This window comes from Macaca mulatta, chromosome 2, assembly GCF_049350105.2.
Source record: "Macaca mulatta isolate MMU2019108-1 chromosome 2, T2T-MMU8v2.0, whole genome shotgun sequence".
NCBI lineage: Eukaryota > Metazoa > Chordata > Mammalia > Primates > Cercopithecidae > Macaca > Macaca mulatta.
Genome location: NC_133407.1, coordinates 59,846,377 through 59,918,465, shown reverse-complemented (window position 1 = coordinate 59,918,465; position 72,089 = coordinate 59,846,377). Strand labels below are relative to the sequence as shown.

Sequence of the window (72,089 nt, the reverse complement as noted above, 5' to 3'; positions counted from 1 at the left end):
TATTTCTCCTAATGTTATCCCTCCCCTAGCCACCTGCCCCCCAGCAGGCCCCGGTGTGTGATGTTCCCCTCCTTGTGTCTATGTGTTCTCATTGTTCAACTCCCACTTATGAGTGAGAACATGCGGTGTTTGGTTTTCTGTTCCTATGTTAGTTTGCTGAGAATGATGGTTTCCAGTTTCATCCATGTCCCTGCAAAGGACATGAACTCATCCTTTTTTATGGCTGCATAGTATTCCATGGTGTATATGTGCCACATTTTCTTTATCCAGTCTGTGATTGATGGGCATTCCAAGTCTTTGCTATTGTGAACAGTGCCACAATAAACATATGTGTGCATGTGTCTTTATAGTAGAATGATTTATAATCCTTTGGGTATATACCCAGTAATGGGATTGCTGGGTCAAATGGTATTTCTGGTTCTAGATCCTTGAGGAATTGCCACACTGTCTTCCACAGTGGTTGAATTAATTTACACTCCCATCAACAATGTAAAAGTATTCCTGTTTCTCCACATCCTCTCCAGCATCTGTTGTTTCCTGACTTTTTAATGACCACCATTCTAACTGGCGTGAGATGATATCTCATTGTGGTTTTGATTTGCATGTCTCTATTGAGCAGTGACGATGGGGTTTTTTTTGTTGTTGTTGGCTACACAAATGTCTTCTTTTGAGAAGTGTTCAGACTGTATTATTAGAAATCTCTCAGTTGCAAGTGACCAAAACCCAACTCAAACTAGCTCAAGAAAAAAAAAATCAAAAGAGAACTTGCATCTATAATTGAAAAGTGTTGATATTGTTGGATAAAGGGGCTTAAATGATGTACTCAGGGTTCTGTTGGATGCTCAGATCAGCAAGATGGCCACAAGCAGCTTTAGGCTTGCATCTCCAGTTTAAAAGGAGACTCTTTCCTGTTAGCACCAATAAAATCCCAGTAAGCTTTCACTGGCTAGAATATTTATATCTGAAACAATCACTGTGAGCCCTTTAGGATAGGTTGTTCGGATTGGCCAGGCTTCAGTCACTTGCCCATTTCTGGACTGGAGTACTGTTAGCAAAAGAAGAATGAATGGTGCTAAGCCAGCATAATCGACCACAGTTGATGCAAAAGCACATCTATGTCTATCTGGCTTCATAATGGACACTTACATGATATTACACTGATTCCCTTATGATGAAGGCAGCCAATGCCAAACTTCCAACCCAGAAACATATCATCATTTTCCATTAACCTTCTTATAGTATCAGAGGTAAATTTATTCCTCTGTGAGATTTGTTCTTGCACAATTAAGACTAGAGATTTCTCCTGGCTTGATATGCATCTAGTATCTCTATGTCTGGATGGTCCTTCAAGGAGCCATGGCTTTTTTTTATGTTGATGACATCACTTCCAGTGTCCTCTAGCATGCCTCTTTGCCAGAAGGTGAAAACATAAACTTCCAACAAGATCTCAAAGATATGTGATTAAAACTATTTTATTAAAGAGAATTATGACCTTGTATATGCAGGGAGTAATAAGTACAGTCATAGCTCATGGATAACTGGACCATGGATAACTAGTTTATGATATATTCAACCCTTCAAAATACAGACTTTATTCCTGGGTTGGGGGAAGTCTCTCCAGATCAAATATAACACACAGAGCTACATATCGAAGCATTCACTTTGACTTGCATTGATTCTAATTGATCATATAAACAGATAGTTCTGGACATGTTTGATTTTTCTGGTTCCCCAGTATGCAGCAAATAAGAAACAACAATCTGAATGAGAATGTGGCAGGGAGCTGTTAGAGACAGTCACTGTGTTGTCAACAGAGATGATATCTGATAGTTTGGTTTGCCATGACTGTGATGGTATCCTGTTTATATATAAATTTATATGTTTATATATAAATTAAATATAAATTATATATATTTATATATTATATATAAAATTATATATTATGTATATAATACATGCTATAACTGTAGTATAGTTTGAAGTCAGGTCATGTGATGTCTCTGGCTTTGTTCTTTTTGCTTAGAATTGCTTTGGTTATTCAAGTTTTTGGTTCCATATGAATTTTAGAATAGTTTTTTTCTAATTCCGTGGAAAATAATATTAGTAGTTTGATAGGAATAACATTGAATCTCTAGATTGCTTTGGGCAGTATGGTCATTTCAACAACATTTATTCTTCCAATCCATGAGCAGTAATGTTTTTCCATTTGTTCGTGTCATCTGTAATTCTTTTCAGCAGTGTTTCGCAGTTCTTGTGCAGATCTTTCACCTTCTTGGTTAGATATATTCCTAGGTATTTTATTTTTTGTATGTGCTGCTATTGTAAATGAGATTACATTCTTGATTTGGCTCTCAGCTTGAACGTTATTGATGTATAGAATTGCTATTGATTTTTGTGCAGTGATTTTGTATCCTTAAACTTTACTGAAGTCATTCATTAATTCCAGCAGCCTTTTGGTGGAGTCTTTAGAGTTTTCTAGGTATAGAATCAGACTGTCAGCAAACAGAGAGAGTTTGACTTCTTGTCCTACCTGGATGACTTTGCTTTATTTCTCTTATCTGATGGTTCTGGCTAGGACTTCTGATGTCCTGATTCTTGCTGCTATTTATTTAACACTGATGGTGGGTATGGCTCTGGACTGAGCACTTTATATGTCATGTCTCATTCAGTCCTGACAATAACTCTATAAATTCAGGGCTATTGTTTTCTCCATTTTTACAGACGGGAAAACTGAAACTTAAGGGAGACATCAAGTTATTAAGAAACTGTTGAGTTATGTTTAACGTCTGTTTAATGAAACAGGTTAGTAGATAACCTAGATTAGAAATATTTCCTTCAGAAGTAGCTTACCAGAGACATTTTAGAGCTTAAAGGGATAAGTGGAAAGTTCACTTACGAAATCTATCTTTTGCTATCTTTTGCTATCTATCTTTTGCTATCTATCTTTTGCTATGAGGTGGCTCCAGGGTGCTTTCCAGGCCTAAGATTTTAAATGCATGGAGGTCTGGGCCTCTAAGGTCATATAATGATATAAATGGTTCTAAGGAGATTGTCTATTGGAACAGCCACTGTCCCTGTTGGATGCTTTCAGGGCCCAGGAGAAGACTGTGAGAGCAGTTGGCCATACAGTCTCTTCTCAGAGTAATCGCGGATAGTGAACCCCAGCATCTCTATGGTGTGTCTAGTCATTATCGCAGCCAACCTAGCATGATGGCTGGAAGGATACAAGATCCATTCCTACTTTGGGTGCCCACAGACCAAAACTACCCTTATCCCCTGTTTCAAGATTACACAGACACATTCAAGGAAGTCTTTCTTTGAAGAAGGCTGCCACCTTTGGACTTGAGGTCAGTGCAGACCTTATTCACTATCCCTCTGCTCTTGATTCAGCTGGCTGAGAGAAGCCATCAGCTCGAATGTTTTCTTAGATTTGAGAAGCAAACAAATGGGAAAAAAATCCTGTGTGTGTTTTCACATCTCACAGTGGTGTGTTAAAAAGCCCTCTGGATCCCTCTCATTGGGGGTGGATACAGTATTGAGAAGGATAAACCTTTGTCAAAGACTGTCAGGAGTCACTGAGATTATGTGGTTTTCTTAGGTAGGGTGTGTGTGTGTGTGTGTGTGTGTGTGTGTGTGTGTGTTCATTCTTGCAGATTTTCACAACCCAATGCAGTCACCTGAGACATGAAAAGAAGCTGCGATAATCCATCCGTCTTTGAATGCCAGTGTCTCCAAAGAGCTCAGGAATTTCATGGTTTTCTGGAACTCAGACCTATGATGGGAAATGCTTCTCTTTCTGACCCTTGGCAACTCTAATATATCCACTGTTCTTTCTGGCCTGGGACTGACCCTTGCATCCATTCAGCAAATACTACACTAGTCAAGAATAGGCAGTGAGGAAGAAAATTCAGATATCAAAATTGGCCTTTGCAAAACAGAACTGATTACTGGATTCAAATATTCCATAGAAACGGGGGGCATGATGCTCTCTTTCAATGAGATCTCTTTTATTTTTAGACTTTACAATGTACAGTGATCAAATGTACACCCATAAGTATGTGGTGGTGGCTGGTCTTAGATGAAATTGCAAAGGAAAGGACCTTGGATTTTCCACACCCTCTTTTTTGCAACCTTTTATCATCTTTTAATAATTCCCCTGCAGGAGATGTTCCATGCTCTTAGGATGTAATGTCCTCTCCCAACAGGGGAAAAGCAGCTATGTAATGAATTAATTCAAAGGAAAGGAAGTAGGACTGTGTTGTAATGGTCTATGCCGCCCAAAAGCAATACATTTTAAAAGACAACTTTTAAAGACACTTTGAAGGAGCAAGTTTCTTTTTTGGCTGTAGGGGAGGGAGGAATACAAGACCCAGCAATCAAGAAGAATTGGAGTATAGTCATTTCCTAAATTCTCCTGATGAGAATCACCTGAGGGTAAAACTCAGCTTTTCCCAACCTTACTCTTGACCTTTGCTCTGTAGGAGAAGGACCTAAGAGTCTGTGTTCTACACCATTCCTGTGACCAGCTGAGCTTGGAAATCACTGGTCTAGGTGATCACCTACTCTGCATTCACACAAAGCTGAAGGTAGAATGGAGTTGTGGAAAGTTGTTCTTCTTATGGAAAGAGCTGAGTTTAATTCTTGACTCTGTTACTAGATAAGTGGCTTGAGCTAATCATTTAGCTCCCATGAATGTTGCTTGTAAATTGGATCAATTATCCAGTTTTCACAGGATTGTTGTGAGGCTTAGAAATCATGCATATAAAAGCCTGGCACATAGAATATCCTCCAAGTGTTCAGTTAATAATCCTTTAATTTTCTTTTTTAAAGAGATGTAGTCTTTCTATATTGCCAAGGTTGGAGTGCAGTGGCTATTCACAGGCACAATCATAGCAAAATACAGTCTTAAACGCCTGGCCTCAAATGGTCTTCCTACCTCAGCCTCCTGAAAAGTGAGGACTACAGGTGCAGGCTATTGTGCCCGGCCTGATAATTCTTAATAGTAGTGGAGTCGAATAAAGAAAAAAATTGTTTTTATATCATTTCAACTGGGTGTTCAGAGTCTTTAAAAAATTTTATTTAAATGCTTTCAAACGTACTTAAAAATATAGAAAATAGCATAATAGCCCTCTTCATAGCTATTCCCTAGCTCCTACAATTATCAGCACATTGCTCTGCCTTCTTGTAATTCTGTTTAATTTTTTTAAGTGGTAAGAAATATAATAATTTCTGTGGTAACCTATGCTTAGGATTTTTTTAAACCTTCTAAAAGATAATGCCACCTTTTGGGGGAAGGAAAAAAATACACTAGGAAAACCTAGTGTAAGTCAGCACTTATCCCTGACAAATGCATAAGCAGTAGTGACTTTTTCCCAAAGTTCTAACTGTACAAAATTCATCCCAATGCAGTCCCATAGGTCTGCACGGTGTGTCTACAAACAAGTCCACTGCCTGGGCCAGATAGTTCCTAACAGCTGTGGGAACATGCTATGGGTGGCATTGCAAGGTTAGTCCAACAGACGTGTTTTCACAAAAAGCAAAGGAACCTTGCTGGTCTGAGCACAGGAACAGTGTGATACTGGAAAATCCACAGAGGAGTCACATCCAACACATCCTTCTAGCCACTGCACATCGTGTGCGGAAACCTACGTGTCCAAGAAGCTCCTGTCAGAGTGAAGAAAGCACTGTGAGGGTGAAATCCTGGGCCTGCTGTGCTGGGTCAAAAGTTTGCTATTTGAGAGTACAAAGGACATTCATTTGTGACTTCTCCATTCCCAAAAGACCTTGCAGGTGTTAGCATGTTGACAAGGTGACATGTGGTCCTTGTGTTTGGCCGTTTCTAAGGCTCGTTGCTCTTAAATCACCACTCTAATATACTAACAACCCCAGTGAGAACTTGCAGCTCCTAATGTTTGTTTGTTCATAAGTTAACTGTTGAATAAAAAATGGATCAGTTTCACAAAGAATGACCAGAGCCCAAACAAAATACGAAAAGGAAGGGAAAAAACACCAACCACCAATGTAGTTCAGAGTTCATCTCTGCTGACTGTTTAGAATTGAAGTCAGGATTCATCATCATGTAGTTCTTATTCTATGAATTCAGGGCAAAAGACGGCTCTTCTGGGTGGGGGTGTTGTTGGGAACGGCATGTTGCAGCAGGTTCTGAGGCACCCACTGAAGTCTCAGGAAATCTGGGATTGACAGAAAGAAGGCACAAGGGCGCAAGTCCATGGCAGCAGTGATTGGTTCTGTTGTCTTGTTCTTACTGTGTGGAATTTGCCAGGAAACCTTGCAGTCAGACACCTTGTCCTGAGAAGGCTGTGCAGCACCTGGTCCCTCTAATGTGTACCTGCGCCTTCCAGGTGCTCTGACGGGATGCCGTTCCCACAGTGAAGGCAATGAGGGCAGCTTACTGTGAAACTAACTCAGAGCACTGCTCGCCACATACTCGCATTCCTACCGAGTCACTTGCCTGCCTGCCCAGCTCCCTCTCTGGACGCTGATAATCCCCCAAACAATGCCCTATGACTGCAAAGTGATGGGACTGATCTCCCAGAGCCAGACCTGGAACTCTGTCTTGTAACTTTTCAGTCACGCTAGGCATGTGATGCACTTTGAACACCTCAGAGGACAGAGAGGTCAAAAAGGTGTCCATTTTTACTTCAACTACAAAAATCTGTTAATCCTGGTTAGAAGAGGGGGAGAGAAGGGAGTAATGACAGGAAGAAAAAGAAGAAAAGGAATGAAGGAAGGGAGGGCAGGTGGGCTGTTGGCTACTAGTCACAAATAAGCAAGAGGTCTGGCTCCTAATTTATATCAACTTAAACCCAAGACATTTCTTCCTTTGCTAGGATGCTCTACCTTTCTTAGGGTAAGCTTTTCATTATTTCTGAGGGGAGGAGGGATAACGAGTTGATTTAAAAAGTTTCCTTTAAGCTGTGGAAACAAGAATCCCTTAGCAATGTAATGTCTTGCCCTCACATTCTTCAAAGCTCTTTATGTTTTAACCTCATGTTGAATTCACTTTCACAACTTTTGTTGCTATAACATGGCTTTCTTTCACTCCTTCAGTTTTCAAGTTGCTTTATTCGCTATAAATAATCTCATCAAAATATCTAGGTTTTTCCCATGTGAAGAAAAACATTGGGAAAAATGGGGGATAGAGATTTAACCATTAAATTCCACCTCTCCCCCAACTCTGTCAGCAGCCACCAGGACCAAACGCAGTGCATCTTCCATGCCCTACTTAGCACAACAGACACCACCATATCAAACTATTTGCTGGGGGCAATTCAGGCTTCCACCTGAAGAACCTGGATAAATGCCCACAGCGGCTGGCTGCCCATAGCCTCTCAGAAAATAAATGCCTTCCAGGTTGACTTTCTGTTCTCTCTGTGTGAATGAAACTCACCAGTCCTGGAAACTGTTTACACACATTTGGTAGGTCATTCCTCCCTTAAAGGGATCTGAATAAAGAGCCAGAGAAAAGGGCTCTTTCTCTCCCGAAGCTTGCTGATTGTCTCTCTCCTGGGCCACCTGACTCCCCTTAGCCTTGTGCCTTTGTACAGCTGGTGTTAACATCAGGTTAATTACATGGTCCTGTGTTTACACGTGGGTCTCCTGAAAGGCTAGCAGCAAGTTAGCTGTGCGGAGGCAGCTTGCAAAGCTCATTTCATTGACTTGCCCTTATGCCTGAAATGGACTTTTCCAATAGTGACTGGTGAATGATTCACAGGCATTCCTAGGAGACAAGCACATAGCATCATCCCTACTTTGTCAACAAAGAAATGGGCTAAAGTGGGAGCTGCTGGTCCAGGGCTGCACAACAAGTGTGTCAGCAACAGGGTCAAGTGCTGCTTTTGGGGCTAGGCTTACATTCATCTGCTCCCACCCTGGGTGGCTCTGCTGCCTCTGGACAACTTACACTCTTGGGATACCTTGCAAGCTTGACAGGGAGAACACATTAATATACATATGAAAAATGCAGCACTGGGTGAGTGCTAGCACCTTAGCTCTCTAAAGCCTCCAGCTCTGTATTGGAATGACTATGGACCAGCCTCTCATGCCATATGCAAATGAAGCTTCATGAAGGCAGGAAATGATGATGTTTTCTTGGCTGCTTTATCCCCAGTGCCTAGACTCATGCCTGGCTCAGGTCAGTAGGGACTCGATAAGTACTAGATGAGTGATGAATGAACCTTGACTACATTCTGTTAGCCACTGGGGATAACAGCTAGGCCTTGCCTGGCTGGTGCCCCTGTGAACCCTGCACTCCTCTTACCCACCTCAGTGAGAAAGGGCATTTAAATAGGCTTGTGACTGAGGGTCTCTTGATCTGATCGTCTGTGATTTCTTCGGAGACCCTCAGTCACAAACCTATTTATAGCCATTCATAGAATGGCCTCTATGCCACAAAGTACAAATATATAGAGGTCAGATGATTTGTTCACACTCCCTCAGCTGGGACAAAATCTCAGATCTCCTGACTTGATACCCCACACTGGGTTTTTAAATACAGTTTTGCCTCAGGATTAGGCTATAGCTGTAGCCACGCTGGCTGTCCACAGGTCCTGGACTGAACAGTCATGTAGAAGGTTTAGAAACTACAGAGAAAGCCCTATCCTCACCATTGTGCCCTCAGCCCTGCAAAACTGAGTTGATCCATAGATTGATCAACAGAGTTGATCCACAGATATGAGATATTCATTTGAAGGGCAGACAATGTGAGGACTAAGCCAGGCTTGGCAAAATGAGCATTTGTAAGGGGCAACTCAATTCGATGGGATTTTGTTTCCCATCGTGGTTCGTGTGAGTGGGAATCTAACAGTGCTCCCCATTTCACATGCTAGGAAGTATCTGTTTCTCTCTACCTTTTTCTTCAGGAAACTTTAGTTGAAGGAAAATCCTTATTTCCTGGATAGAAAATCTAAGGCAGGCAGATAGATATTTGATAACTTGTATGGAAATGTACTGGGGAATCTTCCATAGGGCAGAATTCTAGCATTGCCTCTTTTCAGAGTCTTGTACATTTCTTAAATCCAAATGTGTAGCTCATTTTTCTGTGAAGGGTATTTTACAAAAGGGCTAGGGAAAATATACTATGTGAAGAAGTATTAACCCTTTGGATCAACTTTGGTCCTTATATCTTAGAAATCAGGTGATTCAAAGAAATCCTAAATGCCTCTGGTCACTCCCAATTCTACATTATCTTTTCTTCCCAGCTTTGGAGAGGGTAGCTGCTCAAGTGCCCAGGTCTAGAGGGGTCAGAACTTGGTACAGCCCTTAGAGTGAGGGTCCTGTGTGACAATCAGGCCCTTTTGCTAAGTGTTAAATATTAATATTTGGAAGTTTCTACTTATAGAGCCTGAACCTGAGAAGAAACCACTTGGCAGACTTGGAGAAGTTCTCCTAAACCAAGTGCTGCTGGTTTGTCCCACACAGGATCACCCAGTCCCGCCACATTCTTCCACAAAGTCAGAAGTTCACTTAGATGGCTGGGCTCACTGAGATTACAGCAGAAAACTCTATGAAAGGCTACTAAGAATAAATTTCCCGGAGGTGGTCCATCTGACCAGCAGAAGAACCTCAGAAGAAGAACCTGACAAATGAGGCTGTCCTTAGACAGCGCAGGGATGGCTGCTTCCTCCTTTGACTTCAAGTCTGGATGACCATGCCCAGGAGTGTCTTCTCTATAGGGATGATTAGGAACAGCAATTCAGCTGGAAGTGGGTGCCAGCTGGACCTTGAAACCATGCTTTTGTAGCACTTCATATAAGCTTAAGAAAACACCAATTGTTCATATAAAGAATTGGGGGAGGTGACCCAATGGTAATAAAGTTGGCCTAAAGTCCCAAAGCCCCTGCTTGGCATGGCGCTGATGCCTAAAAGCCTAGATGCAATTTTTACATAAGAAACTGAGCAGCAGATTCTCTCACTGTTCTGAGAAATTCACATTTTTCAGCAATTTAGAGGAACCCGCTTCAGGTATTTAATTAATCAAAACTGAGAAATATTTTCCAGTGGGAAAATTCAGATGTCTCCTCTATCTTTCAGGATATATAACATCTAGAAAGCTCAAATGACATTTTCATGTCTTCCTGGTGCCAAGCCAGTGAACGGGTGGTGTGAAATGTTTATACCAACAGTCATTACTAAAGTTTCCCACAGGGCTGAATCCAATTAATTAGGCCTAGCTAAACCTGTCAGCCACACCCAGGACCCAGCTGAATAACCTTTCCAGGATTTAGAAACACCCCTTCAACAAACACTCATTTATTACTACCTGTATTCTGTGAATCACTCTGCTGCAGATACTGCCTGACAAAACTTCCTCAAAACACAGTGCTTCATAGACTAAAAGTCAAAGACCTCTGCTTTTTCATTTTAAAATGTTGTTCTTCAAACCACTTTACCAATATTAATGTATATTTCATTTTGACCCATAGTTTGCTCAGAACCAAGAATAATGCAGTTTATTTTTCTTCAGGTCCTAATCAAAGGACTGGATAGTTTCTACCAGCACCATTTGTTTTCCTTGAAATTGATGGGAACCTCTTTTTCCTCCCCCAAAGTCTGTAGAATATACTCAGAATGCATTAGAAACTCTTCTGAGCCTGAAGCTTGTGTCTTTCTTGGAGGGCTCTGGAAACTCATTCCAGAGCAAACTCACATGTTTTGGTACCAACATTATCTTTGGACCCAGGGTTTCATTCAACACACATTTATTGAGTGTTGATCAGTGCCAGGGTACTGTTCAAAATGCTGGGCAAACAATATGAATGCTTCCTGCTTTCCCAAGACTTCTAGTGGTGAGTGGCTGGTAGGGGGAAAAAATAAGCAAATCAACAAAGAAGCAAAGTTACTGCTGATAGTGACAAGCAATATTAAGATAGCACAAAGGATAACGGCCTAGAGAGCGACTGGGGATGTGAGTGTTGAGGTGGTCGGGGAAGCTTTGCTGAGGGAGTAGCATTTTAGTTGAGATCTGAATGATAATATTATGCTAATTGCATCACATTGTTACATTTACTTTTATATTTTCAAATTAAATCCATAAGGATACAAAGTCAAACAGAACAAAGAGACTGATTAGGAGACCATTGTGCTCTCATACTATTTTTTTTCTTCTTTCTTTTTGGTGGGCAGACGTATTCAGGGAATGCTGGTAAATTGGTTCAATATCTAAGGTGCGCAACACTGCAGTATCTATCCGAAATCAAAATGCATTTTGATCCAACAATCCCACTTCTAGGAATTAAATCTATAGAAAGAATGGTACATATGCAAGTCGGGGGTTGGTTAAGTAAATTATGGAACATTCATATGAGAGAACACTTTTCGGCCATTAAACAATGAGGTTGGGGTCCAAGATAAATTGTTAAATGAAAAACAGCAAGGTGCAAGAACTATGTGTTTTGTTTCATATGCTATAATCTTTGGGAGGATATATTTAAAAAAACTGATAACAGTTTTTGCCTCAGCAGGGGTTAGGGGAGAATTAGAATTAGAAGGACGTTGAACAATACTTATAACCTCTATATGTCCTTCTGTAACTTTCACATTGTTTTTACTTGTGCATACATTAGCTATTTAAATAAACAGATGTTATGCAAAATAAAGCATTGCAGTATAAATAATTACAGATATATTTTATCCAAAGTTCTTTCCATGTGTACTTACACATCACAGTTTCAGCTGGAATAAATTTTAAATGTTAAAAGGGGGAAAGCTCCTAAAATCAGTTGTGTAGTTATCTTCTTGGCTGGCCCAGTGTATGGGCATTTCTCAGCCTATGCTTGAGTATGGTCTTTGTAAGATTGAGCTTAGGAAACGTTGCAGAAAAGGCATTTTCTCTCAGGAGACATATCCTCTTTGGAAGATAGTGCACTCATTTCTGATCCATTGAAAGATTTGAATAACTAACTTGACCAATGTTCAGACAGAGAATTGAAAAAAGATGATTTTTTTCTGAAAAACTTTCCAACACATACATAATTTTTCCTCTTCTAAGGTGGGGTAGGTCTTGGTTTCTAAGAATGAACTTGCTCCAGCAGAAATGTTTTTCTCAGTTCTCACAGCTAATTTATATTCTGGACCATTTATAATTACAGATTGATAAGAGCCTTTAGCTACCAGTAAAATTTTAAGAAACACAATGGAAATCAAAATTTTTTTTGCTGTATTTTGAGCACAATCGCTATTGTTTCCTACAATGCTGTGCCAGGGAAGGATACCTAATAATACTTATAATCTCTGCTTCTTGTGGAAATAAAATCTGTCTCCTGTTAAACAAAGCACTTAAGCACACACAAGTTTTATTTGAAAATTTCCCATCAATAATCTGAAAGAGCCATGGAAATGACATTCAGTACCTATTTTAAAAATGTATTAAATATGTATCTAGTAGAATTGTGAGAAATTAAGTCACTTGTAAAAATTTCCATCAACTACAAGCTGGATGTGAGAATTCGCACAGGGGCAGAGCTTGGAGAATTGGCAGCGTGGCCTACAGTTTGAGTCCCAGTGGGGCTGCAGAAAGGAGAAATGGTTCATTTCAAAAAGCCATGGTAACACCCCAGAGAGCAGCTGCATGTGGAGCTGAGTCAGAGAGCACAACCTGACCAAGAAGGGGAAAAGAGGACAGAAACTGCTCATCATCTTGTTGGCAGAATCTTTGAACACTCCATTCAAGAAATGAATGCTGTCAGTTGGTGGCAGAGTCTACCCACTTTGTGAAGTAGGGTACAGATGAAAGGTATTTCTGGACGCCAGCTTGTTGGCCATTGGTCTTCCACTGCGGCACAAGCCCCAGGGGAGAAAGCCAGAGTCAATATTGCAAGAGGTCTTGCCAAGTGCAGGCCTTTCCAAACGCAGGCCTGTTATGTGTGCTGACAGAACCTGGTTGTAGGAGAGGAAGTTATCAAAAAGTGGGTCACTAGAGAAGGCTGGGCTAGCTCCACACCAGGGTCCCTTGTCCTCATGATCAGGTTTCAGGGAAGGCTTTTGTTTTTGTGGCTCTTAACAACACATACCCTCTAGTATTCTTGTGGGAGGGAGGGGAAATGGTGTGATGTGGGCACTAGATAGCAGAGGTGGAGAGAGAAAAACCTGAGAGAGTGAAAGAATAATTCAGAAAGAATTCTAGAACTCAAGACTCTGACAGTAGCTCCATCCCAAGGAGGGACTGCTCTGATACAGGCAGCAAATATGCCTTGAGAGTCCTGTGGAGATCTGTGTGACAATTGTGAATAATCTTGAATTTTGACTTGTATTTTCCACTTTCTATTTTTGACATCCCTCTTTAGAGTCACTCAGTTGGAATCAGATGACATTCCCTATGAAGTTTATTATGTCTCTAAGGTCAAAGTCTTTACTATTAATGATTTAAGCTACAGCTTTACAATTTCTTGTAAGAGAAATTGAGTTGGAAAGGACAGTAAAGATCTGCCCCACTCTTTTAAAGATGAGGAAACTGAGACCTAAAGAGGTTAAGTGATATGGTCAAAGCTCTAAGAAAAGCTGAGACTAGAATTCAAGCTTTCTCTAGGCAGAGTCCTTTGCTACTTGAAAAGTAACATTAATTTCCTGCTTTCACATTCTACTCACATTTCTATTAATTTTGTTTCAAACTGTATGGTCCATTTCTCTGTCCCAAAGAGAACAGAATATGTTGATCGAGCAGGAATTTCCAGAGGGGGTCGGGGTGGGAGTCTACAAGGGCCCACAAAACTTAATGTGATCAGAGGAACCTTAATTGACAAATAATGTCCAGATTTACAAATACTTGACACATATAAACTGACTCCAGCTCAAACTTATGAAATAGAGAAGATAGAGTTAACCTTTGTCTTCAGGGGAAGCCATGGCTGCTTAAGGACACTGCACCGTCAGCTCAGTGATGTCTTGATTTGATCTGGGATTCTGCACTTGGTATTGCAGACAATACTCATGTGGTGCCAAGGAAAAAGAAATTTGGCATTTTCTAGTTCAGTAAGTCTAAACAAACCACATAATTTTACATCAAGTAGATCATGTTTTACCAGAATTTTCCAAACTGGCAGTCTGTCTTGATCAAATCAACTAAATTATTGCCACTGTGGCTATCTGTGAAAGAACACAGTTTAAAAAATCTGGTGCCTTATCATACATCTTCTCAGGTAACACATCTCCTAGAGATGGTGAAATACACCATTCTGCTCAATCAGAGTGACTTCCTCCCTCCTTCACTTGGGAGTGGGTCTGTGATGCACAGTGACACTTTGGCAGACAGACTATATTTTTATATGTCTGTCTTAGTTCGTCTTAAGTTAAACTTATGTTAACCTTATTCCTTAAGAATGGGTACCAAATTTTCTGCACCTTGCTGTGGTCTCTGCAGTCATTCACTAAGGTAACATTATTTATTCAGTGTTTGACACATCTGGTTTCCAGACCATGTCTAGATAGACCTCGTCTGGTGATTAAAAAGTTTGTCCAAGAGCCACAAGCCCTGTTCTGTTTCTTCATCCATTAGTTCATCTCTGAAACACTTGAACTTCATCCTTGAAGGCACCAAACTATCACATTGGTGCCTCACATCTGAAAGCTGGAAGAAGAGAGTAAAGGTCCTGTGTACCTTTACCATTTTTACCTCAATGACCTGCTTTTGCAGGAAGATGTGCAGTAGCTTTAAGCCTGTATTTTGAAAGTGGGGTACATATAATGATCAATTGAAAGACACAAATATTATAACATCTATTTATTTTTATCTTTAAAAAATGAAGAAAAAAATGCTGTTTCCTCATATTTTAACACTCTCATTAGGGCTGTCTGTTGAACGAGCACATATCATGTACAGTAGGCATAGTACCCTCTAGAAAGAATAAGAGGTTCCTGGAGCAGAGGGAGGTATCTACCCTTTTTTTCCCTTTCAGGGTGTTGTAACATATTGCATTTTTTTGCTTTTGGTTGAGTGGGTTTAGGATTATATGATTTAAATTAGGGGTTGGCAAACTATGTTCCCTGAGCCAAATCTGGCCTGCTGCCTATCTTCGCAAATGAAGTTTTACTGGAGCACAGTGTACTCATTCTTTTGCATATTGTCTATGGCTGCTTTCAGACAATGGCAGAGTTTAGGAGTTTAGTAGTTGTGACAGAGACCATATGTCCCACAAAACCTAAAAGATTAACTATCAAACCCATCACAGAAAACATTTGCCAAACCTTGTCCTAAATAGTTCCACTTTTGCAAAATGTTATAAGACTGTGGGAGAGGGGGTGATGACAGTGGGAAGGAGAATTGTACCCATGAAAATCTTTATATTACACCTAGGTTATCTCATGATATTTTTATTTTATGAAAACACACATCTCAAAGTTGCTGATCTTTTTTTTCCCCCCTGACGACAAGTAGCTGATTCTAATGACCTAGAAGATATTTTGGGGGAAAAATGAAAAAAGACTCACAATTTAAACTGTCTTTTCAAGGTAAAAGGACACTTTAAAACAGTGAGTGAGAAAAACCTATGTAATTTCACAAGAAACCTACTATGAAAAATTTTGAAAAATAATGTTTTATTGTGTTTCCATTTTATGTAATTGTTTCTTAAAAAGTATTATCACATACAAATGTCCATATCTGCATTCTTAGAAACACTTGGAAGCAGAATTTTCATTTAAAAGCTATCTAAATGAAGAGTTTCAGTAAAATTTGAAGAGATATGTTAAAAATATAAAAATACACTGGGCGCGGTGGCTCAAGCCTGTAATCCCAGCACTTTGGGAGGCCGAGGCGGGCAGATCACGAGGTCAGGAGATCGAGACCATCCTGGCTAACACGGTGAAACCCCGTCTCTACTAAAAATACAGAAAAATAAGCTGGGCGTGGTGGTGCGTGCCTGTAGTCCCAGCTACTCAGGAGGCTGAGGCAGGAGAATGGCATGAACCCGGGAGGCGGAGCTTGCAGTGAGCCTAGATCGCGCCACTGCACTCCAGCCTGGGCAACACAGCGAGACTCCATCTCAAAACAAACAAACAAACAAAAATATATAAAAATACACTTTTCTATTAGTTTGCAAGGACAACTGATAGACGTCTAGAAATATGCATGTTTGCTAGCTGATTTTCAACAGAAATTTTTGCTTAAGGAGATTAAGAATGAAAAAGTGGTATTATGATTTAGTAAGCTCAGCCAGTGATGGGCTTCTTCCATTCAGACGTGTCTTTGGGATATTCTTTTTCCAGCTACTATTAATATTTTTTAGTGAGAACAAAAAAGTATTTTGTGCATATTTAATAAATATGAAACTACTAACATTTCTTTTTAAAAAATCTTTTTATCTTTTATATTACTTAATCTATTTCTTAATTTATTTCTATTTTTGTGTTTTATAATGTATTAATGGAGAAAATACATATATAATTTATGAATATATAAATATACATACATTGGAGTGGATGCTCTCAAAGTTTTCAGTGATAGAAATGTATAGTCAAAAAATTTAGTGATCAAAAATTTGGAGTGTGAACTTGGAATTTAGCAGATTTAGGTTTAAATAGGGCTCTGTCACTTATTGGCTACATTCTCTTGATTAAAATAATTTATTGTATGCCTTATTTTCTTAATGGTAAATTGAGATAAGGCACATAAGGCAGTTACTACAAAGCCTAGCACATAGTAAATGTTCAATAAATATCAGTAAATATAATTATTGTACCTATATATCTCCAAGTTCTCCAGGTTTCCAGGGTCACCCTTTTCTTTAATATTTCAATAAAATAATTCAACTCCTCCCATCCCACTTATGGGAAAGCTAGTATATGCCCCTGATTTTTTTGTAGAAAGTCCTGTCCGAGTACACTGAGAGTGCTATAACAAATTACCATAAATTGGGAAATTATAAACAATAGAAATTTATTTCTCACAGTTTGAAGTCTGGAAAGTCCAAGATTAAGGTGCAGGCAGATTTGGTGAGGGCCCACTTCTTAGTTCATAAGACAGGTATCATCTCGCTGTGTTTTCACATGGCAGAAGGGAAGACGGAGCTCTTTGGGGTCTCTTTTATAAAGACACTAATCCCGCTGAGTGCTCTATCATGACCTAATCACCTCCCCAAGACCCCACCTCCAAATACCATCATACTGGGGATTGATTTCAACATACGAATTTTGGGAAGACAAACATTCAGCCTAGAGCAGTACTTGAATTCTTCTGCTATGTTACATTTTTTCTGGTTGCCTAATGTCCCTCTCTTGGCTCAGTTCTCTATCACCTGCAGGCTTATCTATTCCTTATCTTACATGACTCTAAGAGTAAGTATTGTAAGACTTTCCTTAAGACTTGTGGATCTATTCACAATAGCAAAGACTTGGAATCAACCCAAATATCCATCAGTGACAGACTGGATTAAGAATATGTGGCACATATACACCATGGAATATTATGCAGCCATAAAAAAGGATGAATTCATGTCCTTTGTAGGGACATGGATGCAGCTGGAAACAACCATTCTCAGCAAACTATCACAAGAATAGAAAACCAAACACCGCATGTTCTCACTCATAGGTGGGAATTGAACAATGAGATCACTTGGACTCTGGAAGGGGAACATCACACACCGGGGCCTATTATGGGGAGGGGGGAGCGGGGAGGGATGGCATTGGGAGTTATACCTGATGTAAATGACGAGTTGATGGGTGCAGCACACCAACATGGCACAAGTGTACATATGTAACAAACCTGTGCGTTGTGCACATGTACCCTAGAACTTAAAGTATTAAAAAAAAAAAAAAAAAAAAAAGACTTGTGAATAACACAGGGTAATAACAATTAAGAACTGGAAAGAATTTAAAATTTAGGTATCAAACAATGCCCTTCCTAAGTTCATGGACTGCTGCCCATTGCTGAGAATGTCTTAATAATTCTGTCCAGTGTTGAGCCTGGCCTGTTTCCCTGTTGTTGGTACTATTCTTTTCCTTTCAGAAAATTTTGTCTTCCTAAATGTTCCCTGAATTCAGACCCCAGCCCCCAGTTTCTCAGACTACTGCAGGCTACTCTGTTATGCCAAGGCCATGAGTACAGCTGCAGTCTGGGCACTAAACTTATCTGGGGGTGCCATTCACACTGACAACTGAATAATGAATGCTCCCTGGAGTTGTACAGTAAGATAGCCCTGCCTCTTTCCATCAAGAATGGGGTGAATGCAAAAACTTCACTTTCAAAATCAAGAAGCCCATTAGCTAAGAGTATCTTAAATAAAAATGCCATTCACTATAGGTCACTATCTCTCCCTAAACAAACAATTAATAGAAGCTTTTGACTCCAAAGTTATTAGATTGAATTATTAGGCAGAGATCAAGGTCAACATTTTTGTACTTCCCTTCTACAAGTCTCTATGCTGGAACTGGGTCAATAAAACATTTACTAAACCCCTTTCTCAATCAAGTCCTATGTGTCTAGATTTCCTCCCCTTTTCACCACCACCACTGCCAATAGCAACAATACTATGATTACCTTCACCATCATCATGACCTGCTTGATCACCCTGACCATGAACATCACCACCCCCGCTACCACCATAACCATCTCAATCACCACTATACAGCTGACTCTTGAAAGACACAAGTTTGAGTTGTGCAGGTTCACTTACATATGAATTTCTTATGCTTCTGCCATCCCTGAAACAGCAAGACCAACCCCCCCTTCCTCCTCCTCCTCAGCCTACTCAACGTGCAAATGATGAGGATGAAGACCTTAGGATGATCCAGTTCCACTTAATGAATAGGGAATATATTTTCTCCTCTTATAATTTTCTTCATGACATTTTTTCTATGGCTTACTTTATTGTAAGAATACAGTATATAATATGTATACAAAATATATGTTAATCAACTTTACACTATCAGTGAGACTTCTGGTGAACAGTAGTTAAGTTTTGGGGGAGTCAAAAGTTATATGTGGATTTTCAACTGTGTAGGGGTCAGTGTCCATAACTCCCATGGTTTTCAAGGGTCAGCTGTATCACCATCACTACTATCATGAACGTCACAATCACCATCAACATGAAGGACCACTATCATCACCCCAACAATAATGATCACTATCACTACAGTCATTGCTACCTACTTGTTGGCTTTTCTGAGGCCCTGTGGCAATTGTCTGAAAAGCTGCTAAAGCTCTCTAAATTCTTTATCTTGGGAATTCTATAGGCATGTCTGCCACCTGTCTGCTTCTGACTTTTTTTGTGTATTAGCCAGATACCCTTTCCCCTCATTTCTAGAGAACAGGATAGAACAAAACTCATTTCCAAGTCCTGATCTCTCGCTTCCACCCAGCCCAACTATAGGCTCTGACATTGGCATCTTCAGGTTTGGGATTGATCCTGAGCTTTGTTAAGCATGTAACCAAGCTTCCGTAATATTGTTTCTACCCTTTTCATCCTATTGTTTCCTTTTGTCTCTGGAGAAAACTCCCTGTTCTATTTCCTGACCAAGTGCCATCCAGACAACTCTTTAACTTGTGAAAAGGGGTATTGGTAATTGTAAGTGACCCCTTGCCTTTACTGGTTCCTTTGGTGCTTGGCTATCCTGTGACAGAAAACTCTAGCCAGGAAAGTTTTCAATCCACTTGGCATCCCAGTAAGAGATTGAACATCTGCCACTCTTGGAGCCAGTTGGTTTCTCACCCTCCAGAAATGGGAGGTTTCTGTTGAACAAGAACAGCAGGGTTGGGACTGCCTTCACTTGGAGGGTGTGTCAGTGCAATGGTAGAAGCCTTCTTGCAGTAGCTTCATGATCCATTACTGATCCCTGAGTGGAAAATATAAGCATTGTGGCATGCCTTCACAAATAACATTGGCCACAAAGCCACAGCCTTCCTAAAGCCTTTCCATTTTCTTTTTAAACTGAATATGGTCTAATACAGAACAGAGAGGGAATGGAAATCAGATTTTAAAAAGTAGGCCGGGCATGGTGGCTCATGCAAGAGGCCAAGGTAGGAGGATTTCTTGAGCCCAGGAGCTGGAGACCAGCCTGGGCAACATAGTGAGACCTCATCTTTACAAAATAAAGTTTTAAAATTAGCCTGGTGTGGTGGCACACATCTGTAGTCCTAGCTACTCAAGAGGGTGAAGTAGGAGGAGTGCTTGACTCGGGAGGTCAAGGCTGCAATGAGCCATGATCACGCCACTGCACTACAGACTGGGCAACAGAAAAAGGTTCTATGTCAAAAACAAGTTAAAAAAAATAATAATGCTTTCCCTGTAGTTAGAAGCACTTCTATAGTAGGAGCTAGAAGCAAAAAGTTGAAACAGTACCTGAACATCTCAAGTAACAAATCAAAAACTAACTTTTGGTTCAATTACCCGAATTGAATGAAAGTGGTATATAGTATAGGTGGAAGCAGGCTACAGTGACTGTAAGTACAAATTCCAGAACCAAACTGTTTGAGTTTAAACTGAGTTCCTCTGTTTACTTATGTGACCTTGATTAAGTTACTTAACCTCTTGAGGCCTTAATTTGTTCATCAGTAAAATGGGAATAATAACAGTACCTACCTCACAAAGTTATGAGGCTTAAAATGGTTAATGAACGAACAGTGCTTAGAACAGTGTCTGGCACCTATGAGTTCTATTATCCCAAAAGTTGTTTCAGTTATATGTCACTTGGCTTTTTCAGACACAATCATAGCAGTAATGTTCTTGTGAGCCCATGTCTGGATAAGAAAGAGCCGAAGCATCTACTTTAGTGTGGAGTGCTCCTCTATCTTTTCCATCACACAATATGAGGGAGAGGACCTCACAGGGCACAGGGTTCTTAACTTGCCTTCTCTAAGAATCATCTAATATGCTTGTCAAAATTCAGGAAGTTTGAGAAAGGGTCCAGAATCTAGTTTTCACACTCCCAGGTGGTCATAAGAAGGCTCAGGGAAGTTGTAAAATGTTGCAGTAGCATAGGAATTGGCAAATTATGGCTTGTAGGCCAAACTGTATTTTCTTTTTCCCTTACAAATAGAAGCCCAATCTTGTTCAGGTATGGGTGACCACTTGCTTAATGGATAACTCCTATTCCCTAGGGAGTAAATATTGGTTAGTTCAAAGCATTCATAATGAATCTCTCCCCTTGCCAGGGATTGGTTTAGGCATGGTCTTGTGATGCAACCCGGGATAGCAAGACATAAATGAAAGTCCACTAGAGTGTTACTCTAAGGTTTTTCTAACTCTTATAAGACCAAAAAAAAAAAAAAAAAAAGGCACTTCATGAGGATCATCCCTTTCTACATTTGGATGTTGCAAACGAGATGTGGTATTTGGAGCCAGAGCAGTCCTTGCAATCATGAGGGAAGAGCCAAGAGAATCACACAGAATCCTTGGAAATGTTGCACCTTTGAATTAATCAATCTTGAATTAATCTGTTCTAGATTTCTGTTAGGAGAGATATGGAATTCATTATATTAATTATAATTTAAGATACTTTTATGTGTCTTTACTGAAACCATCTAATCACCGTGACCCTCTCCACAAGACTCTTTGGAGAAAGGTACAATAGAGAACAAAGTTAAGTGGATGTCCCATCCTTCAAAGCAAAGCTTCAAATAAGGTCTTCTGGTAAGAAGTTCCTGATTATGAACAATAAAAAGCTGGTTAGAGCTGGGATTATTCTTAATAAGGTTTGAGACCTTAACAACATCTTTATGAAAGATAATATTCTTTATGAACAAGGGGCTAAAGAAAACTCTGTACCTTGCTAAGCTTAAGAAAGCTATTTTATATCCTGGAGAAAGGAATTTCCTGGGCTCTGAGCTAGTTAATAACTTTCAAACTAGCTTGTTTCTCTTCCCCAGGTAAAAGCACCTAAAGGACGCTTGAATCTGCAAAGTAAATTTACTATTAGACAATCTCAATGCTAAGATTTTTCATCCTACATCTTTTTCACTAACCAATTTGCATTCTCCCTCATCTTCCACAAGAGATCTGTTTTACTGGGCTGTCTGACTAACTGTAGTGCTTGCCATTATTCAGTATTTAACTGCTCCTTTGAAGAAATCTTACTTTAAATGGGGTTTGTCTTCAGCATGTAGATGTACCACTTTTGGAAAGCCACTGGTAGTCTACTCTCTTGGAATTTCACACAACTTTTAACACTTTCAACAGGCTTCGTGAATTTCTCACATTTGTAGAGCTCGTTTTAATTATTAATTCATATTGGAACAGTTCTCTGATGATTCTCCAATATCATTACTATTATTTTTACTATTTATATTAGTTTTCTATTGCAGCTATTACAAATTACAACTTAGCAACTTTAAACAACACAAATTTATACTTACAGTTACAACACAAATTTATACTTACAGTTCTGGAGGTCAGAGTCCCAAAATCAAGGTGTTGGCAGGGCTGCATTAATTCTGGAAGCTCTAGGGAAGAAGGTGTTTTCTTATGTTTTCTAGCTCCTAAAGGCCATCTGCATTCCTTGGCTCATGGTGTCAACCTCCATCTTCAAAGTCAGCAGTGCAGAGCATCTTTCCATCTCTGACTTGTCTCCTTATAAGGACCCTTGTGATTACACTAGGCTCACTAGAAGATAACCTACCTCAGGAGTCGGGATTCCTAATCAATAGTGCTTTTTTTGCCATATAAGGTTACATATTGACAGGTTCTTGGGATTAGGACTTCGACACTTTTGTGGGCCGTTATTCGGCCTACCACAGTACTTACTATTCCTTCTGCTGCTGCTACTACTGCTATTCTTACTACCACTCATTAAAATTTGATTGTATATCAAGAGCCAGGCACTCTTCTGCTTTACATTCTTTATCTCAGCCCACAAGCCACATACTCAAATTGTGCAAATAACTTTCTTGGGCAGGCTTGTGACTAAGCCATTGCTTTGTGATAAGTAAATGACACTAATTTATCACAAAATTGAGTTCCCCTAGCAATGACTCACAAAATCTGCATTCCCACTCTTGTCTAGCACTGACTTGTATGTGCCTATGTTATCAACAATTATAAATAAGACTACAAACTTGTAGCTTAGAAAATATAGTCATAAATCTATAGTAATGGATAGAAACTGGCATTTAGAAATCCAGCTGCATTTATGAGTGGTTGGAACTAATGCTTATATATACTGGGTTCAATTAGCTTAGATCACTGAGACTAATGCTAATTAGACTCATGATTGCTACTCCTACAGGGAATAGTTAATTACACCCAGTTTAGAAACTATGACTTAACTCTTGACCAAAATACTATAAAATGCACGACCTTCAAGTAAGACCTTTGTCTAATGCCCCAAATCTATCACTGCTGTTCAAAAAACAATTTATAAACTGATGGTTGCACAATAATTTCTTATTCTTATTGAAGAGTACTATATTATCTTGTGCTGTGTAGCACCTGTTTAGTGTACTCTTGCGACTCAGATCTGTTAAATAAGATCCTCAATACACTGTGATACACTTTGAGGAGCAGCTCTGATGTATCTAACATGAGGCCCACCAAATAGACAATTCGGCACCTAAGACTTGCTAAGCATTAAAAGGGTTAGAGGCTCTTGAACTGGGTTGAACCTATTAGCTCTCTGATTTAAGGCTATTTTAAGGTTGGATATAATTAACGACATGCACCTAGTTACAAAAGGAAATTATTGAAACATTAATAAATAGTCTAGTCCAGTGGTTCTAGCCTGTTAACCATGAACACCAGCAGCATATGGGAATTATCATAAGGAACCGTTAATCCATTTAAGCATCAAATATGTCTATAGACTAAGTATATCCTGCATATCAAACTTAGATATATACATTTGTGATGAGTAATCCAAGTTTGATAAAAAAAAAAAAAATCATTGAATTCCTGGTAGCTTTTGGTCATTCTGCATTTTATAAATCATTAGGCAATTAATAATTACTATGATAATCGATGAGAATGACATATTTAAAATGGCTGGGCACTGCTCCTCTAGCTTGAAGAATTTGGCAAGTGTTCATGAAACACTTCTACCACACAAATACTTCCATTCATGTAAGATTAAAGCTTCAAAAGAGCTGCCATCTGACAGTTCTATACTGGAGTTAAGTCTTCCAAAAGACATGTGAAGAAGTGAGTCAAGCAATAAAATAAGACCAACTAATTAATGCTGATGAAACCTTTCAATAGCATCTTTTTCTTTATATAACAATAACTTACAAGTAACTAAGATTAGAAAGTTAAAGAAGGTAAAAAGTAGTTTAATTTCTTCAACCTGGCTGTAATAAGAGTACTTAAATCAATAAACTAGATGGGACTGTTTTTAAAACTATCTTTTAATGGAAAATGTATCTGGCTTTTAATTTGTAAGTACATGCTGTAAGTTGTTTGTATAGCACTTTACAAAAAAAATTTGCAATGTAGGGTTTTAAAGTTAGACAGTCTCATCATTTATAGTCATTTTAAAAAGTCAAAGACGAGAAAAATGAGAAAATTAACCATGTGGAAGGTTAAGTGATTTGTTCAAGGCTGTATAGTTTAGTTACAATAGAAGAGCTTAAGTTATTTTTTTTAAACCACACGGTAATAGCAACAACATATGTAGTATGGATTAGATTCTAGAAAAGTACTATGTAGGATTTTCTAAAATGTGTTTTGACTGTTAGATTCAAACTAAGGAAATCTAGAAACATTTGCAGTAATCTTATTTTCCTTAAATGAAGGAGGAAAAAACCTCTCATTTAAACTGACAGTATGGTATTGGGTTTCTATTTAGTCAATCTTGGCTCACTGCACCTCTGCATCCTGGGCTCAAGCCTCGGCCTCCTGAGTAGCTGGGACCACAGGCACACATCACTGCACCCGGCTAATTTCTCTATTTTTGTAGAGACAGGGTTTTGCCATGCTGCCCAGGCTGGTCTCAAACTCCTGCAATCCGCCTCAAGCAATCCGCCTGCCTCAGCCTCCAAAACATGTATACATACGTAACAAACCTGCACATTTTGTACACGTACCCTAGAACTTAAAGTATAATAAAAAAAAATTATGGGATTATAGGCATGAACCACTATGCCTGGCGATACAATTCCTTTTTATATTTCCTTCACACCCAGTGAAGGGGACAACCTGCTTATGTTTTTCTCTGCAGCTGTCTGCTGATACAGATTGAGTTTCCCTTACAGGAAACACTTGGGACTAGAAGTGTTTCGGATTTCAGGTTTTTAAGTATTTGTGTATTTCCCAGTTGAACATTCCTAATCTGAAAATCCAGAATCTGATATGTTTCAATGAGCATTGTCTTTCAGTATCATGTTGATGCTCAAAAAGTTTTCGAGGCCGGGTGCAGTGACTCACACCTGTAATCCCAGCACTTTGGGAGGCCAAGGTGGGCAGATCACCTGAGGGTCAGGAGTTGGGCCAACATGATGAAACCCTGTCTCTACTAAAAAAAAAAAAAAAAAAAAAAAAAAAAATTAGCCAGGCATAGAGGCGGTTGCCTTAATCACAGCTACTCATGAGGCTGAGGCAGGAGAATCTCTTGAGCCTGGGAGGTGGAGTTGCAGTGAGCCAAGATCGCACCACTGCACTCCAGCCTCGTGACAGAGCGAGACTCTGTCTCAAAACAAACAAACAAACAAACAAAAACTTGTCCATTTTCTCCAAGTATTACCTGCAAAATAAAATATTGACTCTTCTCTTGTGAATGATAGTGGACTGCTAGATAATGTACTTTCTGCATATTCCCACTGCAGAAAAGTTTAAGCTGCAAGTTCTGGTTAGGTCTGTTCATTCAGTCACTCAATCATACATTTAACCAACCAATCAATGTTTACAGATCACCAACTATGTATTAATCCAGTGATCTTAAATGGAACCAAAACACAACAAATTTTTAAAGAATTACCATAAGTTTTATTTTTGCTTAGTTTTATTAAAAAAATAAATATGTCATAAAGCTTTCTTTTTCCTTAGGGAGAAAAAAAGGAACAAGTCTCATAAAACCAAATAAGCAATGGTAAGGTGTCTTAACTTGAAAAAGATTAGGAGTCACTGGTTTACAAGTTATAATTGAATGAAAGAACTGTAACAGCCACAGTTGGCCATTTCATGCCAATGGCAGCAAACAACAGGATTAACTAGGGCAAAATAAATAACTGTGTGGAAGCCCTGATAAGTGCTTAATAAACAGACTGATTCACTGAGACATCAGTACAGATACATCTTGCTTAAACAATACAAGTTCCTGAAAAGTTTTGTGTAAATGATATAACCACAAACATACCAGGAGAGCTTGGTAACTGAAAGAATTCCATGGTGAATCCTTTTGTGAACAACTACTTTCACTTTTGTAAATCCAGGTATTTGCTTTTTATAAGGAGTATACCTAGTTGCTACCTCTCTGAACTGAGGAAACAGCATATTCACCAAACACTGTGCTCCAGCTGGGCCACCGGCACAATTTCCAAGTTTGTGTTTCTATTAAGTAAGTAGTGTAAGTAAGGTAGTCAGCCAGGGAACCCAGCTCTATCTGACAAAGCAGGTGTAGGAGTGGAACTGCCATCTACCAATAATTCCAGCAAATACTTTTGCTAATATACTTTGTGCAAAACACAGTAATAACCTTAGCAATTCGGCTGTAGATGTACTTCCTTTTTCTAAAACTTTCAGTCACAAGCGAAGTCTAGAACCCCAAAAGAAAGTCATACTTCTAATCCTGAAGACTGCCTTTAACCGAATTAGCTGTCCAACTCCTTCAAATTGGAATGGATGATAGTGAAAGAGACTGAGTTTTCCAAAGTTGAAGTTTAACAACACAAAAATCACATTTCATATCACTAGTTAGTGAAAAATTTTGCTGGTGACAAACATTTTTCAAATGGTTTTTTGTTGTTTTAACTTCCTCTAAACAGAACTCTGAATTCTGGGGCAAACTCTGCAGAAGTTAAAGTCACTGATGTTCTCTGGTTGGCTGATACATTTTAGTACTACCGATAGAAATAAAAATTTCTTTCTACCCACCAGAATTTCATGAACTTATACCAAAGCAGTGATGCTTTGGACAGGGAATATGCATGGTAGTACTAGTTCCTGCAAGTTTTATCAAATGTAAATAAATAAATAGAATCCTCACATGGCTCACAGCCTCCATTCCATTTGGTCAAACTTCTATCAGGCCCAAGCCACATTTAAATTAGGCTGTTCAGTTTTTCAATTTAATGCTCCTAATAACATTGCTGTCTATATGTACAAGTGTGAATGAAAAGAGTGTGTAATCTGTAGTCTTTTCCACACTGAGTACACTAATAATTAGTATATAATTAAAGAGTAAGTGGTCATTTTAAAACTTGTATTTTTTTTTAAAAAAAAACATTTTCTAGCACTTTAAAAAATGGGTCTGAAAAGTGCCCTATTAATGTCCAATGCTGTTCCCCACCCAGTCCCACCCATTCAAAACCTGCTACAAATGCTGGATTGAGTTCATATCAAATAATTTAGGAGTATCAAGATTTTTCAAATGGAAACAGTGTTACTGACTTCTTCATATTGGATAACAAAATAAGGGTAACTCTGGTCATCATTAAAAATGACAAAAATCTGAGGCTCAAAGAAATTATCCACACAAGAGTCATAAAGGTCACTGGTGACACTGCCAGGATTGACTGGAGGGGGCCTTCTCATGCCATGACTGCCCATTGTGTATCTGCCCGTCAGCACTTTGGCCAGAAACATGAAATGGACTCCTTTGGAGGACTTCTTAGAAAAGTTATGAGAGTAGCTTGCCTTCTTTGCAAAATAACTGCCTTGTCCAAACATTGTAGCATGCTTTCCACAGACTCGAGGGTCAAAGTTGTGTTTGCAGATTCCATCTACCACATCCTGGGATGTTCCATGAAATAAATGTCTCTCATTTATTATCCTGTCACGGCCAAACATTTTCCTGTTCATATATTCCTTTTTCCTAATGGAAAGAACAGACAGGAAATTCAGAAGGATGAAATACAGGTCAATTTAACAAGCATGATGTAGTCATAAACTTCTCTTTATGGTTTTAATGAGTAGGAAATATTAAACTAGTTATCAAGGGCAAAATGCCATCAAAGATCCCATTAAAAGTGGAAACTTATCTTTCCACTGTAGAAAAGCCCTTTTCCTTCTTTCTCCACCAATCATTCACTTGCTTTCTCTTTCATCTTAAATCTATTAAGAGTTCTCATATGTTTTCCTTCCTCCGGATGCCCTCCTTGCCTAATTCCTCCAATCTGAGGGTCTCTTAGATTCTGAGATTCCTGAAATCTAAATGTATTCCTTCCCTTTGTACTACATTAGTTTGTTGACTTGAGAGGCACCACAGTAAAGTGATTAAGAGCAAGGCCTCTGGTGCCAGACTGCCTGGGTTCAAATTCCAGCACCGTATCATAATAGCTGCATGACCTGCAGCAAGTAAGCTTTCTGTGACTCAGTTTCTTCTTCTCTGTAAAATGTAAACTGTAATAATCCTACTTATGGCTGTTATGAGGATTATATGTCAGTTAATACACAGAAAATACGAACATAAATGCTGTGCAAATGTTTACTATTATGTTCCTCATTTGACATTAGCTACAATAAAGCTCTCTTGAACTTCATACATCTGACTCACCTTTTATATTTCTCCCAAAGAAACTGGTTTTGGACTCTCAATATCTGCAAAATTCTGTATTTAAACTCAGGCACAGTCTTATGAAAAAGATTGTAAATGATCCGATAACTTTTATCCTCTGCAGAAACAGGCACTTGGATGAAGTCCTGAGATGGATGCATATAAACCCAAGTTTCAGGGTAGAAGTTTGCTGAAGTGACCCCATCTGGGCAGATGATTTGTGATGAGGAAGTTGCTTCAAGAGGTGGAGGAGCTTGTGTGGGAACCCCACCAAGTGTCCTAAAATGGAGAGGAAGAAACATCAATGTAAAACATTAAGAAGTAAGTACACCTCACATTATAGTGCTCTATATCAGTGTCTACTTAATATTATAATCGGTATAGCTTAAGTGCTTATTTAAAAAATAAAAAATGCTATCTATTTAATAAAAAAAAAAAAAGTCTTACAGCAAACATTGCCTGTACATGAATAACCTATTATTAGCCTTCTCTGGGCCTCCTTCCTGTGGAGAAAATTCTGGAATGTATAGCTACAAGGCAAACAAGCAAGAGCCAATTCACAAATACCTTTACTTTTGAATCTTAGACTCCTCTTTATTACCTATAGCTAAAGAAACTTTGTTATATGTTTTCTTCCAAATGTGCTGATACTAAGCAGAAAAGATTTCATTACCAAAGGATGTGTGGGTGGGAGACAAAGTAAGGCATGAAGCAAGGAGGGAGCTTATAGGGAGAAAAAAAAAGCTACTTTAATTTCTGTATAAAAACAAACAAAAATTGGCCGGGCGCGGTGGCTCACGCCTGTAATCCCTGCACTTTTGGAGGCCGAGGCGGGCGGATCACGAGGTCAGGAGATCGAGACCATCCTGGCTAACACGGTGAAACCCCGTCTCTACTAAAATACAAAAAATTAGCCGGGCGCGGTGGCGGGCGCCTGTAGTCCCAGCTACTCGGGAGGCTGAGGCAGGAGAATGGCGCGAACCTGGGAGGCGGAGCTTGCAGTGAGCCGAGATGGTGCCACTGCACTCCAGCCTGGGCAACAGAGTGAAGACTCCGCCTCAAAACAAACAAACAAACAAACAAACAAAAATTATGGAACAGGACCTGAATGCTGATAAATATTTGACATTTGCTTCATTTTCCAAGATCACATATAGAAACAAAACCACCAATACTATTCAACTTTTACAGCTTTGAGTGTGCTTAAGAGGGAGCTAATCACTATAAACTCTAGACACCAGAATGCGTATCTGTGAGCCTTTAAATTCATGTCTTTATTTTGAACAATGATTTTAGATAAGCAGCAGCTTTGGTAAGTTACTTATTCCTGCCTAAATGCTTAAATTTAAATCATATTTCTTGGCCATTTTTGAAACGGAGAAAAAGAGAAGAAGTAGAGAGCGAGGAAATCCTGACCCTGAGACCTAGTTCAGGGCCAGGTGCTATAACACTCATTGGCACATACTGGTCACAAGGAAGTAATGTGTGCCAAAATGGATTAGGAAACTGAAATTTTCGTAAGAGCTTTGTGACACAGAGACTACAGCTTTGTGTGTCTCATCTCCAAAGAGCATAGCTGACCATCTCTCTCATCATAATCATAGCCAATTAATACTATGTGCCAGTCATTTTTACATACAATGTCACTAATTGTCACAATAACTCTGTAAGATGACTTGGTTATCCCCACTTTTCAAATGAAGAAACTGAGGTTTAGAGAGATTAAATAATTTGCCCAAGTATAGCTGGCAAAGAGCAAAGACAGAATTTGAATCTAGGCCAGGCCCATCTAGATAGTTTCTAATCTCATACTCTTTTCAGTCCCATATGTTTCACAATTTATATATTTTTCTTTCTTAAAAACAAGGCTAGAAAGTGATCAACAGGATACTAGGATTCCAACCTAGTTTTGCCTGACACCACCACCACCACATTATCATCAACACACAGTCTTTTAAGAGATGACTTTCAAGAAGCTAAAAGTTACAGAAGCATGACTGCCATCTCTAACCCTCACCTTCTACAAGTGACTGTGCCTTTAATTTAATGTGCCTCAAAGTCTCTTGGTGAGACAGAGAGTCCTGGATGGGTGGATCCAGGGCTTACTGAATCTCCGAGGTGCTTTGAAGTACAGGGACAGATTTAAAGTGCTGCTGGTTTATCCAACCTTCACAACGAAAGGCACAACAGTTCTTGTCCTCTGCAGCATTTTCTCAGAGCCCACACAGATTCCTTTGGATCCTCAGTACTGATACATTTTTCTGGTACAATGGTACATTTTTCACTGGTACACTTTCCTGAAGAGAGGCCTCACTGCTTTAATCAGATTCTCAAATATCTGTAACTCCTTAAAAAACCATCACTATTCTGGAGGAATGGCGGGGAAGCAAAGAATATAAGCCCCTTATTTTTATTTAATAGCTCTTCCCTCTATCCAGCTTTGCAAACAAAAGGGTAAGTCCCCAGCCCACCAGGTTTTCTATTATTATCAGGGGTTGAAGTTACCAACACAGTCTTCTGGTTTGAAGGAGAAAGGTAAGATTCTCTGCAAACACTCTTCCCTAGAGGTTTCAGACTGTCAGCCTGTACAGCAAACCTAGCTGTGACAACAGAAGAGATTCTGCGCCTTTTCTTTCTGATATCACTACTATGGCCCCGTTCCATAAAATGAAAGCTTCAAATACAGCTTTTTCTTTTTTTGGGGGGGGGATGGAGGTCTGTTATTACTAACATATGCTTGAAGATGAGCGGAGATAAATAAATCCTATCCATTCTAACATATTAAACTGGACTATGTATATGCTTAACATCCATTCCAACCCATAAATGCTTACTTGTAACAAGCCAACATCCTAACTTGCCTAAAACATAAAAATGCATATACACATCTGTCTGATGGGCTTCAACACTCTAGTTGCCACGGGTTAAAAAATATATTTCAAGCAATTGCAAATGTGCCTTTATTTTCTGAGAATGATGAGTTTGTATTCACCTCATGGGTATTCCAAAGATATACTGCATGTTTCACAGACTGACACTAGCCTTCTCTAGAGAGGCAAAGTCAAAGGGAATTGAGCTTCTACACAAGGATCTCTGAAGAATGAGCTTTCAGAATCCAAAGTCACCTTTTATTATCTCCCTCCTTCCCCTTACCATTTTGAAAGATGTTTACTAAATCAATTTCAGCGATGAAATACAAATTAATTCATTTTATCCTTTTGAGGGGGGTATTAAAGAAACTGTGCCAGGCATTCTCATGACCATGAGGTGACTGCATGGGACAAATGTTCTTTCAGCTGAAAGCACTGAACCCCCAAACCTCTAAGCTTTGTTTGCTTATGCAGTCTCAATTCAAGTATTCTAAGATTATTAAAGAATAAACTCCAGTTTATCAGCCCCATTAAAAAGCAAGAGAAACCTTTTAAAAACAGCTGAATTTGTAGAAAATTCATTAAGTCAACCTCCTACCCCACTCCTTCCACTCTTAGACACTGATTCCCTGAGAATTGTGGCCTCTTTAACACCTATGTTTTTTTGTTGGTTTTTTTTTTTTTGACCCTTTGCATTTAAAAACACTTAAAAACAAAACATCATGCCTGTAATCCCAGCTACTTGGGAGGCTGAGGCAGGAGGACTGCTTGAGGACAGGAGTTCAAGACCAGCCTCAGCAACATAGTGAGATCTTGTCTCTACCAAAGAAAAAAAAGAAAAAATTAGCTGGGGATGATGGCAGCATCTACCTGTAAGTCCCAGCTACTTCGCAGGCTAAAGCAGCAGGATCACTTGAACCCAAGGGTTCAAGGTTACAGTGAGCTATGATGATCATACCACTGCACTCCACCCTGGGCGAGAGAGGAAATTCTGTCTCTAAAAAAGTTTTAAAGATTTAACAAAACAAAAACCACTTAAAAAAGAAACTTTCTTCCTGGCTAAGATCATAGCCTCTGGAATCTACTTCTAAAATATGCTTTTTGGAACCAATTCCCCTCATCTTTCTCCCTACTAGGTCCTTTAGCCCCACGTTCTAGGGTAGATAGGATCACTGCATTTACCCATCCCACCCTGGTAGACTGGCTATTTCTCTGCTCTTTTCTCATTAAAGTTTATCTACCTAATATTTCTTTGATTTGCTGATCTCTTACTTTATATCTGATTATCAGTTTTAGACAGAAAGATTAAAATAGAAAATTTTTAAAAGAAAAAAGAAAATAGAGAGTAACTATTTTTGTTCTCCTGTAAGCCTATATTATGAATATATTACTACCTAGTAGATATTGAGGGTTCTATTCCAGACCACTGCAATAAAGCAAATATTGCAATAGAGTAACACAATTTTTTAGTATCCCAGTGCATATAAAAGTTATGTTTACACTATATCACAGTCTATTCAGTACATAATAGCATTAGTTCTTTAAAAAAAAGAATATTTATACCTTACTTTTAAAATACTTTATTTTAACAATCATCTGAGCCTTTGATGAGTCGTAGTAATTTTACTGGTGGGAGGGTCTTGCCTTGATGATGGCCTGACTAATCAGGGTGGTGGTTGCTGAAGGTTGAGGTGGCAGTGGAAACTTATTAAAACAAGACAAGGAAATTTGCCACATCAATTGACCCTTCATTTCATGAAAGATTTCTCTATTGCATGCAGTACCATTTGAAAGCATTTTACCCACAGAACTTCTTTCAAAATTGTAGTAAATCCTCCCAAACTTTGTTGCTTTATCAACTAAGTTGATGTAATATTCTAAACCCTTTATTATTTCAAAAATCTTTACAGCATCTTCACTGGTAGATTCAATATCAAGAAACCACTTTCTTTGCTCATCCAAAAGAAGCAACTCCTCACGCATCCAAGTTTTATCACGACATAGTAGCAATTCAGTCACATCTTCAGGCTACACTTCTAATTCTACTTTTCTTGTTATTGCCACCACATGTGCAGTGACTTCCTCCACTGAAGTCTTGAACCCTTCAAAATCATCCAGGTGAGCTGAAATAAACTTCCAAATTTCTGTCAATGTTGGTATGTTGACCCCCTCCCATGAATCACAATGTTCTTAATGGCATCTAAAATGGTAAATCCTTCCCAAAAGTTTTCCAATTTACTTTGCCCAGATCCATTAAAGGAATCACTACGTATGGCAGCTATAGCCTTACAAAATATACTGTTAAAATAGGAGGTCTTGAAAGTCAGAATGACTCCTTGATAAGTGGGCTGCAGAATGGATGTTGTATAGCAGGCATGAAAACACTAATCTCCCGTACATCTCCATTAGAGCTCTTGGGTAACCAGGTACATTGTCAATGAGCAGTAATAGTTGGAAAGAAATCTTTTTTTCTTGAGCAGGTCTCAATAGTGGGCTTAAAATATTCAGTAAACCATGCTATAAACAGATGTGCTGTCATCCAGGCTTTGTTTTTCCATTTATAGAACACAGGCAGAGTAGATTTAGCATAATTCTTAAGGGCCTTAGGCTTCAACTTAAAGTCACCAGCTGCATTAGCCCTTGACAAGAGAGTCAGGCCTGTCCTTTAAAGCCAAGCATCGACATCTCTCTAACTATGACGTCCTAGATGGCATCTTCTTCTAATATAAGTTTGTTTTGTCTACATGGAAAATCTCTTGTTTAGTTTAGCCACCGTCATCAATGATATCAGCTAGATTTCTGGATAACGTGCTACAGCTTCTACATCAACACTCCCTGCTTCACCTTGTACTTTTATGTTGCAGAGATGGGCTCTTAAACCTCATGAACCAACCTCTGCTAGGTTTAAACTTTTCTTCTGCAGCTTCCTCACCTCTCTCGGCCTTGAAAGAACTGAAAAAAGTTATGGCTTTACTCTGGATTAGGCTTTGACTTAAGGGAATGTTGTGGCTGGTTTGATCTTTTATCCAGACCACTAAAACTTTCTCTATATTAGCAAGAAGGCTGTTTTACTTTCTCATAATTTGTGTGCTTACTAGAGTAGCACTTTTAATTTCCTTCAAGAACTTTTCCTTTGTATTCACAACTTGGCTAATGTTAAGGCATAAGAGGCCTAGCTTTTGGTTTATCTCAGCTTTCGACATGCCTTCCCCACTAAGCTTAATCATTTTTGGCTTTTGACTTAAAGTTAGAGATGTATAACTCTTCCTATCACTTGAACACTTTGCTGTTTTATGTGGGTGCTGTTCTAGGCACCCCAAAACAACTGTAACGTAAAGATCACTGGTCAGATCAACATAACAGATACAATAGTAATGAAAAGTTGAAATATCCCAAGAATATCCAAAATGTGATTCAGAGGCACAAAATGAGCACATGCTGTTGAAAATATAGCACTAACATACTTGCTTGACCTAGGGCTGCCACAGACCTTTGATTTGTAAAAAACGCAATGATCTGTGAAGTACAATACAGTGAAGCACCGTAAAACAAGATATGCCTGTATAATGAAGGTATATTTGTGGCATTAATTGTATTGCTGCTTATCTTTATAGTTCATACTTTTACAAAACAAGCCTAAGTTTCCAAAAATAAAAAATAAAAAAGGAGGGCATATTCCATAATTACTTATTTTGAGATCAAAACAGATGCATTTTCACCATTCACTAAAACTTTCCAACAATGCAGAACTTGCATTCTTAACCTCACACAGAAGTTGTATCTTCCTTGATTGGCTCAGCATGCCAAGCTGCTGGTCTCACTAATGAGTTCTACTATCTCACCAGGAGGACAATATATTCTTAACTATTGGACCCTGACACTATCTCCAGCTGTGCTAGTAAAATCACAGAAATGGCATTTTTACTAGTTCTAATTTTTTAAGAAACCCTACAAGGTAAAATTTTTCAAACTGGCACTTAGAAGAAAGAACACACTTAACCCAATTCAATATATATTTCTAAAATAAGTCTTACTACAAATTTATTTTGGATACTGATCATTTCAGGAATTTTTATTTGTATTTTGTTTTTACTGTTCCCCTTGCAATCAATCACAGGATTAGAATCACTAAGATTCTGTCATAACAACTTAGGGAAAACAGTTTGAGCTAGAATAAAAACAGTAGGAATATAAAAATGGTATCTTTACCTCAAAGATCAGCACAAAAAAACAACCATTATGCTAGACCTCTAAAGTTCATAAAACCAAGTAAACCTATATCATTTTCAAAATCCATCTCTAAAAATAGTATATCTGACTAGGGTAGATAATGATTTCCCTAGAGATACTAATTTTCAAAGGTGGGCATGCAAATGGTAATGTGCCTCACCTTTTGGTATCTATAAAGATGTGCCACTGGGTTGTCTGAAGACGAAAGGAAGAAACGACGCTTGGAAAAATGGAAGAAAAGCTCACCTACAATTCAGAAGGGTGAGTTCAGTCCTAACCTTATATTAAGAAAGCTGTATTCTCAGTATGACAAGTAATTTTAGTGAGTATCACAAGAAGAGGTGGCTTACCTAGCAAATGAGAGTGTACCTTATTTGAAAAGATGAATTTTTCCCATTCAAATTCACTCAAGTAAAAGGAAATCAAGAAATCACCTTGTAGGACTCTCCTCACTTAACCTGGAAGTTTGGCTAAGTTGTCCTGTAACACAGAAGGGTCTCATCTTGAAAGTAGTTTCATGGAAGGAAAAAATCTTCCATGAAGGAGGTGAATGCAAGTTCTGTGCCTCATTCCAGACACAACGATATTTAGTTGTGGAAAAACGTTAACTCTAAAAAATCCAGTAAGATACTCATTCTTTTAGTGTAACTGGGTTTATTGTAGCTTATTTGCACTCCATTTATTGAAGAATTAAAATCCAAAGAATAATCTGAAATTTCACATTCTAGGGGTACTAACCAAGGTAGACTCTTAATTTAAGGTATTTTTTCTCTCTCGTATTCAGGAGTGCATTTACATAAAATGAAAGTAAAATTGAGACTTTATACTCAACACTTACTGTAAATATGGAAGCAGTATAAAACAGGAGCGGAAGAGGGGTCTCCTTTTTATTTCTCTCCTGAAGAATGAATTGTGGAGGATGTAGTGGTTATTCCACATCATAAATCGAACCTCTTTCAGACCCCGAGAGTTGGCTTCTTCAATCAATCGAATGACAGACTATGGAGGAGAAAACAGAAGATAACAAAAAAAAAAGAGGAAAGTTAATAATCATGGTTAAAAATGAAAATTTAACCAAAGGCAAAAGTTAACCTCACAGGAATTTCAATAAAGTACAGTGAGTCTAATTAACTTCCTTTATATGCTAAGATTTTTTTTTTTCCTTCCAAGTATGTAGGGCCCAGGGAACTATTTTATTTTATTTTGAGCCTTAATAATATTATAGAGAGTTTTCGTTCATATTTCTTAAGGGAGTTTTCAAAACAGGAACTAAAGATAGTGATGTTGGCCAGTCCCAGTGGCTCACGCCTGTGAGAGGCCTGTGAGCCACTCCCAACACTTTGGGAGGCAGAGGAAGGAGGACTGTTTGAGGTCAGGAGTTCAACACCAGACTGGGCAACATGGCAAGATCCTGTCTCCACAAAAAATAAAAAAATAAAAATTAGTTGAGTATGGTGGCATGCACCTGTCGTCCCAGCTATTTGGGAGGCTGAGGCAGGAGCACTGTTTGAGCTCAGGAGTTCAAGATTATAGTGAGCTATGATTGTGCCACTGTACTCCAACTGGGCAACAGAGCAAGAGCCTATCTCAAAATAAATAAATAAATAAATAAATAAATAAATAAATAAATAAATAAAATTTGAAAAGGTGGTGGTATATAAAGTTCAAGTTCTAAACCCAAAAAACTTCTCAGAGGAAAAACACAGGAACAGTCTGAGTATTCTGAGAGTACCTTTTAAACAGCCTTGTATTCTATTTGGAAGGTAGATGACTAGTGATTACCAAGTATTCTGAGAGTACTTTTTTTTTTTTTGAGATGGAGTCTCGCTCTGTTGCCCAGGCTAGAGTGCAGTGGCGCGATCTCGGCTCACTGCAATCCCTGCCTCCCAGGTTCATGCCATTCTCCTGCCTCAGCCTCCCAAGTAGCTGGGTCTACAGCCACCAGCCACCACGCCCAGCTAATTTTTTGTATTTTTAGTGGAGATGGGGTTTCACCATATTAGCCAGGATGGTCTCGATTTCCTGACCTCGTGATCCACCTGCCTCGGCCTCCCAAAGTGCTGGGATTACAGGTGTGAGCCACCACACCCGGCCGTATTCTGAGAGTACATTTTAAACAGCCTTGTATTCTCTTTGGAAGGCAGATACTAGTGATTACTTAAGCTTACTTAATTTAATATTGTGTTTTACAATAATTAACATACTAGGTTTTCTTCTTTTGCTATTGTCTTTAAAAATAAAAGTAAGGTAGGTAAGTTGTTCCCCCCTTTTGTAATGCTGGAAATGAACTTAAATTGAAAAAGTCAGATCTTTGGAATGTGAAATTAACCTCTAAAGTCCATCTGAGGATGGATGTTTAAACGACTCACAATTGTCATTCAGAAGCAAAGTAAACCATCATCATTTTAAAACCTTGCTTTGAGACTGAAGGGCTATTATCACTGTCTCAGACTAAGGATGCAAGTGCACATAGGAGAAAATTGTAAATAACTGATTTATCTGACCACAGCTCAATAAACATTTCCAAGTACTTCTTCCAGAGACATGAGCGATTGTTTCCATTGGGCTTCTATAATGCTAAGTGTAACACTTGATCCAATCTCCATAAGCCCAGGAGCCAGATATAATCAAAAGTTATACCAATTCTCATCTCGTGAAAATTACTCCATAGGTGGCAACAGGTCAAAGTATTTCATCTCTATAATGTAAGATTCTGTGGAAAGCATTTTATTTATCTGATAATAGTGGTATGTTATCTTTGGATTTCAAATTAATGGAAATAAATACATTTTAAGAAAAAGAGAAAAGTTTTCTTGTATCATTGACACTCATAAGCTGTTTGATTATATGCATACTTCTGCCTAGTCATTGTTGTAAAGAAAGAATAAAAGAATAGAGGAAGAAAAAATAAATAAATTTGAAAAATGTACTTGTTAACAAAGAACCTGTAAATACCTCAGGATACTCTCTCCATCCAAAGTGGTCCCTACAGAAGAATTTCCAGACTGTGTGGTAAATAGAGTTGACATTGCTAGAGGGTGGTGTGGACAGCCTTCGTAGTTGGTCAAATTCAGTTGTTTCATACACATTCATGGCATTCAAATCTGCCCAAAATTCTTGTCCTCTAAAAAACAAACAAACAAACAAACACCAAAAACCTGTTAATACGTTTGCAAAACAAAAATACCCAAAAATCTCATTGGACATTAAAAATATATAGCATAGCCTGTTGGTAGAATTTTCTAAACTTGCTTTACTTGGAGTAAAAGCATATTTATTGCTGGTTGTTTCCACAGCATCCATTTCCTACATGCCCTTTCTAATCAAGACCAAAATTTCTAGGCCATGGAATTACAGTAAGATTGATTTAACCCCACAGAACCACTGGCCTAACCCAATCAAAATAAGCCCACCCTCCACTCTACGGTGGGCTGGCCTCAGCCAATCAGGGAGTCAGTTTTACTATGAAGCTATGTAGAAACTAAACATAGACAAAAGAAAATTTCTCTTGAAGCTTGACCTTTTTTTCAGAGGCCATCCGTTTACTTGCCAATATAGGAATACACAGTACTGCCTGATCAAAGACAATAAAAGAAGGGAAAAATAAAATGAATCCAGATAAAGCCAGTACTAATCCACCCAACATCAATATTATCTTTTATCCGGTGGGCTGAAAAATGTTGGCAAAACATGAAGAAAAAAAATAGTTTGGATTATTATGAGGTTTAGCTTTGAGAATATTTTGGTCATCTTATTATCTGGTCTACTGCTGCTGAATCATTACTTTACAAATGTCTCCATACTGCTGGAGGGAAGTCCCACTATATGAATCAGACTCATTTAATAATTTATAAAAGGTAGACCAATAAAAACATTTGTGTTTCCTCTTTTATGGAACTTCATTACAGTTGGAAACATTTGAACCATTATTTCAAATAACTGGCATAATGGTCATTGTATTCTTCTTTCTTTTATCTTGTGTATGTTTGAAAGTTACTATAATATAAAAAATTAAATATATGGTAACAGCATAGATATTGTAGCATAGTCTACCACAGATTTCTAAATGGATGTCTACAACACAAGAAATACTCTAGATCTAGTGGCATTCAGAAAGTACATGTGAAGTCTAGTTGCTGAGACAGATTTTCCCAATAATTAACTTATTTCCTTGCTGTAAATTAGGATTTTGAAAAGGATATTAAAGTTGATCTACAGTTGTGCCATTGCACTCCAGCCTGGGCAAAAAGAGTGAAACTCTGTCTAAAAAAAAAATTGATCTATGGGTTTTGTTAGCTAGCACATTTTCCAAAATCTGCTCTTGGAATACTTGTTTCAAAAACTATTAACAGGTATTCTGTGCACAAAAGATTCTGCAGTCAAATATTTGAAAAACTGATTATGCAAATACTTGCCGTTCTCCATCCCAATGTTCACAATTTCTGAATCAGGTTCTACACTGAAAAAAACACTCAATCATATAACCGATGATGCCAAAAAGTATGGAACTTATAAAAAGCAGTATACTCCTTTAAAATTCCTAAAGATGTTGCCAATAAACCCCAAACTTCTTGCTTAGAGGACTAACTAGTTGGATGTGGTCTCAAAAACAACATATAGTTTTAATTAAGCATGAAATAAGACAATATAATGTAGTTTAAAATAATATTTGGCCACTGTTTTAAAATGATTTATGGTAAATAGGAATATTTAATTCAAACAGAAAAATGTTTCTGGGAAATCCTAAAAAGTGAAACAGACAGACAAAACAAAACAAAAAAGCAAAAAAGTCCTGAAAACTGGAACTCCTATGCCTAAATTAAACGTCATATCAAGTTGCCTTAAGCAATTTTCATTAACTTCAGGAGAATCTGATGTTATGATTGGGAAGTGAGATAAAAAACTTTCTCCCTGTTAAGACTGTTTCAAGTTTCTAAACATATTTTTCCTGCTTTAAGCTTATCACCCAGCAACTGTTCCCAATTATGAGTCACAAATCCTCAGTATTTCCTTTAAGGAGTTCTTAGAACAGCAGTCATTATGTTAACATGCATTATAATATAAACAGCCAATGCTTTTTGCTGTTTAGTGTCAGATTTTATTCTGGACATCACTCTAGCAATTTCTGTTTAAGCCTGTATTACTGAGACTTCATAGATAATGATTTGCATGAGAAAGACATCTACAACTGCAGCTTTTGCTACATTCTCGTGCATGTCAGTCCTTTGGGCATTACGAAGTTTCTACGACAAATCCTAATTTACTATAATCAACTGTTCTTTGGATTGATATATCAAAGTACTGTTATAGCTCTATTTGATTTTCAATGCTTTTTCTAAACTTGACAGAGACAAAATCACAAATTTGAAAAACATTAAATTATCTTTTTGTGAGATTAATTTTACCACCTGCTCTCCCTTAAACAGTGAATGCTTTAAAAATCTAAAGCCAAGAGGTTTTTTTCTCCATAATCTGCATCAGCATAAATATGTGCAATATGGATGCCAAATGTTCAACAGCCACCACATTCTTCTTTACCAAACTATTGTTTCCTATTATCAGAAAGCAGTTACGAGTCATCTATATGTGATAATCGCGATGGTGGGCTCTACTGGGCAATACACAAAGAATTAAACAGATGTAGTCCCTGTCTTCTAGGAATGTTAAGAGAGGAATAACTAACAAAATGTAGCCAAAGAAGCAGTACGTCTGCCTGTCTAAATTCATCAGTGGCAAGTACATTCAGGAAATAAGAGACAAAGAATAAACATGCAGCAATATGGAAGAGGAGGTGGTTATTGGCATCCAGTAATGGATACAGGTCAGGAAAATTAAGAGGTTTTACTTTATCAATCCAAGATAGCTTTCTGCAAGAAAAAGAATCTTAGAAGCAGTTTAAATAACAGGAAATATCACTAGTAAGTAAAGAGCTGTGTGTAAGAACAAGGAAAAAGAGGTCTCCAAGCACTTTGCTTCTTGAAAGACAAGTGGAGACAGGATTGGTATAAGTAGCTGGAAAAGGAGACGTTCTAAACAGGGGTATCTGAGAGATGAGGAAATGGGAACCTGTAAATTCCTATAAGGGGATAAAACAAGCGATGTGAGAGACTTCAGGCAACGAACTGAGGGTGCTTAAGTCCAGGGTGTCAGAGCCTTAAGATATAAGGTTAGGAATTTAAAGTATTGAGCAGATAAGTTAGAATCAAAGCAGTAATTACAGGATGTTGGAAACTGAGCAAGAGAGCCAGTGCTAGAGATTGAGGGTGTCTTTGTAAAAGCAAGGTGCAACAATCCTTGTGGATGAAAACTCCATCTGGCCTAAAGGCATCTCTGAGGGATGGCCAAAAAAGAGTATGAGTGATAGCCACTCCACAGGAGGATTTATATCTTGCTATTTGTATCACATGGCTAAATCCATCAGTATTCTTTTATCTAAGATACAGCCCTATCATGAACCAGAAAAAAACAAAACCTTGTGAACAGACTGCTGATTTTTGCTATTAAGGAAAGAATGAAATTGAACTGCTGAAATATTAACAATTCTGTTTTTGCATGTCTCACCAACACACCACCACACATCCCACTATAAGAATCCATATACAACACTAATTTAAAATGCTGAAAAGGACGCCCATTCTCATAATTTAGATGCTTTGTAACAATGGTTCTCCTCTTATTCAACAAATATCTACACATACCAATTAAGCCAACATTTTCCGACATACATTACCAATGCACAGAGCACCAACACCCACACTAAGTCAGAAAGTATGCCACACACATTTCTTTAACAAGTATACTAATATCTTAGTATTTAAGATCCTGAAGAGAAAGTAAAAAGGACCTATGACATGAATAATAAACAGAGTTGGAATGCAAACCAAAACTAAAAAAGAAAAAGATGCTAAATGAAATAGAAAATAGTAAGAACACAACTTCTTTCTCAGATAAATAGCTCTTGGGTTTATGCATTTGGGAGCTCAGTAAAGAGTGTAACCATTTTAGGCAGTTTATCTATTTATAAAGTGTTTATAACCAAGAAGAAAATGAGACCAAAAAAAAGCAAAGTAACTTAAAGTAGACACATTAATTTGGTACTGGGCTCTGCTTTGGCCATAAAAAAATGAAAAAGGCAAAATGACACAGAGCACCAATCGAGTGGGGAAAGGAAACCCTGTGGCATAGTGGGAAATGTGGCAAAAAGGTGGTCAGAAGCAGATGGCCTACCTCTGCTGGGAAAGGTGTCAAGAAAGGTGGTCAAGGGAGTTGTCCCAGAGTGGATAAAATGTGAGCAAGGTCCAGCTACCAGGCAAACAATGGGAGGCAGGACACCACATGCAGAGTGACTCCATGTGTAGAAGCTAACCAAACAAGGCACACAAGAATAGTGTGCAAGAGGCACACCCAGTTCATGTGGGAGGTTAGAGTATATTATCTATGAGAAATAAGGGATAAAACTGGACTGGATAAGTTGGCTTGGGCCAGATAATGAAGAGCTTTGTTTACTGTGTTAAGTTGTTAGGTCTTGATTCTATGGGCAGTAGGAAACACCAGTGAATTTTCAACAAAGTCCAGACTTGCCTTTATAAAGGTCATTCCAATTGTAGTGGTATAGAAGAATGATTTACTTATTTATTTTTGGCAGTTGATAGAGAAAACCATTCATCTGCTAAATATTAGGATATTTATCAATATTATTCTATGAACAATCATCTCTAGTTATTAGAACTGCACATGAGACATACGATGAAAGAGGACTAAGGAGGCAATGTAGGAATGATTTGAAGTATTTAAGAGTTAGAATTTAACTGCATAAAGGATAATTACATGTGGGGCAGAAGAGAGTGAAATGAGAGTAGGATGTGTCCCATGTTTCTGATCTGGGTGGTTGGATAACGGTGCTATTAATGAGACAAATTACAAGACATACAGCAGGTTTAAGTGGCAAGGTGATAGAAATAAAACATAGAACTCAGACTTTGGCATAGGTTGATTAAATACAAAGTTTTCTGAACCCTACTCTGCACAGTTTTAACCAGATCGGTAAGACTTCAGAACCGTGGCTTCCTGCCTGTAAGAGTTAACTGGTTTCTACAAGGATAAGCCTGTGACCTCAAACTAATTAACACATACCTTAATCAGCTAGACTCACCATATACAACTAGTAGTGCCCTTTTATTATTATGATGTAAAGTGAAAATACCTCCCAAAACGGAGTGTCATAATGATAGAAGGATAAAGATTAAATGCAATGTGGAGAGTACTGAGGTTCTGCTACTGGCTTGAGACAGGCATGACAGATGGGATATGTTTGCCGCTGCTAAAGAATTTCACAGGCGAACAAAACATAGCTGGCTTTTGATACCTGGCTTTGATATTTCCAGGACTCATTTAGCAATGCAGGAATATCTGGAAGCTTATATCCCTTCAAGTATTTTACAAGGTAATGAGAATCAAAGCCATGGCATACACAATACCAACACATTTCGTGAAAACAGTGTCATTATTAAAGTTCAGAAAACTATGTATTTGTAATTTGCTTCTTTAGAAGCAAAACTGTCATTTATTCTGTCGCTAATTAAGATTTTTGCTAACACTGCCTCAAATAAGTAGCAGAGGACTGTTGTGGGGGGCGGCAATAAAACTTATTCATAAATGCTTATATCCAAAGCAACATCTTTTAATACTCACCAGAGGTTAAATTTTTCTTTCCCTTTTTTTTTGGAGATAGGGTCTCCTTCTGTCACCTAGGCCGGAGTGCAATAGTGCCATCTAGGCTCACTGCCACCTTGAACTCCCTTGCTTAAACTACCCTCCCACCTCAGCATCCCCAGTAGCTGTGACTATAGGCACGCTCCACCACACTCGGCTAATTTTTGTATTTTTCTGTAGAGACGGGGTTTTGCCGTGTTGCCCGGGCTGGTCTCAAGCAATCCTTCTGCCTCAGCCTTCCAAAATGTTAAGATTACAGGTGTAAGCCACTGCACCCAGCCTCAGAATTTAAAATTCTATACTTAATTACCACACTATGACACTGTAAAACTATTAACATAAAACTCAGATCATGGATTTATCTAAATACCTCAAAAGATTTTTGGGTAGGTAAAAGTGTTCCCCACCTTAAGATACAATGTATTTCTCCGGATCAGTTCTTGAAGAAGTGATCATGAGGCAAAATTCTATGTTGCTGCTCCCTTGGTACCTCCTGAGACATCTTGGAAATTCCTGCTTCCAAGAAGGCAGCAAGTTAGTGGGAAGGATGCTGTCTAAAATCACATTTATCTGTGTGCCAAACCTCATGTCTGATTCATAAATTGTTAGACATCTGTAGTCTTAAAAGTCATTCTAGAAGTGAACCCAGTGAAATGAAAAAGAAAGGATAAGATATAGAAGAGAGGCAGGTAAGTTTCCTAAATGAAAAAAGATAATCTGTTTTTAAACTTTTTAATTATACATTCTCCAAAAGCATGAGGAGAACTAAACAAACATAACACAGCTTATTCTCAAAACAGACTGATACTAAGACATGGCCATTTGCATACATCTAGATGTTTGCTAAACCCCTAATAAATAATACCACACAATGAAGTCCACCGGCCCCAACGCAACCACTAAAAGCAAATTACAATATCTACTTAAGGAAAAGAACCTACTAAAATATTGTTATGCTGGCTTTTTTTGTTGTTTGTTTTCTATTACAAAACTACAGATCAAAGCAAAGAACACAAAAAGACTTTCCAATAAAATGTGGATAAGTCTAAAATCTTTCATAAATAAAAATTACACTTATAAGATCAGAAGATCTCATTGCCATCTATTTATGGTAGTGTGGGACTAAATTTTGCACCATGAAGGTACCAGAAATCTCATACAGTCTTAACTTTTATTCAAGTTCAGTCACATGTCCTAAGATCACAGAAGGCACTATAAGTGAGACAGACTTCTCAACCATGGCCTGATGAGAAAGTGAAACTTAATTTTTGTAAGAACAGCTGGGATAGAAGGCACAGGTTAGTTTTTAAAAGTTGGTAGCATGCCTTATGCTACCTTATATTATGCAATCACTGATTTTTATAAAGAAGAGTAGCTATCCCCTCTGTTAAGAAAAATATTTTTAAAACTGAAAGGTTTCTATCTAATCTCAAAGTAAACAATAAAAAATGTCTCCCATGTATTCGAGGCACAAATAGTGGTTAATTCAATTTTTTGAATATAGAATTTGACATCCCTTAAAAAGGAATAAAATAGATGTGTTTATAATTTTTTTCTACATAAATATAATACTATATGTAAATGATAAAATTACTTAAAAATAAGTTGCTTTCAAATATCTCAATTCAGCACTCATTTACACATAAATACTAGTTATAGTTATCATAAAAATATTTTCTAATAATGCCTAGTAAGATATAAACCATTAGCTTAATTTATTTCTGCTTTGACTTTTAAATTACAAATGATTCCCATAAAAAGGTTTTTATTCAGAATTTTCTATTATTTAGCTTTGGCTTTTTCCCCAATTAGTACAGATGAACTAACTGATCAATGAAAGAATCAGAAATATATTCGTTGGTGACTTACTATGTATTTGATGCTAATAACCCAGAGATGAGTAAACAGCTTTCAGGAGACTAGAGATTTGAATGCATACAAGCAAACTATATATAGAGAATTCATCACTCTGATAGTTCTTTAAACAAATTGCTGGAGAAAAAGACTTCCTATAGAAAAGACAAAGAGTCTTTTTATTGTCTAGGTTTTATAAGCTATAACAAAACCTTTCAACATAGTCTTAAATTGGTAACTTTTTCTGAGGGAGTTGGATTCTACAAAGCCAAGTTTCTGTGATAGATTCAATTTTATCAGTTAAGAGAGTCGAAATTATTTCTGAGTAACAAATTTGTAAAACACTTTACATAATGCTTCTGATGTCCGCCAGCATTTGGATAATCCAAATGTCAGAAAGCAAGCAAGCAAAGGTCCTTCTGTTTCACATACTTTGCCCTGACTCTGTTGGGGATGTCTTTCTTTTATTAGGATGAGTAATTAAACCTTAGAAGGCAAACCCAGTGTTTATCCTGTGCTAATTTTTACTCTCTAAATGCCTGGAAATGAAAGAGCTAAGCCAGGTGACAGTCAGAAACCAAAGACCAACCACAGCAGGAAATTATTTGGAGTATTTTGTGCCGTTTGCCCTCTCTATACCTTGATCAGCTGCAGGAACTGTGAAGATCACAGGGTGCATGCAAGATTCTGAAAGCACATGCACTACTGCAAGCAAAGTTCACCCTTTGATCCCCACCCTTGCCATTCAAGTGCTGGTGAAAAATTAGACCAAAGATGATCATCCAAACTCTTTGGCTATGTCATATAAGTGGGACAATTTAAGAATTCTCCAAATTAGTTCAAAAAGAAAAAAAAAGCTAATGTAATAAAGAGAAATTCTTGTAAGTATAGCCTAAACATCTTTTCTAATCATTACAAGAAGTACTATGTTTCAACATAAGATTATTCACAAATCCTTCCTAAAATCAGAGGCAATAGCACCAAAACAGAGGACTTCAATTTGCATAAAGAATACAAATTTACTGAACTCTTCCTCAGACAACTTAGTCATGGGCGACTCTCAACACACTCCTTACACAACTTTTTGTGGTACACATACTCGAAAGTCACTGGTTTCTGTAGAAGGTGAAAAGGAATAGTTGCTCTAGCATTCTCACTCTTGTAAGAACTTATCCTTTCATTGTGATGACCATGCAAAGGTTCTTTACTTGTCCAGTGGGTGTTACCAGTAAGTAAACAGCATAGAGCAGAGAAAGATCTAGGAGACAGATACATTTTGTTGTGTGGAAACCCAAATAGGAATGCTTAGTTAACTCTCTTCTATGCTTGCCTTAGTAACAGTAACTAGCTAAGTCAGCAAGGAAAATTGGAAGTTTCACAAATGACAATTAGAAGTTTATTAATGTCATCAACTTCTAAAATTTGAGTTCCTAATCACAGAATTGATTATATTTAGCTCAAGTCTGCAATACTGTCCTCTTCACAGATTGAATATAAATCTTTACAAACAGAATTTATTGTACATAAAATCCTTAATTTTCAAAAATGTATTTCACAATATATCACTTGTAATGTCAAATTCCCTATTAACAAGGAATTATTTATATTAAAAATCTGAAGCTTTCAGTTACTGTGTCAGGGATTGGGGTGGATTAGGTTTAATGTTTGAAGGAAGAAATTTTAAATTGGGGTGAGTCTGTATACGGTATAATTTTCAGTCCCTAGAAAGCACTGTCATAAACAATCTATAAATATAAAAATGAGCCCTATTTAGTTTTGTTAAAGAAATTCCTTCACATCAGCCGGGCGTGGTGGCTCACGCCTGTAATCTCAGCACTTTGGGAGGCTGAGGCAGGCAGATCATCTGAGGTCAGGAGGTCAAGACCAGCCTGACCAATATGGAGAAATCCCGTCTCTACTAAAAATACAAAATTAGCCGGACATGGAGGCGCATGCCTATAATCCCAGCTACTTAGGATGGCTGAAGCAGGAGAATCGCTTGAACCCAGGAGGCAGAGGTTGCGGGAGCTGAGATGGTGCAACTGCACTCCAGCCTGGGCAACAAGGGTGAAACTCTGTCTTAAAAAAAAAAAAAAAAAAATCCTTCACATCTAAAATGTAGCTTGTTTGCTCCTAGAAATGGTGAACTTCAGAAGCATTTCATTCCTTGTACAGTTTATGTTTAATGTGTTGCAAAGTAGAGGTAAAACCAAGATCTCAGGCTATCACCTATTTCAAACCCAGAATGAAAGGGAAAATGGCTTAACCTTTGGCACTGTGGTCTTTTTCAAAGATACAAAATCTTTCGAATTCACTTTACCTTAAGACCCCAATCTTATTATAAAAGGGAAACTCTACTACTTTTACAAAGTGAGTTTCTTTCAAAACTTTGACAGTGTCCAATTTGAACTAGCCGTACAAGTTGTGCCAAAATAATTATCTTGCAATTTGAAATGTTTTTTCCTTTGCAAAAAATGATACACACATGTACTAAGTTTTCCTTCCACAAAAAGACAACTGCAACTCACAAATTGGAGACTGATAATTATTAAAGGTTGTTGGCCAAGGTTAAGAGGACTTAAGGTCCTAATTTAAATGCAATCCAGAATCATCACCATCAGACAAAGGATGCAGAATCTGGTGTCTCAAATCAGGAGATGATAAATAAAAATAAAAGAAACCATGGGAAGAAAGTCATAATTTCAAATAGCTATATTTTTGTAGCATTCCTTGAGTAGTCAAGGTTTGCATGGACTACATACTGCTTTACCCTTTAGGAACAGCACCCAAACCCAGAATAAAACTGAGGATCACTAACCACGATTAGAAATACACAGAAGAACTTATGAAGTTTATCTTTGCTTTATAGTAGATTGTAAATCTATGATCTACAAATTCTGGTATAATAGGATAATTCTAGTATAATACAAAGTAGATTTACAGGGACACAACAGAGCTATCAGTCAAAAGTAGCGTTTTTTTTTCATGCCCATTATGTGCAGAATGAAGTTTTAAATGCTGAATGGAGTTACTACTATAAATTGAGCACCCCAAATCTGAAAATTGGAAATGCTTCAAACCCAAAACTTTCTGAGCACCAAGATGATACCCAAATGCTCACTGGAGCATTTCGGATTTCAGATGCTTAACCGGGGCACTATGCAAATATTCTAAAATCCAAAATCTGAAACACTCTGGTCCCCAAGAATTTTGGATAAGGAATATTCAACTTGTACTCCCTTTTTTTCTTACTTACAATAAAAAGTAAGAGCTTTGGATTTAACTCAATGATAAAATATATAATGTATCATGCAATTATTTTTAGGGTATGCCACATAACCTTATAAGCTATTTCCTCCAACTGTCTGATTTAAAAGTTATAAATCTTTTTGACAAGGTTCATTTTCATTACCATAGATACATCAGGAAAAGAATGACCCCATCCTGAAGCCAGGTGGCAGCTGCTTCAAAAAGTCTAATCTGCTTATTGATGAAAAACCAAAAAGGGAATAAATGATTGCTATTGATTCCCATGATAGCTCTACACAGATCCAGTAACTTCTCTGGATTAGTATAGATAGAAGCCAATTAGTTGTATTTCATATGTAAATAGTAGCATAAAGAAGTACAAAAAATAATTCATTGGATTGCTTTATCCTAAAGCACAAGGCACACATTTTGAAAGTCACTTCAAACACAGTTCTTGCTTATGGAGCTCTCTTTCTCTTAGGCAGAAATTTTTAAAATAAATTTAAACTCATCCAGCTGTGTATATTCAAGAACTACCAAAAGTCACAAGGCATAGTAAGTTTCAGCTGTTCTCCTCTCTCCAGTGTTATCAATAACACATAATGAGTTAGTTCATACATCATCACAGCTGTGCACGCCACAGCTAACTTGGCTAATTTAACTACTCCAGTAGAGTTCAGGAGCTTGCTCTAGTTTAGCTAATTCACTATGCAAGTCATATAGGGATTATAACAGTATACGCTTTTTATGATCATTAATATACATTTCTCTTTTATATAGAGTTTCTGTGAAGTCATCTAATGGTATTGTCCCTTGGACAGATTTTAAAAATAGACTTCTAAGGGCAATTAGCAATCAAAATCACTCAGCAACTAAAACTGACAACACTCTAGCCTTAAGCCTTAAAGCAACTAAAACTCCCTATCAGTGAGCATTAATCCCAAAAGAAAAAAACCCTGTCCTCTGAAAAAAATTAATAATGGATTCAGGGTTTACAACTTTCCTCTTCCTCTTCACCTCCACTCTCTTTCAATAAATTCAGAATTAGAAATAATCACTGGTCATATGTGCACCTGCAGGTAGCCTCCAAAATAAGGTTTGCAGTGTGTCCCTTCTTGATAGGTGGAAATAACTAGAAAATTGTTCTGGCTCAATTTAAAATGAATGTAATATGAAACTAGTGGTGATCTTGTTTGCTAAAGAGAGATTTGCACAACCTCCATTATTTCAATTATCCACAACAGTACTCCACAGTGTGCAAGGCTCTTTTAAAACTGCTTAATTCTGCCATCTGATGTCATCGTCTACTAAGGATGAGTGCCTACACTGTTCGAGACTGTGCTTTCTTAATCTAAAACACAACACTCAATGTTGTTTCTCAACTGTATATTTGGAATTTGGAAATTCTCCAAGGCTCATCTCGTGTGCAAAAAAGAAGCCTCAGCATCTATATCTGGGAAGTTCATACACACTAGTATGCAGTTGATGTTGGCAATGAACGTTTGTAGATGTACAAAAGCAGAATGAGAAAGCAAAGTGGGATTACATCATAATTTCATTACAAGGAATAAATAAGCATGTATTATTGAAATCCTTTCTTAATGCGCTTTTAGTATCTAAGCATCTTGACTAAAAAGTTGGAAAGGTCCTGTGAATTTATCTAGTTCAACTTCCTTTCCAATTTCATTCCTGAGAATAAAATGAACACTATACATCTAATTTAGATTTAGGTATTAAATCCAATACATTTGCAAAGCTAAATAAAAAGATTTTTATCTGTACAGTTTGAAACTATGAACTTTCGTCTCTGCTAGAGACCCAGAACTATGAACTTTCCCCAAGTATCACACAATGAAGATGTTATGGATACAGAATATAATGATTTACCAAACCATATAAACTACTGAAAACAGTGGGATAAACAACTGCCATTCATTATTCATTATTTCTGAATCCAAAGACTGCTGGTTCCAACTTGGACATATACACAGCTGAACACACACTTCCTGGTTATGTGCAATCTGCACAGATAGACCAGCTTTACAGGCCTGACCACAGAGATTAATAGCTTTAGCCAAATAATGTGGTAACCATGTGAACCTGGGCTGCTTCAGCTTGTTTGTGAATCTCTCAGCAAGGCTCAACATGCCGTTATCTGCATCTTGTTGCCAGGAAACACAACATCGCTTTAGAATACAAGGAAAACCAGGTTGCAATGACCACAGGTCAACTTCCCAAAAGCCTAATTTTTGACACTTAGCTATCTACTATATTACAACATTTCTTCCTGTAATCTTCAGAGAACTTCACTTTACTAGTAATTTAACAGTTAACACTTTTTGTTATTTTCCCAGGATAGGACCACTTATTACCACTAACAATGTAGTAGGAGCAATGATAATTATAATAATTCACTTATACTTTTCTTTTCCCAAGTGTCAGATAAACATTAGTTTACTTCATTAAAACTGATTTGGAAATCAAGCACCCATTGCAACTACCTCATAATACAATAATGCATGCTTATGGGCCTATATCTATGTCTATTCTTAAGCAAAATAATCTTACCAAAGGATAAAAAATACCCATATGTTCCTGACCTAAGAATTCCTGGATTTTCTAGGATCAAAAATTATTGTCTTGCCTTGTTCTCATGGTAACAGAATGTCATGTGTTGGCCAATAATCCTGCTAGTTTCTTCCTGATCAATTCAAACAGATAGAAACTTAATGTACCAAGATGCTGAAGTACTCAGCAGACTGGAAATTTGCTTCATGAGAGTGAAGTGGGAGCCACTGTTCTGCAGAGTTTTGCAATCTGGAGATAGAAGGATTAGAGTGGCTTTGAGAGTATATAAAATTAATTACCCTTGACATAGCAATTAGAATTGCTAGCTCATGGGCAACAGAGATTTTGGAAAATACCTTATTAAAAATATTTTTAAGATAAAATGGAAAAACATTTTTCTCTTCCAATGCTGGTTTGAAAAAGTAAGTTAAAAGTACTTAGCTGTATTATAAGACTTTCACTACAGAAGCAAGGTGGAATCTTGAATGTAATATATTATCAAGATAATACATTTACAGTCAGAAAAACTATACTCTTGATATGACCTTACTTTTATCTCATAGGTCTTCTATGTAATACTTTTGAATTTGGGCTTTATACTGTTTCTCTTCTTGTTCCACACTTCCCTTTTGAAACACAAAATGCAAAGTTCAAGTCTCATGATAATTAAGTTGCTAAAAAGACACATGGATTTCTGTAGTATATAACTGAAATATTAAAATTATTAAAAGACAACCATTTACCCATTACTGAAGGGAACGAGATAAATGAAAAAAAAAAAAAAAAAAAGACCAAGTTTCTGTAATGTGAACAAGCTCTCGCACCAGTCAGAATTCAGAAGGTTGACATGAAAACTATCAGAATCAGACAACTTGGAAATGGTTTACTGCCACCATTTGCTGACTCTCTAAATACATGGGTAGTGTAAACCAACATATCTGTGAACAAAGATGACTCTTAAGGAAGTGTTTTCTCCTGGACTTCTGGGATGGTATATTCAGTGTATTTCCACTCCCCTCTCCCCACCCCCAATATGGGTCATGCATCTCAGTACTATACCAGGCCATTCAGTAGCTATGAAGGTGTTAGGTTGCCCTCATGGCCTCCCCAATCAGGCAGCATGGACAGAAGTGCTCTCCTCTCCCTTTTAATTTTAATCCTTACTCTTGGTCATACACAAATAGCTATTAACACCACACACTTTAGCTCCTTCTATGCTACAGGAGAAATAACTTAGAGATGCAAAGATTAATGCTTATTATATAGCCATTTTTGCACAAGCAACTTTACATCAGGCAACTATCATTTTCTTCATTTTAAATTTTAAAGAAGAATTCAGATGTAGAAATACCAGTTCCCTGCCAGTGAATGCTGCTTAGACATCCATACTAAAAGAACTGAGTTATGTGTATACACTCATCTTACATACCAAAACTCAAGGATAATTGTTTGAGTAATAAACATACCTTAACATAAATTCATCCCTTCACCGATTGTTAAAGGACTCTTCCAAATTAAAAAAAAAGTATCCTAAATTCTGGAAAAATTTATTTTATCTATAATATAAACTTAATGGAGAAAAGCTCCAAGGAAACTAATAAAAAGATCCAGAAGTATGGGAAGAACTTCTGAATCACTCACAGAAAAGATGTTTATACCATTCGAAATGAAGAGGGCCACAAACATCTCTGATAATACTATTCTTCTTTAAAAAATAACAGCTACTCAATGTGCAGAGCTTTAAAATTAAACAAATTAGGTGTTCATTATTTATGTTATAGTAAGATTCACCAGACTTTCTTTCAAAAGCCAGCTTTTCTTGGGTGATTAAAACAGTATTTAATTCACAATATTTAATGTATGTGCAACTTCTCAGTCACACGCACGTTGAACTGAGTGACATATGAATTGTTCAAATCATAAAACCTTCATTGTCTGGTTGAGTTAATAGCCTGCATTCACCCACCATGAAAAATCAGGATAGCACAGTCAAAAGAATAATAGTGGAAAAAAAGAAAACCTGTTACTACTGAAAGAAACCACCCTACTAAGCTTTTAGGCTTCTTTACCTTCTCTATAGTATTTAACAACAGTTCTACACGTTGTTATAAATACATACCCATACTTCATTCTCATTCTATCATTTTCTGGGTTACAGTAAAATCTTTCCAAGTGCTCCTGAGAATCATTGAATACACTCTGCCACTTTTGAGTAGTTGTCCTTTTGATCTGCCAATGATATGGCAAGACGGTGTGGTGCTTCAAACAATCCCTGCCATAAATACAAGTGCCTTGCAGAAAGTCCATGCAAATTTCAATTCCGTTCTCTTGGTGAGTGTGGTACTGCAATTGGTTCACCAGCTCAAACACGAGGTCAAGGGAAGCCTCTTCACTTTTGTCCTGGAAGAGCTCAGTACTCAGTTTATCACTGGTGTCCAAAATGTATTGGATTGTAAAACTGTTTTCTTGGAAAATGCCTGGAACATAATCTATGACTTTGTCTAAGCAGTCAGGACTAGTAGGAACATCACTTGAAACTGGGTGCAAGAGATCAGTCTGGAAGTGACCTGCTGTAGAATCTGCCACCGTCCCACTGAGAGTTTCTGATGGAAAGCTGTGATCTTGGATTGGAACCACTTGTTCTGGAGCTTCAGTGGAAGGATGGGCTTCCGGTATCTGGTCCCCAACATTTGTCCTATCAGGTATCAGAACAGACATATTATTTTCTGCTGGTGGGCATGATGAATTGATTTCCATGGCTTTCTTCATCATAGGTTCATGTAAGCTGTTCTCATCTGTACTCTGGTTCCTAGATCTAAAAACCCCATCAAGCGAGCCAGATTCTAGAAGAGTGTTTAATATTGGCCTCAGAGACCTCAGGGTTCCAGTTCCCAATCTTTTCTGATCCTTTTTCTTAAAACAAGTCTTCAATGGAGTGATCTTCTCAGAGAGTCTCATTTGGCATGAAAAGTTATCAGGAGGAGAGGGAGGCTGCACTACACAGTCTGGCTCAGGTTCGGTGGTTTCCATTTCCATGATGTGGATTAGTTCCAACTGCTCCTCAGAGTCTAAAAATTCTACGAGGAAAGGAAGGAAGATGATCATTTACAAACTGACAGCAACTGGATTTCATTCATTCACTAAAATGTTTTGTTTTTGTCCTAATTCCCTGAAACCATTCCTCTTATACTATATTTAGTTTTTACAGGTCAATGTTAAATTTTATTGAGAAATTAAGGATCCAAAGCACCCAAGGCTATCCAAAAGCACCCAGCAGGTAAAAGTAGAAGAGTCTTTCAATAGGCCATTGGCATGCATTTGTGGGCTGAATACACAAGAGTTTGAAATTCTGCCAGGTTATGAATTTTTACTATAAGGCTAGAGTGGGGTGGGAAATGGGAGGTAGAAATAACTGTGTCTAGATGATGACAGCAGGGAAACCACACTTCCCCTCAGCTTTGCGGTTCTCTTCATAGTTGTTGATGTATCACCTATCTCATGAGTTGACAAAAAGTTTAAAAGTCCATCAAATGAAAGATAAACTTCAAACTTAAACAGTGAGTGAATTTAAGGGTATAAGAATATACACAAGAAACAGGGGCTCTCAACTGAAATACTATATGGGAGAAAGCCAGGAGTTTGTTAAGCATTTCTATATTCAGAAAGCTCTAATATACTATCCAAGAATGTTGAGTCTACTTTTGCAACCCCCAAAAACATTACCATTACTGATGGAATATAAGGGTGTGTTTAGTAACGAAGCCCCATCAGCAACAACCACTGCACACTGTGTCAGAAGACAAGCACAACTTGGTAACACAGAAAAAGCCTCCTAGTTCTCGTCCTTAGAAAAGTTACATATATACATTTTTAAAGGGCAAATGAAGGCATATTATAGAAAAACAAAACAACAATATAAAACACGCACCAAATTTCAGATTCCTAATCAATTACTGAAAGAGACAAAAAAAGTCCTTTCTTCCAAGAATCAGACCCCTTGAAAAAAACTGAAATTTGAAAACATTTACTGAGATTGTGCCAGGTGAGAAAGGAATGGTGATGAGCAATTAATCCTCTTCTCTCTTGTCCAATAAACTGAAAGAGATCTGTGACGCAAGGTCCCATGACTTAATCAAATATGCATCCTAGGTGCCCAGTAAAGTGCCTAGCTACCACAATGCACACAGCTGGTGTTCCACATATATTTTGTCGGCTGAATTACTTAAGAAAAGCACCTATCAAATGCTTAGTTCTTTGGTGTTTGTGGGTCAACAACGAAAGATAAAACTGAGTGTCCCCAAAAGTGAATATTAAAAATCTAATTGGAGAGAGTCATAAATCTATGTGTAAGAAGTCCATCACATTCATAAAAGTAAAATACAAAGCACAGTTTATAACAAAGTGTTAAATGTACATAAGTACAAAAGGAAAAGGCAGAAAAAGGAGAGTTCACTGTGAGCTGGCATTGTTAGGGAAAGCTTCACGAAGAAGAAGGGATCTGACATGAGACATAAATCAACTGGAAAGCAGCCAAGCCAGGCGTTATTATTCATCATTTGGTGCTACTGCCTCAAGGCACAATTGGCACAGACTGTGGTATTCCCTCTCCACCATACCAAACCGGACTGCGCTTTCCCCACGCGCACACACTCTAACCACTCCTATCAAACCCAATCAAGGTAAAAGAGACACGAAATCGATTTTATTTATATGTGTGTCTGCAAGTACACACGCAAGCGCGCGCGCAACTTTTCCTATTATTGCCCTTCATCAAACTCGGAAACAAAACTGGGAGGAAGCAGCAGAGAACTGGAGGAGTGGCTGGAGGTGGAAAGCCACTAGAACCTAGTTCCTCAATTAGTTTTCATAACAGAAAAATAAAGATGCGAAGGACACATCCTCTGGTCTCCAGCGGCAGGCGACACACCGCGACACCCCGCGACACCCCTCACCTCGTGACGCCGGGGTTCTCCAGCACTCCCGGCCGAATGCACTTTCCGAAGAAACCGCCGCTCCAAAGCCTGCCCGCCCGCCGCCGCGCGACACCCCGGCGCCGAGCCCGGGTCCGAGCGACGCCTCCTGCCGGCCGCGGCGGTTTGCTCAGCTCCTGGTCCCGGGCCGCGCCAACTCCGCGCAGCGCCGCTGAGGCGCCGCCCGGCTCTGCAATTCCGGGTGTTCCCGGGCGTCCCCGCCCCCGCCTTCCCCTCAGCAGGCGCCTGGGCGCCCCCCAACCCCTGTCCAGCCTCCTTCGGACCAACGACCCGCCCCGGCCTCCCTACATCCGAGAGGCCACTCGCAGCGCCTTCTGCCTTTAATTCTTTTTTATCCCCTCAGCCCACCTCCCGAAGAGCGTCCAGCGGGTCTTGGGGGCTCGCAGAACTGAGCCGCGAAGCGCCGGGGAAACGCGGCTGGCGCTTCCCGCGGCGGCGGGGAGGAAGACGAAGACTTGCGCGCTCTCAAAGTTAACGTGAAAACAGCTTCCAAACTTCTGGGCTGCAGCCCGAAACGCGGGGTAGCCGGAAGACTCCCGCAGCCGCCGTGCCCTCCCCCGGCTCTGGGAAGGGCTCCTCGGCGCCTCAGAGCACCCGGGGTCGGCCCGCGGGGGAGGCCGCATAGACGCGCCCCCACCCTGACCAACGGGGAAGGGGCAGGCGCCGGCGACCCCAACTAAATCCTTCGGCGCCTCGGTCTGATGTATACACCTGCCAGAAGCTCTAAGTGCCTAAGAAGTGTAACCAATTCCATCTTGATGCTGACGGGACCCGAGTGAATTCGGTACAAAGGGCAGTCTCAAAATCAATCACCCGATCCGCGAGAGCCCGGCACACTCCCGGCGCGGGGCCGGAGCCGCGAGGCCGGCGCTCGCACTCCCCGCTAGGGTCCCTCAGCCCCTCAGTGCCCTCCCGGAGCCCTTTACCTGAAAGGGACCCTGAGAGAACGGACGACAGGAGCCGAGTCGAAAGCAGTGTCCGCGCCGGAGGTCAGCGCCGAAGGCGGGAGCCGGCGTCTACGGACCACAGAGCGGCGACGCGGCCAGCCGCGCACGGGCCATTCCGCCGCCGCGAACGCAGAAAGCCTCGATCGCGCTCCGAGTCCAGCCAGCTCGCCTGTCACCTCGATCTCTGCTTTAAGTGGCTTCCGGTCGCCTCCTCCCGACGGCCCGTCGCGGAGGCGGAGCCTGGGCGGCCGGAGCGCGGTGGGGTGGGGTGAGGAGGCCGGGCGCTCAGTGGGTGCCGAGAAGAAGACCCGCCCCCTGCGCGCGCGTGCGCGTTCGTTCGAGGGGAGGCGCGCGGGTTGTGTGCCGTGTACTTGTGTTCCCGCGAGGGGGCGTGTCCTTTCTCGCGCCGGCGGTGTCCCCGCGGGTCCGCGTCTCCACGCGGCTGTGAGAAAGGAAGGCGTGTGCCGCGTGGGACGGGCTCCACCTGCCTGCGGACAGATGGTGGGTCACTTTGTTCCGAGGAGACCCAGGCACCCGAGGGAGGATGTGAAACGGAACGACCCGTTTCGGTGCGGTTGGCTTTGTTTATTTGCCTCCTCCCCAGACGCCTCCAGCCCCTGATGTCGACGCACCCTGTGAGGAAGCAAACGGCTGCCTCCGCCACTGCCACCAGACGAGGTCGCCTGCCCCGCGCCGGACAGGCCGGACGGGCTGCGCACCTGCGGCGGCCGACTGTTTCGTGGGCCTTGTACGCCACCTTGCAGAAGGGGAACCTAGCTCTGAGGTTTTGATGATAGAAGCTCATTTACTTGTGTTTTAAAGCCCACAAACGCCGTAGTGACTAATTTATTCATTCAGCAAATGTCTCTCAGAGCGTCTATTACGTACCAATCATGTAGCCTGGACTTCATGCCTGTCCTCATGGAGCTTGCAGAGCACCTCTGAAATACACAGCACATACAGAATGGCCATATTTTCTGGGCTGTAAAATACTTTAAAGTGTAACTCCATATATTGAGTAGATTTTCAGTAGTGAAGGAAGAAACAATACATTTAGTTCATATAATCCGTATGTATGAAAAAACGAAAGTGCTGGTAATTCCAGACATGGAAGTCAGTAAAACCTAGGAGCTAAAAGGTAATAATCATAGACATTATGATTCTAAGCCTTTATTAAACTGTTCTAAACCAGACTGGGTAAGCACACCAGCAATGAATAGATTAAGGGTGTTATCTCCTCAGCAGCTTATTTCAAATTGCATCAAGGCAGGGCCATTAAACTAAGGTGAGAATGATATGGGCGGAATTCAGAGGATAATAGGTAAAAGATGAAAAACTTTACATTTAAAATCTTACTGAGACAGATCTTGGTCTGTGTCTACTCATACACAGAATCGCCTAGAAGCTCATATTTGAATTTACCGTATTACTCTTGGCTTTCTATTTTTCTCATTTCTTCTGTTTTCTTTTCTGTCCTTTTGTGCCTTCTTGTAGATTATTTTTAATTCCACTCCCTTCTAACAATTAGGTTGTTATACATTCGTTATGCTTTTAGTAGTACTTCAGTTATTTATTGCTGTGTTCAAACTACCCCCAAAATATAATGACTTAAAACAATGGCTCTTTTATTTGCTCATGATTCTGAATTCTCTGGCACAGGAATTCAGTCAGGACATAGTACAGGTGGTTCATTTCTGCTCCATGATGTCTGGGGCTTCAATTAGTGTGGGCATAATGGGGCCTGGCTGGAATGGCTTAACTAGGGTCATAAGTCTTGGGACTTGAGGATGGAGATGGAGTTTCATGACAAAAATGAATGTGAACATGATGTGGAAAATATGGAGATGGAAGCCACAAGCTAAGGATGCTGGAACAGAAAGAAGTCTGTTAGCTATATACCTTGGTTTTTCTCTACATGGCTTCTCCATATGGCTAATTTAGGCTTCCTCACAGCATCATAATCTTAGGATTGCAAGAGGGGACATTCCAAAAAGACAAGCCTCAATGTGCAAGCCTTTACTTTTATCATGCTTACTAATGTGTCACTGGCCAAAGCAAGTCACATGGCCAAGCTCAGCGTCAGTGTGGGAAGGAACTACACAAGATTGTGAATATTGGGAGGTGTGACATATTGGTAGTCATTTAGATTAGGGACAGACCACCTTAATCCAATTGGAGAATAATTAAAAGTTACTTCCAGGGTATAACCCAGTTCCAACTTAAAATCTTTTCTCCTTAGGTCCGGAACTCAAAATTTTTACCTGCCCAATCCCACACCCACTCCCCTTGAGACAGTTGAAAACTCTGGCTAGTTTCTCAGCCTCTCTCCGCTACTGCTTTCTGAATGTTAATTGCCTCAAAGGGAAAAATGGCACCAAACTCTGAACTCAAAATCTTGGATTTAGGCTCCTCAGACTGCTGAAGTTTTACTGCTCCAGAAAAGGTATCCTCTACAATCTCTACCTTGGATGTGGCCCATCTTTTTTTGAAAGAGGGATGACAATGTGCCTACCTGAAAAATTCATTTCCCTAGATCCCTTGCAGTTATGGATGGCTGTGAGATACACTTCTAGACACATGCTTGAGATTTCTAGAAAAGCATTTCCTTTCCTAATACAGAGTCACCCCTTGAATTTCTTCCTTTTGTTCTTTCTTCTAGAATAATAACAGGATGGAGATGGAGTTTCATGACAAAAATGAAGGTGAATATGATGTGGAAAATATAAAGATGGAAGCAACAAACTAAGGATGCTGGGGCAGAAAGATAGAAGGAAACTGGGTCACTCATAACATCTTGAAACTGCTGTAGCCATCCTAGACTGGCTGCCTCTAGACTTAATATGTTTAAAAAGTAAATCCCAATTTTATTAAACTTACCTGTTCTGTATAGATGAACACATTCTTAGCTAATAAACTATCATGTCTCCTAACTAGTCTTCTTCTAGGCTCTGCCAGTTAGATAGTAATGTGAGTTGGTATGTCAGAAATAGAAGAACAGTCACAAATACAACTCCTGTAACATTTCCTGATAATTCTGTAAATATACCAAATTATTGTAAGATTAAGAAACATGTTAATTAAAGAAAAACAGGAAGTAGAAGAAATAACAATGCCCATAGTTGAACCTTTTAAAGTCTCATTTTGGCCACACAGTGGCTCATGCCTGTAATCGCAGCACTTTGGGAAGCTAAGGCGGGAGGATCAGTTGAGGACAGGAGTTTCAGAGCAGCCTGGCCAACATGGTAAGACCCCCATCTCTATGGAAAAAAAATTTTTATTAGCTGGGCACGGTGGCATGCACCTCTAGTCCCTGCTACTTGGAAGCTGAGGAAGGGGGATTGCTTGAGCCCAAGAGGTCAAGGCTGCAGTGAGCTATGGTCACACCATTGCACTCCAGCCTGGGTAACAGAACAAAACCCTGTCTCTAAATCTCATTTTAACACTTTGATATAGTTAGGATCTGTCTTATTTATTCAAGGTATTTTTCTATATTTTACCTAACATGTCATAAACAGCTTTCCATGTTAATATTGTCTTTTAAACAAATAGCTGTTTAATGTTCCAAATAATTATATTCTTTGCTTATCTAGTTCATTCTCATTGCACATGTCAATTCACTTTTTTTCATAACTTATTCACTGCATATCTACTACATTCCAGTAACTGGACTAAATATTTTAAGTACACATAGATGAATAAGATGTGGTTCCTCCCTGAGCACTCTTCAAAACTACAAAAGACACATATGTAGATGCAATATATATGTATACATGGCATATGCATGTGTATACTTTTTATATGTGACTCTAAGCTATTTAATAAGCTATTTAATTGTCTTTTTTTTTTAATTTCTTTTTTTTGAGACAGGATCTTGCTCTGTCCCCTAGGTTGGAGTGCAGTGGCGTAATCTTGACTCACTGCAGCCTCCACCTCCAGGTCCAAGTGATTCTCCTGCCTCAGACACCTGAGTAGCTTTGATTACATGTGTGGGCCACCACACTCAGCTGATTTTTGTATTTTTAATAGAGACGGGGTTTCACCATGTTGGCCAGGCTGGTCTCAAACTCCTGGCTTCAAGCAATCCACCTGCCTGGACCTCCCAAAGTGCTAGGACTACAGGCATGAGCCACTGCGCCTGGCCAACTTATCTTTAAATATGCTTATAGAATGGAAATATTTTAATTTCCAATTCATTTAATTGATAATTTCTGTCATTCTTATCTGCCGGATTTGCCTTTAGCGTGACTGATCAGTTATCAGTAGAGTACTTACAATGAACAGTTTATTAATATAAAAGCCATTCCTTCTTACTTGAATTTCAAGTGACCCAAGGCCTCCAGTTTTCATTTTCATTAACAGTAAGTGCTATCAAATGTAAATACCAATATTCTATTGCTTTCTGTTTTCATAATTGTTAATTTCCTAACATCCTTCTTGTGGAAAGATAATCATTTTTTGTTACCATATAAGGAAACAGTGAATAACATGACTCAGAGCAGAATGAAAAACCCAAGATTTGAAAACAAAGGCTTTGTCTTTTAGCTTTGCTGTACTAAAATACAGTATTTCCCATGCTGTATATGGGAAATACAGCCAACTTGTGTAAATGGCAGACTGACAACTCCTTATCTAAGAGGGCTAAGTCCAAGCTATAATGTTTTCTATGAGTGTATATGTAAGAGTAATTTATTCTTTAACTCAAAATTGCATATGTGCATGTATCTCATATATCTAAAGTGAAAGAGGCTGGATGCAGTGGCTCACAAAGCACTATAATCCCAGTGCTTTGGGAGGCCAAGGAAGGAGGATTGCTTGAGGCTAGGGGTTTATGACCAGCCTGGAAAACAGTGGGACCCCATCTCTACCAATTTTTTTTTTTTTTTTTTTTTTTGAGACAGAGTCTTGCTCTGTCACCCAGGCTGGAGTGCAGTGGCGCCATCTCGGCTCACTGCAAACTCCGCCTCCCAGGTTCACAGCATTCTCCTGCCTCAGCCTCCAGAGTAGCTGGAACTACAGGCGCCCGCCACCACGCCCGGCTAATTTTTTGAATTGTTTAGCAGAGGCGGGGTTTCACCGTGTTAACCAGGATGATCTCCATCTCCTGACCTCATGATCCGCCCGCCTCGGCCACCCAGAGTGCTGGGATTACAGGCGTGAGCCACCATGCCCGGCTAATAAAATTTTTAAAAAGAAATTAGCTGGGCATGGTGGCATGCACCTATAGTCCCAGCTACAAGGCAGTTGAGGCAGGAAGATCACATGAGCCGAGGAGGTGGCAGTGAGCCATGGCCACATTACTGCAATCCAGCCTGGGCAACAGAGCAAGACCTTGTCTCAATGAATAAATAAATAAATAGTTGCATTACTGCAATCCAGCCTGGGCAACAGAGCAAGACCCTGTCTAAATAAAAAAGTAAGTAAGTAGGTAAGTAAGTAAATAAATAAATAAATAAAATGAAACTATTATTATCTAGGCAACTGAAGTACTGTTTTTTGTTTTTTGTTTTTTGAGATGGAGTCTCGCTGTGTCGCCCAGGCGGGAGTGCAGTGCCGCGATCTCCGCTCACTGCAAGCTCCACCGCCTCCCGGGTTCACACCATTCTCCTGCCTCAGCCTCCCTAGAAGCTGGGACTACAGGTGCCCGCCACCATGCCCAGCTACTTTTTTTGTATTTTTAGTAGAGACGGGGTTTTACCGTGTTCGCCAGGATGATCTCGACCTCCTGACCTCGTGATCCGCCCGCCTTGGCCTCCCAAAGTGCTGAGATTACAGGCGTGAGCCACCGCGCCCGGCCGTACTGTTGTTTTTAAACATATAAAATTTATTATTAAAAATAATGTCTTGATGTTGTTATAATGAACTAACCCCTGGAACTTACCCGAAGGAAGATTTCCTATTTCTCTGCACTCGTGGGATTCTAGAACAAGATAAGATTTGGGCTGTAATTTATTTACTTCTAGTAGGTTTTAAATATGATGTTGGTGGGAGAAGATTAGAAAATGCTCCTAGGGAATATGTCAGGCAGCAAGGTAGGGAATTAATGAATTAAAGGTAACCTCAAAGGTAGGTTTGTTTAGAGCCTGTCATGAACATGCTTTGATAAATGTAAACTTAAAATTCATATTTTCATAAGGTGATGCACCTTGCAGACTATTTCCAAGTTTTAAAAATATCTCTCAGTTATAGTTTCCTCCCTCTTGAAACTCACTTTTTTCTCTGCCTCTGACGAGGCAGCAGAGTGCTTCTGTCTGGGAAAGGTGAGGGTTCCAAGGCCTAGTAGGAAATGAAACGGATAAAGTGTGAATAGGACAAGTTCTAAAACGCTTAAGCAAGATCACAAACTATTCTGATTATCTAAGATTTGCATTTGTAAATTGCCTAATCATCTGCTTGACTGTTTTGTTTTCTCAAGATCCCTAATAGTCAAGTGTTCTCTTCGATCCCCTTCAGTTTTGGACCTGTTGAGTAATTCTTACAGCACATACTGAAAGTACTGTCTCATCTAACTGGCTTTAGTTCTATATGAGATGATTTCCTCAGAGAAATCCCCAGATGTTTTCCTGATCAGTCAATCCATTGATTCAACACACATTTATCTAGTAGTAGTTATGCAATGGTGACTAAGACAGTCTCCATTTGTCAGTTTCTTGTAGGGAAGTCTGTGAACTGACCACCCAGAATCACTTGGGAAAGCCTGCTGCAGATGCCCTAGTCCCACCCTAGTCCTCCTGAATCTCAGAGAACAGGTCAGGAGAATCTGCACTTTGCAAAAATTCTCTAGGCACTACTGCTTTAAGAGCTCATAGTCTTTTAAAACACTTGCGAGTGGGGAGGAGGTGGCTTATGGGTGTGGCCAAGTAGGAAGACAAACACACTAGCATGGTAAGTGCCATAATAGAGATTTACATGCAAGGCCAAATACAGTCAGCCCTCAGCATCTGCACACTCCACATCCACAGATTCATCCAACCATAGATCAAAAATATTTAGGAAAGAAAACAGTAAAAAAATTAATGCAAATAAAAATACAATATAACAACTATTTACATAGCATTTTATTAAGTAGTATAAGTAACCCAGAGATGACTTGAAGTAGATAGGAGGATGTGCATAGGGTATGCAAATACTATACCGTTTTCTGTAGGGGACTTGAGCATCCATGGATTTTGGTATCTTGGGAGTTCCTGGGACCTTGTGCCTGAGAATACCGAGGGACAGTTGCATAGAGATGATGAATTAAGTCTAACTATATTGTCAGAGAAGAGGATTACCATCAGCAGATTTCTTGAAGTAGCTAGAAGTATTATTCTTTAGAATGTTAAGAGACTCAGCTGTTTTTTACTTGGGGTACACCTAAAATCCAATAGAAAAAAAAAATTTAAAACCTCTACTTAAAAAATAAGTGAATTCCCAACTAAAATTAAAGATCTTGATAATCGTGTGCAGCGATCATCTGAGTTAACAGCACTTCTACTTGTGTGAATTTATCCTGAGGATATACTTAGAGTTTATGTGCATGGGTTTGGTTGCAAATCTCTTTCCTACAGCAAATAAATTGTGACTGAGTGCTCATTTTCATCCAGCCCCAGACACAGTTCTCTGTGGGAAAGCTTTCCTCTCCCCATTTCTTATACTGTCAAAGACATTCTGGGACATGAAGAGTTCCCATTTTTGCTATTCAGGCACTGAAAAGCCAATACTCTGTTTTTATAGTAAAGAAGGTTTTTGGTTTATTTGTTTTGTTTTCCCCCAGCACAGTAATAGAATTTAGAAATTGAATTCATTAATATTCCTTGGCAGCCTCACTATGCAGTCTCCTATACACGGCATATGTTTTCATGTTGATGTCCAAATTCAATATGGTGATTTTGGCAGACTGGACATCCTAGCCATTCACTAAAGAGAGATCATTCTGATGCTCACCTGCCTTTTATCTCTGACTCCTCCACTAGGCAGATAGCTCCTGGGTTTTTAAACTGGCCTGCACATGAGAATCACTTGAGCCACTTTAAATAAATATATATAAATAATATATATTATATAATACATTTATTATGTAAATAATAATAAATATACATTTACTATATATAAATATATATATATTTTTTTTTTTTTTTAAATTTCATGGGCCCAAGGCGTTGAATAGGGACTGTGTTGTATTTGTCTTCTCCTCTTTGGTTCCCAGTAGGGCACTGGACATAAGTCATGTAATCAATGACTTCACTTATTCATTCAACACATACTCTTGAGCATTTGTGTTCTAGGTACTTCTAAGTGCTAGGAATACAGTAGAGAATAAAATAAATGGTCAACTCTTAACATTCTAATAAGAGGAAGACAGGTGGTATCAGGTGGTATCAGGTGGCGATGAAAGCTGTAAAAATAAAACGACATGATAAGGATAGGACAACCACATACTTTATCAAAAAAGGACACTTTGAGAATAATTATTCACAATTATATCAATATAGTACAGCTGAAATCAGGACTTTCGTGGAAAAAACAAGATATGTGGTCACTCTACATAAGGTGTTAAGAGAGTACTGTGGAAAAGGAAATGAAGTGTTTTCAAAAATATGATGTGCTGTTACTAGAAGGCCTCCCCAGAAAGAAAACATTTAAGTAGAAGCCTGAGGACAATGAAGGCATAAGGGAAAGAGCATTCCAGGTAGATGGAATAGCATGTGTAGGGACAAGCTTTGCATGTTAGAGGGAAATCACAGAAGCCATTTGATGGGAGTGGAATGAACAAGAGTACTGTTGATGAGGTCAAAGGGATGGCCAGAGGCCAGATTTCATAAGATCTTTTAGGCTAGGCCCATGGTAAGGACTTTGGATTTTACCCTGAGACAGAAATCTATATAATTTACCTTTTAAAAGGATCACTCTGGTGTTGTGTGGAGAGGATGGAAAGAGTGAACACAGGAAGATTAGTTAATAGACCAAGCAAGAGATGGTGGTGGCCTGGATCATGATAATGGAGAGAGGTGGTTAGATTCTGGACACATGCTGAGGGTAAAGCTGAGAGGATTTGGTGTATGAGGGAAACTGAAGAGCCAAAAATGGGTCCTCAGTTTTTGGTTTAAGCAACTAGAAGAATGGATCTGTCTTTCACTTAGATGGTGAAGATTGTAGGAAGAACACATTTTGGGGAACAGGGAGAAACAAGAATGTAGTTTTGGACTTGTTAAGATTGAGACATATTAGATATTTAAGTGGGATAGTGGGAAATTGCATAATTAAGTCTAAAGTTTAGGGGAGACATTGGAGCCACTTGCAACCATACCTAAGAAAGTCCCCATTGCCAAACTTACGTAGCAAACATGTTCATTCATCCATTTTACATGTAGGTTAATTAAGAGGTCTTAAAAGTGTGTTTTTTAAAAGAGGAGCAGTGGGCCATATTCTGCACTTGCAGAGGAGGGAGATTTATTTTCACGAAGTCTGGGAGTGAGGTGTTGCCCAGTAGTGTGTCCACTCATATCATATTTCTTTTGCAGAAGGAAGCTGTAATCCCTATAAACATGAGCTAATTTAAAGTTCCCATTACCCAATTGTGACCTGATGACCCCATTCTGGGAAGCTGACTGAGAAATGACTTTGAGGCTAAAGAAATCAAACAGTTGATATTTGTATGTTATGTGACATATTCTTTCTTTAGAAAGAAAAAGTAGCCAGGCCAAGCATATGAAAATAAAATATCAGTACAGGCTCATGCAAGTTCCTAGTAATGTAAGCCTAAATTTGGCCTTAAAACAAAAACTTATAGTATCAATTAGCATTCCCATTATTTATTGGCTTCTTGCCTACAGACTTTAAAGAAGCAGCTGTCTTTTATTTTCAAATGCAAAACAGATGGAAATTTATGGTACCAGGAAAATCTATACTAAGCCAAATAAAACACTTGCAGCATTATTTACTGTATGCATTATTTTTACTTCATCACCTGCCTGAGACTCTTTGGTTTTTATTTTTCACTTTCTGAAGAGTTAGCTAAATTAGAAATCAAGGCTCTGAATGACTTTTTCTCAATTATCAGTGTGTTTACATTGAAACAAAGATAACCTCTTGGTTTGAAAGTTTTGCAAAGTCACCAAAAAACAATGTTACTTTGGTTAAAAATAACTCTCTATTGAAATGAAGTAAATGTCAGCATTAGAGAAATGGAAACCAAAACTTTTTATCAGACCTCAAAGTTGAAAGGCAGGAAATGTTAGCTGCATTGACAGAACCCTAGGTACAGGGAGTTGGTGAAAATAAATAGTATGGTTACACAGATAAGTGACCCAGAAAAGAACTTGTTGGTTGACATAATTTTTATTTATTCCTCTATTTTGTTGAATGCCTGCTACAAGTAGTTGCTGGGCACACAATGGTGAAAAAAGCAAACATGATCTCTGCCTTCATGTTGCATATGGAAGAAGACATATTAACTCAACCACTCAAATCAACTTACAACCGTAAACTTTAATAAGTGCTTTGAAAGAAGCCTTTCCTGCTGAAGAAACATTTGGTTGGCTCTGATGATGGAGTAAGCATGAACTAGATCAAAAGGATATGGGTGGAAGCAGCTAATGGTGGTCAGGGGACAGAATGTTAAGTGCAAAGCCAGAATCATGAAGCTGTGGCATGCCAAAGAGAACCACTGTGTCTGGAAAATAGAAAGTGAGAAGGAGAGTGGCTGGATATTACTTGGAAATGTAGACTTTTAGGCCTCCTAATTAAGAATTCTGAAGAAAAATGGATGTCATTGAAGTGCTTTAATTAGGAAAATGCCATGTTCATATTTTAATTTTTAAAAGTAAAACCGTAATGAGGGGAACTTTCAGTTCCAGTAATGAATTAGGCAATTCGGCTAACACTCTTACCAAGTAAAACCACAAAAGTTGGACAAAATATTTTGAAATTTACTCTGAGAGTTAACATGACAACATCTGGAATAATACCTGGGAGAAGGAAACTCAGACATGTGAGTAGAGCATTTAGAACCACTTTTCCGAATAGGAGTCTGAGAAGCTGAATAGAAATTTTGACAGACTAACAAGGATAGGGAGATAAAACTGAAGTTCAAGGAAGGTCAAGGGGAGTGATGCCAGGTTTTGGGTTGGGACCCAAAGGACTACGTGAAAGTAAGGGTAAATCAGAAATAGGCCAACCTTCCTGGAGGGTTGAACCACCCACTTCGGATTCTCTCAGGCCTTCCAACTGGATTGAATTAAGGTGATGTAGGATTGCTACTGGCCTTAATCTCTTACTAGAAGCACATATAAAAATTCCTTGAAAAAAGATAACATTCTTCTTGGTCTCAAACTATTTTTACAATGATCCAAATGCAATATCTAGCACTCATAAAAAATAACCAAGAAAGCATTCACAAACTGGTGGGACAAGTCAGAGGACAAAGAAATCAAATTGAAGGTCTTCCTACAGGCCAAAATAGGGCAGTTTGAATGATAAAAAGAATAATGATGGTAATTCATTTAAAAATAGTGGATAAAAAGAAAATCCATGAGCCTATAAAAATACTCAGAAAAAGTTGGGGGCCCTGGCACAGTGGCTCATGCCTGTAATCCCAGCACTTTGGAAAGCCGTGATGGGTGGATCACTTGAGGCTGGGAGTTTGAGACCAGCCTGGCCAACATGGTGAAACCCTGTCTCTATTATAACACAAAAATTAGGTGGGCATAGTGGCAAGTGCCTGTAATTCCAGCCACTTGGGAGACTGAGGCAGGAGAATCGCTTGAACCCTGGAGACAGAGGTTGCAGGAGTAGCCACTGAACTCCTGACTCTTTCTAAAAAAAAAAAAAAAGGAGCAAGAGGGGGTACAAAAAAAGAGGGAAAGCTTTTCTTTATAGAAGAATGCTAGCTAATAAATGTGGACAGATTGACAGAATTGGAAAATCACCATTTTGCAATTACAAAAGTAATAATAATAGTATATGAGGTAAACTGAAGAGCCGGGAATGGCTCTTCATTGACAATGAAAGGATAATCAATGGATACTAATGCCACTAGGTGAGAGGTTGGAAAATAGTCATAGTTTCCAAGTATCTTCTTATACATTACTCATTAATAACATAAAGAGATAATCTGACAGTAGAGAAATCCAACACATACCACCTTAACCAAATGATCAAGCTTAAAAATGAATACTGATGGGACTAATGAACATTACAAGCCTTCTGATATTAATGAATAAAGGAGGACAAACCATCATCTATGTAGTGTTGTTGCCAAAATATTTAATTTAAACCCAAGCATTAGACAAATCCAAATAGTAAGACATTCTACGGAACTCTTTAAAAACTATCGATGTCATGAGAGGGGGAAGAAAAGGCAATGGAACTCTTCTAGATGAAAAGGAAAGTAAAGGCTATGCCTAAACCTAATATAGATACGGGATGTTTTAAAATGCTATAAAGGATGTTATTTAGGCAATTGAAGAAATTTGCATATGTAGTGAATATTAGATATATTATGATATCAATGTTAAATTTCTTGAGTGTGATAAGAGAGAGATTGTGATCATGTAGGAGAATATCATTGTTCTTAAAAGAGATACATGTTGAAATGTGTAGGAAATGAAACATCATTTTATATGTAGAGGACTTTCAAATGGTTCTGTAATATCTGTATCTGTACATATGCATGCAGTCTTCATTTTGCAGGACTGTAAAAAGATATGATAGTACAAGATTATAAAAATGACCATGCAAGCTGAAACTACAAAGTGATCTTAATAATCAATGGGGAAAATCACAATTGTTCTGTCACATTTAAAAATGTTAACCAAAACATTAAGAACACTCTTATGGTCAGTCATAAATGCAGAAAATTGTTATTAAAAAAAAAAAAGCAAAACTAACTTGTATTTAGTGCACTGTAATTTAAAACATTAGAAATATTGAGGATTAAAGTGTTTTATTTCTTTGTTAAAACTTACCAAAGGCCAGGCGTGCTGGCTCACACCTGTAATCCCAGCACTTTGGGAGGCCAAGGTAGGCGGTTTGCTTGAGCTCAGGAGTTTGAGACCAACCTGGGCAACCTGGTGAAATACTGTGTCTCTAAAAATAATAAAAAAATTAGCCAGGCATGGTGGTGTGTGCCTGTAGTCCCAGCTACTCAGGAAGCTGAGGTGGGAAGATGGCTTGCGCCCAAGAGGCAGAGGTTGCAGTGAGCCATGATCATGCCACTGCATTCCAGCCTGCGTGGCAGAGCAAGACCCTGTCTCAAAAACAAACAAACAAACAAACAACATCAACAACAAGAAACTTACCAAGAATAATTTGAACAGTGCTGCTTCTTCTGATTATATAACTTATCTTATGGATGAAGCATCTTTTCTCCACTTTCACAAATCATATTCCTTTCTAAGTTTGGATTAGCTTGCATTATTTTATCCTTTGCATTTTCACTGTTGTGAAATGTTTCTAAAGAGATTTTCTAATTCTATCAAACTACCTACTTTTTTTGTGAAGTTTTTTGGCAATGTCACTTCCTCTGGGACATCTTCATCCTTTTTTGTCACAGCCACTGTCTTCATTAACGTCAAGAATTTCACCTTTACTAAGTTCCCCTGACTGCATACCTTTAGTCTTTCTAATGATCACAGTGTCAACATTGCCATAGCCAACTATCTTTCCTATAACTCTATGTTTGATTTGAATTTCACTTCCAATGTTACTACTTCTCATGTTTTTCCTTAACTTTCATTTTCCTTGGCCAATTTCCTCTTTTTAATATCTATTTTGTTTTGTTTTGTTTTGTTTTTGAGACAGAGTCTTGCTCTGTAGCCCAGGCTGGAGTGCAGTGGTGCTCACTGCTACCTCTGCCTACCTGGTCCCAGTTCAAGCAATTCTCCTGCCTCAGCCTCCTGAGTAGCTGGGATTACAGGCAGGCACCACCATGCCCAGATAATTTTTTTTTTTTTGTAATTTTAGTAGAGACAGGGGGTTTTACCATGTTGGCCAGGCTGGTCTTGAACTCCTGACCTCGTGATCCACCTGCCTCGGCCTCCCAAAGTGCTGGGAGTACAGGCATGAGCCACTGTGCCCAACCTTTAATATCTATTTTTATAAAA

General features: G+C 38.8%; 2 protein-coding genes across 2 annotated transcripts; one reads left to right on the top strand and one right to left on the bottom strand.

Annotated features, from left to right (window-relative positions):
* Positions 1 to 25,836: 25,836 nt before the first annotated feature.
* On the bottom strand, positions 25,837 to 58,194 carry TIPARP (TCDD inducible poly(ADP-ribose) polymerase). The gene is made up of 6 exons (XM_015131864.3): positions 57,988 to 58,194; positions 54,190 to 55,147; positions 38,643 to 38,811; positions 36,526 to 36,686; positions 28,588 to 28,866; positions 25,837 to 27,906 (listed from the first exon to the last, which is right to left on the bottom strand). The coding sequence occupies exons 2-6, from the start codon at positions 55,104 to 55,106 to the stop codon at positions 27,459 to 27,461; spliced, it is 1,974 nt and encodes a 657-aa protein (XP_014987350.1). The 5' UTR covers positions 55,107 to 55,147; positions 57,988 to 58,194; the 3' UTR covers positions 25,837 to 27,458.
* On the top strand, positions 57,763 to 60,935 carry LOC144339466 (uncharacterized). The gene is made up of 4 exons (XM_077994099.1): positions 57,763 to 57,801; positions 57,949 to 58,509; positions 58,613 to 58,792; positions 60,668 to 60,935. Exons 1-4 carry the CDS (start codon positions 57,763 to 57,765, stop codon positions 60,752 to 60,754), a joined length of 867 nt encoding a protein of 288 aa, XP_077850225.1. The 3' UTR covers positions 60,755 to 60,935.
* Positions 60,936 to 72,089: the final 11,154 nt, after the last annotated feature.

What these genes read in the sequence shown, in the direction of transcription:
- TIPARP (XM_015131864.3), bottom strand. Translation starts at nt 55,106, where the DNA reads ATGGAAATGGAAACCACCGAACCTGAGCCAGACTGTGTAGTGCAGCCT. An exon ending in AGAATGAGAATGAAGTATGG is followed by an intron (nt 38,812 to 54,189) that starts GTATGTATTTAT and finishes TTTGTTTTTTAG; the next exon opens with AGGACAAGAATTTTGGGCAG. An exon ending in ATACTGCTTCCATATTTACA is followed by an intron (nt 28,867 to 36,525) that starts GTAAGTGTTGAG and finishes TCTCCATTTTAG; the next exon opens with GACACTTGGTGGGGTTCCCA.
- LOC144339466 (XM_077994099.1), top strand. Translation starts at nt 57,763, where the DNA reads ATGTATACACCTGCCAGAAGCTCTAAGTGCCTAAGAAGT. An exon ending in CACCTGCCTGCGGACAGATG is followed by an intron (nt 58,510 to 58,612) that starts GTGGGTCACTTT and finishes CCTCCTCCCCAG; the next exon opens with ACGCCTCCAGCCCCTGATGT. An exon ending in AAGGGGAACCTAGCTCTGAG is followed by an intron (nt 58,793 to 60,667) that starts GTTTTGATGATA and finishes TCTTTCTTCTAG; the next exon opens with AATAATAACAGGATGGAGAT.